At 42.7% G+C, this 72,089-nt stretch overlaps 2 long non-coding RNA genes across 5 annotated transcripts; both read right to left on the minus strand.

Annotated features, from left to right (window-relative positions):
• Positions 1–23,106: 23,106 nt before the first annotated feature.
• On the minus strand, positions 23,107–26,309 carry LOC118173457. The gene is made up of 2 exons (XR_004754208.1): positions 26,159–26,309; positions 23,107–24,796 (listed from the first exon to the last, which is right to left on the minus strand). It is a non-coding gene; the product is annotated as an uncharacterized LOC118173457 (long non-coding RNA).
• Positions 26,310–33,417: 7,108 nt separating this feature from the next.
• Positions 33,418–51,708, minus strand: LOC118173456. Of its 4 annotated transcripts, none has more exons than XR_004754207.1 (5): positions 51,574–51,708; positions 51,143–51,241; positions 48,653–48,772; positions 39,247–46,712; positions 33,418–36,040 (listed from the first exon to the last, which is right to left on the minus strand). It is a non-coding gene; the product is annotated as an uncharacterized LOC118173456 (long non-coding RNA). The 4 variants fall into 4 exon arrangements; XR_004754206.1 differs by having other exon boundaries at positions 51,331–51,663; XR_004754205.1 differs by having other exon boundaries at positions 39,247–44,709; positions 45,866–46,712; positions 51,143–51,663.
• Between the last annotated feature and the right edge of the window lie 20,381 nt (positions 51,709–72,089).

Here is a 72,089-nt window from a genome sequence, read left to right on the forward strand (position 1 = left end):
ATAGGGCCCGTCCCGTCCTCTGTATGTTTTCATGCCAATCCCAATGGAGTGGGAAATTAAAGGCCAGAAAGAATTAAACCTGTCTCTTCCTCTCAGTAGAAGTGTGACACTTGTGCTTGCATCTCTTTTCCATCCGAGATCTCAAAGCACATGAGAGGAAGCTTGAGTATTCTCTTAATGGGGATGGAAAATGAAGACATGGAGCAATTCAGTCACTGTTCAGCCTTACGATGTCAAAGCAAGTCAGTTTGTTGTACCCCACGTAATGAATTGTAGGAACACATCCTCAGTGAAGTCCTGCATTGAAGTATTACAGCACCCTATGAACGATAAACAGCCAAAATACATTGAGTGATCACTGGTCTGCAGTTATACAGGGGGCTGGTGGCAAGGCTGGGAACAGGCCCCAGGGAATCCTGGATCCCATCCCCACCTCTAATTGCAAGATGTGCCTCTGCTGCTCTGAGCAATTGCTTCCCTTGGTGAGGTAACTTCTTGTTTGAACCTTGGTTTCAGGAAACAGCTAAAAGTCAAGTATAGATCAATTGGCAGTTTTGTTTTCATCTCACCTGGCTGAGGGCTCCTTTAGTTCCGCTGGCACTGGCCTGTCCCCACTGTCACAGCTGCCCTCTTCACACTTAGCCTCGAGAGACCAGAGTTCACAGGCGGGGAGGCTAAGCTTCGCTTGCCACTTTATTTCTGTCTCAGTTCAGACAGATTCTTGCTGCCAGTGAAAGCTTTTTCTACCAAAAAGAAAGAAAAAAGCCATCTCTCTGTGCTCACCAGTATAAATGAGTGGAACTCATTTCATAGAAATCAGTGAAATTAAGTAAAGCTGAAGAGACAGAATACAGGGGTGTAAACTTAGTTACTGAAGTGCTGCAGTAAGTACCTGGATTAGACACAAGAAGGATGTGCCTCTCATGGGAAAATACTTCTTAGCCTGTCAGTCCTGGTGCTGAGAGTTCTCTAAATGGAGAATTACTTTGGTGCCTGTGTGAATGAGTGCCACACACCCAAATTTTACTGAGTCACATCTGGACCAACCCCAACATTTCCAAAGTTGAGCTGAACCAGCCAGCCTTTTCTTAGTTTCTCATCCCAATCCTGTAAAACTGCACTCCTCCCATAATCCCAGCACAGGTTTCCATGAAATCCTAGGTCCCAGCTTGTCTGATGGCGTTGGGCCATGCTCGAACCTTCAGCATGAGATACTGGTCATGTTTTCTGCTGACATGGAAGCCAGATGGAGAGCTCTAGAAGATGTATTTGGCTGAACTACTTCAGTTCCTGACTCACTAACAAAGCACACAGGCAGGCGCTGGATACTCTCACTGTTCGCTTGCATGCATATAAATGATTTATATTAACCTATCTCACAAGGGTTTTGTGAGGATTAGTTAATATTTGCAAAGCATTCATGGACGTGCAGCATATTAAATATCGTGAGCCAGTTCCTTCCTACTTAACTTGCACGACCTGATGATTCTGAGAACCTTTGATTCTGGTTTGTAGATTGTTGAATCTACATATCATAATCCAGCAACATTCTCTTTTGGCTTCTCATACCTGTTGGACAGGAACAGCAGAGCTTCAACTGTACAGAGGAAAATGGAAACAAGCCTTTCATCAAAGTGCATTTCTGAGTGTAAACGTAAACTTGAGCAGCTTTCCCAGCCTCTGTGTAGTGCTACATTAGGGGCTTCTGTTTCAGACTGGTAGAAGGGCTGATCTCCTGTAGTTGGTATATAGTTGTTATCATAGAACTGTAGAATCGGTAAGGTTGGAAAAGACCTCCAAGATCATCTGGTCCAAACATCCCCCTACCACCAATGTCACCACTAAACCATGTCCCCAAGCACCACGTCCAACCTTTCCTTGAACACCCCCAGGGACGGTGACTTCACTGACTCCCTGGGCAACCCGTTCCGAAGCCTGACAGCTCTTTTTGAGAATAAATTTCTCCTAATTTCCAACCTGAAATTGTGTTCTTCATAAATCTGTTGCATTTCCAGTATCTCATTAAATACCTATTTTGATAATGTCATTGAAACTGGGTCATTGAAGAAAGCTGGCAGGGAAGATGGCTTTGAGCAGGCCTTTTATTTCCTCATACACTACATGATGCAGTGTCAAAGGGTGAATTTGCTCCCCCAGTTTTGACCACGATCAATTTGTGCACTGCTGTATAAAGATGTTTACCTCTCCTTGTAATTCTTTCTATATACAAAGTTAAATGCTTCCTCTAATTAAGCTTCTGTTATCATTTGTAAGCTAGGGTCTGATTTTTTTTCCTTCCTGGGGATGGAGTGGATGCTCAGGTCTGAGAGCTGTGGTCAGATCAGTCTCATAGAACAGGATCTGACATAATCGGACAAGCCATAGGGTCCTTCCAGCCTTGTGTTCCTGAAACACATACTGAGTAACAACTATAAAGGGCAAGGCATCTCTGCTGGTTGCAGGCAGGGTAAGTTACTGTTCATAACGCAGCCTATGAGCTATGACAGGAATGCCACACCTTGCCGGTGTAAATTGGCACAAGCTTCAGTGGAGCTGCAGTGGTCTTCATCAGCTGAGGACTTGCTCCTCAGTGCTTAAGAAGTTGTCAGTTTTATGCAATGACAACAAAAGAAAAAATACAGTGATGGGCCATTAGCTCATTCCTGACTTGTTAGCCATCGGTGTTGCTTCCCTGGGGAATGTATTTCGCATCAGCAGATTTCTATATTACACCATTTGTTGGATAATACTACCTTCCTTTTTTCCCCTCCCAGACCTTGCTTCCTTTTTTTTTTTTTTTTTTTTTTTTTCTTTTCCTCCAGATGAGCCCCTTGAACTTTTTTTCAAATTCCTCTTGCATGCTAGTTTTTCTTAGCAAGCTCTTGCCAGCCTTTGTACTCCTCCCCCTGTCCATCTGGCTGTGCCACTCACATTTAGACCTTTATATCTTTCCTTATAAATCCTTCAACCTTTTGGGATTTCCTTCTAGTCTTTGGGATTTTGGGCTGTATTTCTGACCCATAGCATCCTGGGAGTAAATTGAACGTAAGAGATGTGTCCTGTCTCTGTAACAAGACTTACAGTTTCTTTATCCATGCTTTTTTTTTTCTTTCTTTTTTTAAACACCATATTCTGCTCCAAGCTTTGATCTAACTTTCTTTCTACAGTCCATTTAATGTCAACAGTTTGCAGTGATTCTGCTATTAAAATATGATTCTGCTATTAAAATATCTTTCATGTTATTCCCCTTTTCCCAAACACTTTTGTTTGCATTCTTTGAGATTTTTTTCCATTTAGTCCCTAGGTTTATGAACTCCTTTTGAATTGTGTTCTCCCTGCCTTCCCTGGTGTTTGCAGCACCTCCTGATTTAGATTAAACATCTCTGAATTTAATTAGTGTGCTCTCTACTCTCATTCAGATCATTAAATTGGTCCACCAGGAGCAAAGCGAAGGATGAGCCCGGAGCAATATATGCCTGTGCAGAGGATCAGACAAATGAACAGCAATAAGCATTAACAGAGAAATTGTTAATATCAATACACTACTTTCCTGGGGAGAGTGTTGATGGGATCTAAAGCCACGCAAAATGATACATGAATGTTTAGTCTCAGGTGGCATCTTTTGCAGATAAATTTGGATTAAGCTGCAATAAATTCATGGTCCTGCCTGTTAAAGCTGTCAGCAAAGTGTGAGGAGTCCAGCCAAGATGTAACACAAGAATGGATTAGCATCTCTCAGTCTCCCTGGGATAACACAAACTATAATGTAGCTGCATTCCTGGGATAGAAGCCGGACATCTGAATGACGGAATGCAGATGTCACCAAAGCATAAGCCTCAAAGACAACTCCGAAACTCTGGAGCAACATACGTGGATGCACCAAAAACCCGCTGAGAATGACAGAAGAGAGAGAACCTGAAACATTTTTAGCTGAGTTTAGTTGTATATTCTGGTCTCTTGGGCCATGGCCAGACTGCTGCCAGTGCTAAGAGATCTATGTTTTGACTGAATTCTGTGACAATCAATAGATACAAGGGCAAATTTTTATGTTCAGCAAAACAGCAAGTACCATTTGGAGATGGATTACTCCGTACCTTCTATCCACGTATGCCTGGTACATGTTCCGTTATTAACATTCTTCACAGATAGATCAATAGACCTATCGATCTACTGAACAGGCTAATTTTTTTCTTTATCATAGTAATGGGAGCTCACTGATGTCTGAATTTCTTTGTTTTGCTGTGCAATGCTTTTAACTTCACTCAAGACTTAAAACAGTAGCTAATCCAAACTCATCTGTTTTTCATTTGGAAGTTTTGGGCATCTATTTTGTGAATGAAAGCATATACCCTAACAGATAACCTTACGTGCCTCCTGGGGACTACAGGGAGTTATCTCGAGTGCGGCATGAACACCTAGATGTCAGTAGAATATAAAAATCCAGGCCACAGAGAAACATTAATAGGATGTATATCATGGCCTTGTCCTTCAAATATAGACAAGAGCAGTGAGTGAGAATATGAGGTCATTCAAGAAAACCCCAATGTTTTGGTAGCCACCACCCACTGTACCGAAGTCCCTGTTGCTTTTTTTTATTATTATTATTATTATTTTCTTTTTTCCCACCTGCTGTGGCTGAATTCAGATGGTGAGGCAGCAATCCTATGGCTCTGGATTAGCAAAGGGGGGAAATGACTCCCTTTCTTGTGTGGGGCAGAGGAATGGTGGCCCTCTGAAGGACCAAGAGGCTTGCTGAGTTAGCCAGTTAAAGAGGGGATTATTCAAAGTAATATCAGAGGTGATGTTATTGATACAAGTGGAAAAAAAAAATACACAGCCTGATTTAATTTTTTGTCTAGTGGGAATGATTGAGGACTGTTTTGTGTGCTTCTTCATGGAAGGCTGCAGTTAAGAAAGCCACTGAGGGTTGCTGGAGGTTCAAGTGAGGGAAGCAAATCATTTTTTTCACTCTGTGGTTGTGCTGAGGGAAGGATTTGGCAGCAGACAGGCATTCAGTAAAATTGCAAAGTGATGAAGACAGAGCTATAGTGGCAACATAGAATTAGTTGAAAATTTTTCTTTAGGCTCAGACTAAAAAAAAAGAGAAACTAAAAAAAAAAAAAAGAGAGAGAGCAAGTTTGACATTTATGTCTCTTTCATTTTTCCTCTAAAATAGACTGCTTTTTCCTCCAGAGTTTCTGCAGATGTAGGCACGAGTAGCAAATGCTCTAGCTGCAGATTTAGAGGGCAAGCTGTCTAGGCAGACATTATGATTCTTATTCTAGAACCAGCACTACAGAGTACCCACCCTCAGAGAGAAATTGTTAGGTTTCAGCACATCTTGTTTTCTAATTTACTACCAGAGGAAACTTCCCAGGCTGGGAATTCAGTTTGCAGCACTGCTGAGGGGACTGAGAGCTAAGGGGGGTGGAAGTATGACATGTGTAGACAAGATGAAGCAAGTTGCAGGCTTTCCACCTGCCCATTGTTAGCTTGCATACTTGAGCAAAACCAAACCACTACCAACATCTAGAGACTTGTATCCTGCAACACTCCTTTTCTGTCTTCCCTAGAGTTTTTGAGAGGCTGCACCTGACCTTTGTATGGGCTGACTCTAGATGTGCCAAGCAAGCAGTTCAGTAACTAGTTAAGTGGAAATAATTATTTTAATTAGTGTAATTGGATTACACCAAAGTATTTGTGGGGACTGCTGTTCTGCTTCAGATAAATTGTTCAAACTGTCCTGGCTATATGTCACTCCTAAACCAACACATTATGTAGGGGCTTAGGAAGGGAAAGGAGATTGGTTGGAAAAATGCTCGATTTACTTCAGATTTAATAACAGCATGAAAACAGGATGGATTACAATAGGTTTTAATAGGACAGCAGATTATTTTTTTTTAAGTTGTCATCACGTGCACCTTGCTTTCTCAGGGAGTCATAAGGTCATAGGTATTTTCTTAACCTTTGTTTCTTGCTTGTCATTAACAGCTGAAGTCCCATCACCATCAACTGTGGGCAAAGCAAAGCTGCCCTTTACGTGGGAACCTTACCTTTTAGTTGGAACAAACTGATCAGCTGTCTGAAATGCTGAAGGTCCTCAGTCAGCTTAAATTATAAATAGTGGAGATCAGAATGAAACATGCCTGAAAAATTGGGTATTTTTCTTTTGTAGTTAAATAGTTGTATTTCAGAAGGTATTTGATTGCAAGTGATTACATCTGCTTTCAATTAGCAGAGGAAATGATGATAAATCATCAGTGTTGTTTCCCTCCACAGCAGTCTTTTGAGGCAGCTTTCCATAACCTATGTACTTGACAGCATATTGTAGCACTAATACTTGGTATGACTGTTTTTTCTCCTGCGAGGAAATGTGATTGTCACTAAGGAAACCCACTGTATACAATTAATTAATTTACTGTAGCACAATCCGTTTTGCTTCAACAGATCAAAAATTGCCACTTGTTCTTGGTGGCTGAGATCAGTCAGCATCAATTGTGAGCACACCCAAAGAGAATTCAGCATTGGTTTCGATTCCTTGGCTTCTGTCTGTGTGTTGTTTAAGTTGGGACTGAATTTGACTCTCACGTGTGCTGTCCTTTTGTTCCTGTAAATCCTCGAACTGAGGTTATAACGGGTGCCATAGCCAATGCCTCCTGACCTCGGTGATATCATAACAGGTTACTCGAATGCTACCTGAAAGTCTGTTTGTGATGGCCAGAGTAAATGTTTGGTGAAGATAAATACCTGGATGGTAAAACTAAATGCCTGTTGGTTATCTAAGGATGTACAACAGGGAAAACACTGGAGGAGTTGTAAGAATGGTTTATTCATATGGACATACGGTGCTTTATTGAACAGGCTAAGTTTGGGGTATGATAGAACCTTTCTTTTTATTACATCCTTAACAGTCAAGTGAACATGGTTTTAGAAGAGTGGAATGTTTTAAGCAAACATTGCTGACCTAGATTTTCAAAATGGGTGAGCTTGAGGACACTGTCTTCACTTTATGCCTCGTTAACTTAGCCTGTTCTTAGGAGTTTCTATGGAAACTATTTCTTCTTTAGTGATAGACAGAAACGTTTGATGGTTCAAGTAAGAAGACAGTAGCATGAGGCAGTAAGGCAGAGAATGTAGGGCCATAACGGAAAAAGGCAATGAATGAACTTTGAACATAAACAAAAGAGTGATAGTAGACCATAAACGTCAGTGCACTGACAGCTAAATTGACTCAAGTTACTAACGGATGTGATAGTACAGACTTAACAGAACATGACCCTGTTCTGATGGTTAATGTAGTTAAGCTGGGCTCAGGATGGAATAACAGATCAGTCCGACTTTCTCATTATGGATGAAGAAGTAGGGCTCCAACCCAAAATTTCAAATGTTGATGCTGAAGGAGTATTCATGTTGCACCAAGCCTGCTTCTTCTTTACGCATAAGGCACCTGAATGCATACTTATGTTAAATGAAGTGTGGGTTTCTTCTTTCTGATTGTGTAAGCACATACTATTTTTACAGTTTCAGACTAAAACACTTCCATTTTGCTTTGAGACTTTTGGATGCATTCCCTATAGTTTTACATCTTCTTAATGTGATCTCATAGTTTATAGGCCAAAAGTGATATAAAGCATTTAGAAGCTTGTCACAACAAAATATTTCAGCAGAGCCAGACTGAAAATTATTCAGACAGTTGGGCATCAGTTAGAGCAGAGTTGTGTAGGTGTGATTCTGGGTTTTACTATCATGGGATTCTGGACAAACTATCTGATAAATTTCCGAAGCCTGTGTTTTCCAATCTCTAAAGCAACATGATGATATCTATCTTTTTTATGCATAGTTCTTCTAAGGTCTGGGAGTTGAAAGGTCTGCATATGCACTGAGGTTTATCTTTAAGTATTTATTACTGGCCAGACAGTAGGGATAACAGCAAGTCAGAGGCCCTTGAATAGTACTATGGGTTAGAAGTAAATTAGCCCTATTCTTTTGCTTTCCATCATAAGAGCCTTTTATACCCTGAATACAGAACTGCATCAGGCTGTTGAGAGGGGTGGCAGGATGTCAGAGCTTGTCTTTCTGCTCACAGGCTTAAGCTGTGGTCTTTTAGGTGGTACACGAGAGGTACAGAACAGCAGTGAGTCTGGCACAGCAGTCTCTGGAATACAAGCATCTATCCCAGGAGGCACAGTTGACGGCGTGAGGATGTGATGCTCATCCAGTTAAATTAAAAAGCTGTGTAAAAGCTATAAAAATTGTGAATCTGGTAAGCTTTGGATCGGTGTCTTAAGAGTTTAAAAACGGCAACAGTCACCTGTCCCATTACTGCAACCTGGGAGCCAGCAAATTGTAAGATGAACTGTAGGCTTTTAATGTGGTGCTGGTGGGACTTTGCTTGGAGCTCTTGACTCACATTATCTAATGGATCATTCAGAGGTTACCTCTGCTTCCAGGGAGCCCTGCCATACACTGAAACAAAACCCACAAACCTGGAGACTACTATGCAAAATGGCAGCAGGGAAGAATTTGGAGCTGGATGCTTGTTCTGCTCTCTTCCGTCAGTACCAGACTGTGAGGTCTTTGCAGGAGCTTGGCAGGTGCCTTGCAAAATCAATAGCCCATTTAGTCAGTAAGCTGACAGTGGCTAGACTTTGTGCTTGTGGTGGTACATTCACTTATAAAGTTGTCTGGGGCTTACTGAAAACATACACTGATGGAACCAGGACCAGGCTGCCTGTGAGAGTGACATGCAAAAAGCATACTTGGGGCTAGCTTGCTTTAGGGAGAAATTTCTTGCAGCCATTGACAGCTCATCTGGCCTCACACTGCAAGGGTTTTTCCCTTGCCTATTCTTTGATCTAGTGCAGACGGGTTATTTCAGGGGATTCTTGTTATTTTTGAGCTTTCAAAGGATTGTGAGAGCACAGAACAGTACCGAGATAAAAATAACCTCAATTTATTTAATGTTATGGTGTATATAAAACTGCAGTCACCTAGATCGTATGGGAAGGCCTCTGTTCATATTTTCATAATTGTGGGCCTGGTTATTTGTGAAACTCAGTTGCTGTATGCAGCCTCGAGGATCAAATGCTTTTCCTCAATTCCTTAAGCTTAATTAAAATATTGTTAGGCTGATACATGGAAAACATTGCTGAAGCTGCTCTAGTACTGTAGCAATGTGATGTAAAAAGGAGAGACATGAAGGCCGATAAAGGGGATTGCTGGGCCAGGAGTTCTGCAAATGGCTTGGCAGTTGCTGTGCTCTGTGTATTTGTTGCCACATGTTTTCCCTATGTTCTGAATCAACCTTTCCATATAAAATCACTGAACTTGCTTCTTGTGTTTGAGCCTGAGCACAGCCTTGGTTTGACCGCAGGCCAGCCGGCCTCCTCTGCCTGGTCCTTCACCTTCAGCGTCCTGCAGCTGATTGCACAAGGCAGGCGTTCCCAAGGAACATCCCTTCTTCACATGGACGGGAACTGCCATTACTCCAATTTCTTGGAAATCGGGCTTTAGGTGCATGAGGATTGTGAAACTGAGGCCGGAACATACTGTTTTACCAGATCTCCTCCTGTCAGCAGCCTCGTCCATAGGCAGAAGAGCTCATGCTGCATTCTTTGCCCTCCCAAATCCCCGTGGGTGGGGACAGTGGGATCTTTCAAGAGCAGGAATTGGTTAGCCCCAATTTCCCCACTTCGCTAGTGGTACAAACATCTACTACCCAAAGGCTATTTAGGAAGAAGCCTGTCATGATAATAAGTGAATATCAAAACCATCTTATGACCAAATATTATGAAATCAGCAGACCACATGTAAAAATAGCTGAAGTTGCTAGGGAAGATTCCTCCTTTGCTTTCATGTGACTGTATCAAATCTACCCTGACCTGTCAAATTATTTGAAAGGATGTTATTACCTGAGTTCAGGACATAAATATTATAGCACCTCAGTACTTGCTAGTGTAGGTACAGTAAGGAAATCGTATACCAACAGGAGATTGGTGCTGGGAATGTAATTCACTGTTACAGCTCTTTAGGGATAGAGCTTGCTGTAATGATCTTGTCTGAATTTTGAGAAGATTAAATTTAGGAAATCTTTAGGAACTAGATAAGGCTTTTTAAAATTATTAGTTCTGAGAAACAAGTACTTGCTATTAATGGGAGCTGCCTAACTTCATTGCATCTGACAAGGAAAGAGTACCTGACCTTCTTTGTAAGACACCTAAAGCAGAGATTAGCCTTAATTATCCTCAATATTTGTCCTAGAAATTGTTGTGTTGGAAGCCCCAGGCACGCCCTAGGCTGTGGTGTTGGATGGGGTGTGGGGAGGAGTGCCCTGGAGGCACATTTCCCTTGGGCAGCCCTGGGAGGCAGTGTGTGCCCACGTCAGCACCGTGGGGTCAAAATCCTTCTTGTGCTTCCCCTCCTTCCCTGAGATTAGTAATCAAGTGCTGAGCTTTACCACAAATAACCTGTTACCGTCTTGCTCGGGTCAAGCGCAGGGCAGAGGCCAAGTCTGCCCTTAGCTCTCGTGTGCCACAGGGGATGGCAGCCTATTCCTGCACCTGACCCAAGATGGATGAGTAGGGAGGAGAGAGGGAGTGCCAGGTTTCCCTATACCCTATAATACCTACCTGTGTGAGTGGAGAGTCCAAGTTACAACTGAGCAATTGCAGCCACCCCCAGATACCTCACTCCTTCCACAAAGCTCAGGAAAAAATGATTACATGGTAAGGGCAGAAAATGGGTCAGAAGGAAGAAATAGCAGGGGGGAGGGAGGTGTTACCTGCGTGTGCCCTTTGCATGGCCCAGTGTAACCCCACTGATAGCAGCGTAAGACAGATAGGCAGGGCCCTTTGAGATCTTAACTTTTAGACTTGGTGTTGTAATTCCCTATAAGCACACTGTAACTTGCCTTTCTTTTTCAGGTCGTGGTGGTTTTAGAGCAATGTTGTTCTCATCTGGCACCACCAAGGTTGGACTAGATGACCTTAGAGGTATTTCCCAACCTAAATGATTCCCTGAAATGCTCACTTGGTGCCCAAAGTGGGTTGGAAGGTAGGGACAGGCAACCTGAAGTGAATGGATGACCACAGCGTAATGAGTTGTAATCATCAGGGTTATGTCATCATACTGGTTGTTAAGATTACGAAGATACACAGATTTGTTGTCTTTCTAAGAAGTTTTCAGTCATTAAAGAGTCTGGCTTGGTGCATTTAATTTCTCTGAGGTAGTGTCTCACCTGACCATAGAACTGCCCTGGTTAAACATCTGTCTTCTCATGTTGCTGTAGATGTTTTGGAAATGTTCTCTCATAAGCCTTCATGAAAGCATCTTCCCTTTCATGTCTGGAATTCAGCCCTGTCCTGATCAAGATGAATCCCATTCCCTGGAGCCAAGGAGGAAGAGTTTTACTATGACTTTATGTAATTTGAAATACTGAAAGGCCCTAAAATTGTCAGCATGGAAAACTTTGCAGCAATATAAACCATCCAGGCTTCAGCACAGAACAATTTATCCTTGTCATATGACTCCACAGGGCCAGCACACAAGGCACAGATATTTCAGCTTTTCATGATCTTTCTGGTCAATGTGATGAGTTAATTAAGAAATAAAATATCCTCTCAAAAACCAGGAAGAAGTATTTTAGACCAGCTTTGACACAAACTTAATCAGAGTTTACTGAAAGTCTTTTCAAATAGAATTGTAGGGTAGGGAAAGAGACAGGTGCCACTGCTCTGTAAGCAAACTAAGTTTAACTGAAGTCTGTAATGTCTTGAAATATTCAGGTTGTCCTTTTCAGACCTAGAAATCAAAATCCAGCTGTCAACTTGCACTTGAACTATAAGCTTTCAAGGGCAGAGGGAATTTCTTTGTCTTCATAAAAGCAATCATCATGTGCACTGAAGCATAATGTTTTTCTTATTGGGCTACTCAATATTTATTAAGATCCAGTAATTATACCAGACTCCACTGTTTTCCTTTTAAAGAGTTTATTGAGCAATTTCTCCAAAACTTGCTTATACTCGCCAAGCTCACTGGGTAACTTTAATCAAGTTTTTTATGCCAAATTATTTTGCAAATCATCTCTGCATGAAAGGTGTCATGAAGTTCACCTCTGCAAGGCCACCTAAGAGTTGTCCACAGCTTTAATTTTTGGGAAGTATGTATAGAGTCTAGGATTTTTGGAAGAAATGGGGATTGTACAGTTTTGCACTCAGGTATTCTAGGACAAATGGAGCTGAGGCTGGGATCAGGGTCCCACACTTCTGAGTAGCCACAGGTTATGACATATGTTCTGTAAGTGTGAATGTTAGTGTGAATGTAAGTTAGTAGAATGTAAGTGTGAATGTAAATTCCATCTTGTAAGTTTTTTGGGAGGGAGATGAAAGCAAAAGGCCTAAGAAAGGTAATTTTTTTTTCTCATGGTGCAGGGAAATGGCAAGAGGGCCCAAGGACTCTAAGGTCTTCTTTCATGTCACCAGTTGAAATCCATCCTGAAAGAAGCACTTTACCATAATTTTCCACAAAATAAATCTGTTTACATACTATATTGCTGCGCAGCCATCAAAAATCTGCTGGTGCTCATCGCTATGAGTTCAGAAGTCCCATATCAGTGCCTGTTGCCTGTGAGAGCCCACCCTCTCAATGACCCCTCATCAGCTGCTTCATGGATGCCAGAGAACAGCTTCTCCCCATCAGCAGCGTTGCTTTAAACTTAATAAATGTGAAGAGGAACGTGAGGGTCAACATGAGGAGTTACTCAGGAACAGGGACCATGCCTTAAATCCTCATTGTCCCTTGCTGTGCATTAGCTAACTCCTGGGACAAACCCCAAGTCCCTTCAGATCAGCCTGATGTGCGTGCGCTGGCAAAGCATCATGGATGCTTAGGCAACTGTTATCAGATCTCTGTTTATAAATATAAGATTTTGAATTTGGCTTGAGTGCTTAAGCTCACTAGCAGGCAGGCTCCCCACCACCACCAAACAAAAGCACAATAACAACCACCACGAACAATCACTGTTTCACCTCTCCCACATTAGCTATTAATAATGTTAATTTACTTCCTTTGAGGGATACCATATGTTCCCCTTCCTGATCCCTCTACAGGCATAAGAAAAAACTAAGGAAATTAGAGAGACTCCATAACACTGATGGCAACATCCAATGTCTTATCAGGCTTCCTGTTGTTGGGAGTATTGTTTTCCTTTAAAGATTAATATTTACAATGGTTACTTAGTTATCTTAGTTCATTTGGTGACCATTAAAGATTCCAGCCCTGAATGCGATGAATGAACCTCCTTTTATTTGTCCTTGATGACTTATTTGTCTTGTGCCTCGTCTGGCTGAAAATCAAGGAAAATAATTATTGGGTTGGGCTTTTACTGCCATTTCATATGAGGGCTCAAAGTGCATGTTTCTGTTTGTTTTAGAATGGGAGCCCTTACCCACTGCTTCTGCTGATGTATGCATATTTAGGAATATGTTTTGTGATTAGAAGTAAAGTTAACATGGGTATTTTCCCCAATTTTTTATAAGCTGTACGCTTGGATTTTGTACACTTAGGGGAGAAAATGAGGGTATTTTGCATTTTATCCGTGACTGCAGCAGCTGCCAGGGAGGCTCACTGAAGCAGTCAGTGAGAGGATGGCGCGGGAAGGCACTGTGTGCCTGGCTGCTGTGCTTGGACTGGAGGAGTAACGGTCCAGGCCTGTCTGTCTCTAGTTTCCCCCTGTGCATCAGCGGGATTGCCCTGCAAGATGAAAAGAGACAAACCAATTTTTTTTTTTCTTTTTTTTTCTTTTTTTCTTTTTTTTTTTTTTCTTTTTATAAAACCCCAGACACGGATCGGGAAGTGGTTGTTCAGTGTGGCACAGATTGGAAGCAGGGGGTAGGGTGGAGACCCCAGAGCTGCAGAAGTATTTCTAGGCCTCTTCTAGGCAGAAGAGATTTCGAAGTCACCTTGGGCTGTCCTCATCCCTGCTAAAGAGGAGCACAAAAATATCCTCATATTCACAGGGGTATTGGACCCAGCCCTGGAGAACAGCAGCAGAGACAAACACGGCCCACATTACAAATGATTGCATTTGAGACTCAGGCCCTGTGCAGCGTTACAGCAGGGACGAGTGTGGGTATGGGAGCTGTTTTCAACCTGTCCTGTTTTTCTCTTCAGCATGGGTTAAAGATGCACCTTGCCTTCCCCAGAGGTGGAAGCTCCTGATAGCTCATTGTCACTTCCCCAGAAAGGGATTAATTTCCATTTGTGTGCATGGAGGCCCTGCAAACGCACTTCTGCTGGTAACCCCCACACTGAGCACCCCCTATGCAGCCTTTCTTCCCAGCCCATTGCCATTTTCTCGGCTGAAGTCCCCTGGGCCACGAAGACCAGGATTACGTGCAGGTCAGTCCGCAGCCTGCAGGAGCAGAGGGCTCGGTGGGCGGTGTCGTGATGCTCATTTCGCAATGTCTGCGCGCTCCGCATGTGAACCAGCAGACCCTCGCGAGCAAACCAAGCCCATTCTCAGACACAGTTGGCTCCCAGAGAAGGGATAATTTATAATGGTGACATTTCCAAGGTTTCTCTCTTTTCCTTCTCCCCCTTTCCTCTCCAAGTGCTCCCCCTCCTCCCAAATGGTAAAAATGGGCCAGACCATCCCAGCTTTTATAGGGGGATGTTGTTTTTTTCATTTCTTCACAGACTGCTGTCTCATCCTGAAACTGCACATTTGATGTGCTTTTATAATGAACTCATTTACACTGTGACAGATGTTTTTGATATGATAAGAAACGTGGCCCAGGGGCCAGTGGCGCTGTGGAGCCACTCATGTTTCTCACCTGAATTGCAAATGAGGTATCGCTTTCTTATCAGTTAAAAAACATGAGCAACTGCACGTATAAATAATATGCCACCAACTGCCAGCTGTTTGTGCCAATGACATTCTTCTGAAAAGAATAGATCCCTCATCATCTGTTCTCTTCCCTCTTGCAGAAAATCTGGAGCTCTTCTGCAAGTGCAGCAGAAGAGATTTGTCTTTTAGCTTCAGATACAGCAGTGAAAATGTCTCTTTAAAATAATTCTGTATTAGCAAAAATAACTTCCATATTTGACACAGGTAAAAGCTGATTTTTTTGTGCTTCCTCTTTCTGCATATTTCTAGGCAAGAAAGAGTCAGTGCTGCTTTCTGTTTCCTAGGGATTCATTTTTAAAGAATTCACCATATTTCAGTAGTTTCAGGATTTCCATTCTGAATGCTGTGGAAGAATGTTACTCTGCTTACAAATATCTTTTTCTTTTTTTTTTCTTTTCTTTTTTTTTTCTTTTTTTTTTTTTTTAATTAATGTGAAAGATAACACTAAATTACTTTTGTCTTGGAGAAAGCTTGGGTTTTTAGCTTCCCTGAATTCAGGGTGAAGTTAAACACCCGTAGAATCTCGGACACGGAAGCAAGCAGGTCTGCTTGCTCAGTAACCTTTATTAGTAATTTTTGCAGCGAACAGAACTTAAAAATACTGCAAGGTGAAATTGTTCGGGTAGTTGATCAGCTTGATGTTTTATTTGAGTAAAGTTGAAAAACGTTTTTCAGCGTTTTGCCGGCTACAGGCAGAGATGTATTTCTGTTGCAAATGACCTTCTGGGAGAGCCTGACTGCAGGGACATGATTCATTGGCAGCCTGCTGGTGACAGGCATGTTCCTATTGTTCTAAAACTCTGGTTTCACATTTCTCCTGTTAGATAAGCTGCAACCATTAACTACACAGTGAGCTACAAATAAAGTGTGATGTAAGAATTAAGCTTATTATCTGATTGGCAGCATGGGGCCACTCTTCCAGGTTAAGGGTTTGAGCAGATTTTTTTTAACAAAACGATGCCTTTTCTTACAATTCAGAAAGCATTGTCCTCCCAAAAGATAAAATATGCTTTTGGAAGCTGCAGTGTATATATATAGTGTGAGCTATAAATAGTCTGGAGCTAGTTCTGCACAGTACCATGTGCAGAAATATTAAGGACAGATTCTGATCTTCAGGGCTATGCAGGAGGCTACTGAGAAACACCACGTTAACGCTGTGGCTTTTGAATTTAATTTGGTGTTCAGATTCGTATCAAGATCAGAATCTGGTCAGAGATTTTAAGTGTGTTTTGAGGAACAAAGGAGTTTGGTGGCCTCTGCCCAATATTAGTTTTAGTTGGAGTTCACATATCAATTTCTGGAGCTATTATTTGGGTCAAATACCAAGGCAAATGGATTCACTCTTAAATGAGGAATGGCTTGATTATCATGCTAGCTGAAAAATAGGTCTATCCACTCCCACTGTTCAGCTGCTGTAAATGGACGTATGTAAGGATTTAGAAATGGTTGCTATTCAGATCCTTCTGAGGGTAAGATGACTTTCAGCAATTGAATGATTTATGATAATGTTGATATTCACACAGGCAATTCAAGTGGCAGGATAAAAGACCACAGTGGCTGATCGGTCTCTTTCCTTGGGCACAAGCTGGTTACAGGCTGATGCTGGAAACAAGCTCGCTGGCAGGAGCGTTATCTTCCCTGCTGCAAAGGGGTGAGGGCCCAGAGCAGGGGGAGTGGAAAAATACCTTCTTGTATCAGCCTCGTGTTCTCCCTTCTGCTGTAAAATCATAGTGGGACAAAGCATGGTAGTTCTACTGAGGGTATACGAGGCAGGGTCAATGCCACAATGTTAACCTTACTTAGCAAATCAGTGATAAACATAACAGATCTTGTTTCTGCAAGGAATTTCTCAGCAGCTTCTGGTCATGCATTACAATCTGCTGCCCTCCCTTGTATCCTCACGTTTTGACAGGGAGGAGAAGGGCTATTGGCACCACTTGTTTGTGCCACTTAATTTTAGTGCAGTTTGGAGGCCTAATTCTGGGTACCTGAATCCTCTCTAAAGTCAGGAGAGTAGGTGCACCTAGGAGGATGAGGCAGGCCACTTGTGCTGTGAGGCCTGAGGTGGAAGAGAGAGATGATCCAAAGCTCCTGGGCTTTGGTGGTACATGGCCAATGGCCCTGCTGAAGCATTTTGGGGTTCAGTTCTATGCAGCTTGCCACGCAGGGGGTTGCAGGATTCAGTGGAGTAGCTTATACATGAAAGCATGCAGTTGGCTCCCAAGGATGGTGTTTCCTGTAAGATTCACACCCCTTTTAAAGGGAACAAACACATCAGCCTTTCCAGTCACCTTTCCAATCATTGCCAGAGCAGGCAGTTTATTTAACAAAACTCTTAGTCACTCCTGGGGCAGGACTTGACTCCTAATTGCATTTAGTATCTGATATGCTGTCCCGACAGCTCTCAGGGGCTGTAGAGAAGGGGCAGAAGAGGCAAGAAGAACTCATTTTGTACAATCCTTACAGCTCATAAAGCACTGTAGAGGCATGCTGCATATGGGCTGCACTGAAATGCATTGTGGTTGGGCCCATCGTTGGCACTGGGGATCAGAGCACAGCTCAGAGTTGCCTTCAAGGTGCTCTAATTCATGCCTGACAAAAAGAAGGGACCTACATGGATCCAAAAATCACTTTGTCCCTCTAAAACTGCAGCACCCTGCTTTCCGTCCTTGTCATGCATATGCAACCAGGACTGCTGGGAACAGGCTGCTACCTTTCCACAGGTACACTAACGCTTCCAGACCAGTGGCGTGTTATTAATTTCTGGTAATAAGCACAAGATCTGAAAGCAAACCAGTGCAGCTCACTCAAATCCCATGCTGTGAGCTCCTTCCACGGCCACCAGGCACCAGCCAGGGGCAATGAGAGTCCCCGTTGCTCTGTCCCACGAGGTGTCTGAGCCCATCCAGTCTGTGCCACCCTCTTGGCTTTCGCTCTGGCTGTCTGTGCCTGCAGGACGTGGCCTAACCCCTGGCCGTCTCTGTTGCCTCTTCTTCAGAGATGCACTTCTTGAAACAATAGGCGCTGATCGCATACAATCCCAGCACTTCCTTCCACTTGTAAATGTTTTACATGGCCAGTGGATTGAAACAAGTTGTTCAGGCTGTTCTGCTCCTTAGTTGTAACCCTCAAGTTCGAGCTTACAGGTGAGCACCTTTCCCTCCTCAGTGGTAGCTCTGGTGCTGACTGTGGAAACATCTCCCCCTGTCTTCAGTTTGTTCCAAGCAGAGAAGGGAGCTTCGGTGACAGACATAGCCCTGTTATTTATCAAGACATGCCTCAGTGTTTTCCCAGAGACTTTATGAAATGAATCTCTGAATGATCAGTGGCATGAGCATGTGACTCCAAGTCACTGGACAGTAAACAATTGAAAAAAGCATCCACTAAAGAAGCAAGTCTGAGAGATTATGTGGTGTTAGAAAGCACTCAATTTAGAGAAGTGCCTAGCTCGCGAGTGAATACCATGTCATAAGGCAATATTGCAGCATTCCTCAGGGGTAATGGACAGAAATAAGTTCTGCTTTTGTTTGTGAGAATATGGATGATGCTGTGCTGAAAGTAAACACGTTCAGATGCAGGTTCAAATCCCCATGCCCTGTTTTCTTTTTTTTTCCTGGCTGCTTCACCCCATTATCATTTGGCTATCTTGATTCATCCTCTTGTACACTTCTACTTTCAGGTTCCCTGGTCTTATTTTGACATTCATGCCTGTCAGCACCTTCACTGAAAATTGTCTCAATTCAGGCGTCAGCATCCAAGTTTGCAGGATCATTGTCATTTCCCAGAGGTAGACAAAATGTTTCTATCTTTGAGACTGAAATCTTTGAGACTGAAAATTTGGTGTCTCAAAATTGATCTGCTACCATCATATAACTAAGTTTATTTTGAGAAATGGTGGAATAAGACTCACTCTCATGTTGATAGATAGTAGCACTTGTTTTCCATCTCTCTGTTTTCTGCTGAGCTGGTTTAGGGCATAATATGCCACTGAAGGTCAAAAGGTAACAAACTGTGGTGAGTTATTCCTTTTGCATCCTTCCTTTTATTTTAGAGAGTTCATTCAATGACTACGTGGATTTTTCAGTTTTCGCTGGTAGGATCTAGATCCTTTCTCTTTGGTGGGTACAAGGTCCCATAGGAGACTCCTTGAACTTTGTTAACCATTCTTAATCAGAATGATAGCTTTTTAGTGAATTCTCTTTGATACTTTGCCAGATTCTCTCACCAGCTGTTTCCCTCCCACCACTATACAGCTTACACCACTATACAGCTTATAGTTCATGGGCACAGATTCAGAACAGATATGAATAAAATGAGCAAAGATGGTTATCTTTCCTGTAATAAATTGAACAGAATGGGTCCCTTTTATGGGACTTAGTGTCATTTTACATACAGTCCTGGGCATTGGGAGGCTTACCAAGAAATGCCAGCTCAATTCTCATTTCGTTGGAAGAGCAGTCAGAGTAGCCAGCAGAATTCACTTTAGACTTTCTCTTCATTCCTTGCTTTGCTGCTGCTACTTGGTTGCACTGAAGATTTATATGGTTTATAATTTCTTTTTTTTTCAAAAGCACTCTAATCTTTCCCATGCTGCTAAAATGAAATCCTGATGAAATGTCTTTGGCAAGATGAAATCTAACATCTTCTAAAACATCCATGTGCTATTTGGTTTCCTTGGACCAGTAGAAAGACCCCAAATATTAGCTGAATTGTCCTGTAAACTTTGAGAGAAGACCCTCTATTCTAAGTTAGGTGAGTATTATAACAGTACGGGTTTTTCTTTATGCAAAGTGTTATTCACAAAGGTGCCTGTTTTCTGACTGTGAGGTAGGATTAGTATCTGCAGATTCAGGATCTGTCTGATGCCCCATCCTCTCTGGCAAAAAATAAAATTTTTTAAAAATGGAAATTCCATCCCACCTGAACGAAACCCAAATATATTTAATAAATAATAACAACAAGGGCAAAGCTAACCACAGCCAGACAAATCTCCTCATAAACCTGAAATCACCTGTCTGTCTGAACCCTCTCTGGCTGAAATTGGATGAGTTTCTGGCAGAGACTTCCCAGAATATGCTCAGCTCTGCAGCAGTAATCACACCAGCTTCTTCAGCCTGATTCCTTTGACATCTCCACTAGTTTTCCATTTCATACAAGCACAGAGGAGAGCAAAACCGACCTTGGTGCACTCTTATAAGCAGCATATCAACAAAACAAAGGAAGAAGGAGAAAACCATTCCCAATTCAGTACAGATCTGCAACCCTTCTGTGAAAGTGCTGTACATTAGCAGAGGAGTGATGGTCTCATGCAAATCACTGCAGGCTCCAACAGGAACTTGCTGCTGTTGTATTCTGGCTCTTGACAAGTTTAATTCTAACAAAGCAGGAGTTGGTTTTCATTGTTTGCTGACCTTCACTACTAGGCTGTGGGGCTCTGCCCTCATATTTGAGGGAAAGAAGCCCTAATGTTGGCTTCAGCGGTTGTCTTTCATGATGAAACATTTTCAACCTAATATCTTTTATTGGCAGCAACTAAAGTCAGATGGTTAAATCTCATATGGAGACTGAATATTTGCAGAAAGGGGTTCTATCCAACCGCCTCGTGTACTCACACATGCCTGAATGGCAATAAACCACAGACCCCAAATGTATTTATTTCTCCTCTGTATTCTCTACTGGTCTTCAGCAACTTGATCCCCCTCAGCTGCACGGACGGTGGTAGGTCCTTTCAGATGCTCATATTGACTGGTCCCTATTGGACGTGAGAGTTATTTTGTGTTTTTTCAAGGCAGGTATGAAGGCTAGCTGCTCCCAGGTGCTGTCGGTACTCTAGCTCCCACTTTACATTCCTCACATTCCATCCTGGTGCGTCTAGGCAGATATCTCTTGGCTGTTTAAATTGAAAAACAGTAACATTGAAGTAAGTACACTAGGGTCAAACAGAAAGTCAAGCAACTGCCTTGAGCTTAGACTAAGAGAACCAAGTGAGAGATTCTATGGGCAGCAGAGGTAAAGGAACTGGTCTTTAATGCAGTAGGGCAGAAGCAGAATGAGCCCTACAGAGAGACAAACAGACTGAGCGTAGCATGATGTGAAACAGTTAGTTGAAAAGTTCCAAATAATTTTAACCTTGAGGAATTCCAAAGCAAACTGCAAATGCTCTGAGAGTTTAGCATTTCTGGTAGCATTTTAAAAATCTTTCTCTGCTTTGCCATCGTGTTTCCCACTGTTTTACCAGTGAGCAAAGATGACAGAGCAGAGCTAGAGATCTGAATATTAAATTCTTCACTAACCACACATTCTCCATGACCATAAAGAGAGGAAAACTGATGTGAAGAAAAGAGGCCATTAGAGTTCATCCAATAGCATGCATGTGTGAGGCAGTCAGGAGACACGGTGTAGTAAATGGAACCATGTTACTGTATAAGGAAAGATTTGGGTATAGTAACCATTACATCCAAATGGTCATGACATGCAAGTATAGAAAAAAAGGATCCTTCCAGACTTCGCAGAGAAGCAAAATCCCTGCTTCATCTAGGCATTGCTGACCTGTGCAGCCAAGTGCATTAATGCCACACCAGGTCAGTTGGGCTATAATTGTCTCTAACGAGAACAGTCAAAAGTTACAGAGTTCACTTTCTGCTGGGTGAGTGACACCCAGAAATTCTTTCCAGACTTACAAACAAGCAAAGAGACAAGTTTGAACCTGAACTTCTGTGTAATCACGCCACTCAGCAGCATAAACAAACATGGCATCGATTGGAAAATTATTCTTCAAGCGTCAGTTTTGACTGGTCCAGATGAGAAGTTTCCAAAGTTAGGGTCATGCCCCGTAGAGTGCTGATGGAAGAGAGGTCACAAGCCCGGAAACGAGGTTGCGAGCTGAAAAGCTTGGGAACTGCTGATCTAGACAGATGAATGGTCCCTTAGAATATCCTTTTTCCTCTCTCCTGCTTCATAGGCAGTGACTGGAGTGAGTTTTAAATCTGACTAGACTGGTCTGTTTATAGCATGCTGCTGTATTTTTAAAAGTAGATCTCTGGAAATGAGTCCAAGATGACCAGGGGGATGGGAGCAAGGGAGGCTCTTGAGGGAAGGATGTGGGACAAAGAAGTGGAGTAGTGGCAGGTCTGTGGGAAACAGGATCTGCCAAGCAAATCAAGATTCAACAGTGTTGAGTAGGAGAGATGGAAGCTTTTTAAGGTTGTAAGAAAGCTTGAGAGTCTAACTTGGAAGGTCAAATTCATTTCCCAAGAGGTTTGAGGAATATAGCTTTACTCCTCTGTGAGGAGTTCAGGCTGCTGAACTGTATTCCTTACTGTGGAAGCAAACCTAATTTTTGGTGCAATTAATGTTTGGCCAGAATAAGGTATGTACAGCTGATGCATATACAGAAATAAGGTAGTACATCTTTGAGTCTCTGAATGGCCTTCTTTACTGTCCTTGTGTTTCAAAAACTATCAAAGCCAGGCCCTGACTTTATGTATGTTAAAAGAAAACCATTGTTACTGGGAACTTCTGCAGGCTACTTTATAATACTCGTAGTATGGGAAAAGTAGAAAATACAAGTAGCCCAGAAAATTAGCATAGCTTATACTACTAACTTTGTTTTGTCATTGCTGAACATAAACATAAAAAAATACAGCCTTAGCAGCATTTGGTAACAGTCTGTGAACATTGAATATTGGTGATTCTTTGTGCCAGAAGCAGTTAAGTGATTGTTTGTGGTGTAGGTGCTCAGCCCAGGGACTCAGAGAACCATCTGGTGAGCATTGGGTTGCTGTCGAAACTCCCGTGCCAGGGTCTCAGCAGTCCAGGTCCTCTTGCAGCCATGCCTCTGAGGTTTATGGGAACCTGCTGAACTCTCTCTTGGGCATCACAGAAAACAAACAGAGCACCTGCAAGTCATGTGGGCTTTTATAATACTGAATTAGTGTCAGTACAAGAGGAGTGTCAGCACCATGCAATGGATATCTTGAACAATGTCTATAGCACCCTATTTGCTATCCAAGGGCATGGAGGAGGAAAGCAATAGATTTGGGGCAATTAGGAGGGAGTATAGCGACAGCGCAGGTTCAAGTCAGGGATGGGAAATAGGCCTGGAGGTTAATAGGACAACACAGGTCTTCATCATAAAGCAAATATCAGGTCTGTGTGGTGCAATACCTAGCTGTGGCTACGTGCTAGGAACAATGCAGAGGTAAAGTCAGTAATGTCATGTGATATTTATTTAGTAGCATTATGCTGAGAGGAATTAATGGGCAAGGTCTTTGCATCCAACTGCAGTGGGGTGGGGGGTGTTTCCTGGGTGCTGTGTTTCAGGCTCTAGGACGGAGCTGGTGGGTCCTGTTCCAGCACTGAGCACAGCGCCGTGAGCCAGCACTGGAGGTACTAGGCCACAGGGCAAGGCGGAGCCAAGTTGCCCAGTTATCCCAATTCCAGTTACAGGGACTAAAATATTGACCTGGAGCCATAGGTGCTGGAGAGAGAGGAAGCCAGGAGAAGGCATCGTTTCCAAGCCCCTGAGAGCAAGCAAAGGCAGGCCTTCTTGAGCCTTAACCCCACCGGTGGGGTGGGCTTAGGGATTTCCGAGCAAGGAAACTCTCTGCTGATGATTGTTTCTAGCAAGATAAAGACTCCATGAGCCTTTTTGTGACTAAACGAACTTATGCCAAGCCTGTACCTGTTTTGAACCACTAATCCTGTACAGAGTCAAATAGCAGCTAATTGGTCAAGCGAGTGATGCCTAATCTTCAGGCCTCCGTGTCAAGGGCCATGGAAGCTTTGTTCTTGAAGGTACCTATTTTTTCAGGATGCTCCAGACTGAATTCGTAGGTAAGACCCAATTAAGACTTATATATGTATATCTCTCAAGTGCAGGAATAGTTTTACTGAAGCCATAGAGATCATTCATATATAAAGTTACAGGCGTGTTTCAGACATGACCAGATTGGTGCAGAACCAGCCCTTATCTCCTGTTCTGGTGATCCAGTCTGGACTGGTCTCTACAAGTTTCTTTTCAGAATATAAACCAAGCCTTTGGTTTGAGAAATGTGAGGTTTTATTTTCATAATTACCTTTAGTTTTGGAGCAGCTGCCCTTTAGGCTATTTGGAATCCATTGAAACACGTTGAACTCTAAATCAGAGGTTTCTATATTTCATGTCAAATGCACAAATGCCAAATACGAGATTTTTTACCCCAATTGTGTGGATGTTTAACTTCCATAGTGTTTTCTATTAAGAAACTGATAACTGGTATTTAATGCTGTACTTAGAATTTATCATTTCAACTAGGCTGATTTCACACATCAAAGCATATGACTTTAGTTTCCCAAGTATTTCCCCATATACATTTTCTAGTCTGCAAAACAACTTATGGGGAAAATTATGCTATCCATAAACATCTCTAGATACATGGCATCCTCTTTGCAGGAGAAGTTTTATAGAGGACTGGCAGGAATTTTTGATTCCCATGTGCAGTTTAAATATTCCCATTCTTAATTCTTTCTATTACTGCAGATTATAGAGTTCATCTCTGTAATGCTACCCTTAAAATAAACTGTTCACAGGTTCACATGTCATTTGTCGATAAATAACACAAGGGCTCATTCCTACCTTCCTAATGGAGTTCCTAGATACTGAAGAGAATTTTTAATGAACAAAATATGTGTTCAGCCTATCAAAAATCTGTAAGTCTTTGGAATAAGTCCTTTACGTGAAATATAATGCTCCCATGTGAAAACCAGGCATGATAAAAATAAGAGATTAAAAAACATGGGAAAAAGAAAATAAACAAGAGGCTCTTCTCGCTGCAGGCTATTAGGGAGTATAGCTGTAGAAACAGACAGATGATTTTATATAATGAAGCACCTTCGGAGTATGTGTTCTACCTGTAAACAGAAGACATTTTTTAATATATTTCAGTATTAACAAGGCGTCTTCTAAGGAGCTGTGACCTTTAATCTCATTACGTATGGATTTGTGTATGTGAATGTGACATACGAGTTTGTTACCAAGATACTATATGAAGCAAACATCCTAGGGCCTTCCAAGTTGGCAAGTTGATGCAAATTTCTGAGTCACCTCAGCCGAAAACATTATTTTTTATTTCTACAACATTTTGGGATGCAAAGGGAACATCAGCCATCTTATCTGACTGATGCTATCAGGTGCTTTCCGTTAAATTTCCTAATATATATCCTAGAGACAGCCAGACACACACATAAGTCTGGATATGGATGGCACTGAAACTAAGCAGGATTTGTTCTAATTTATCAGAAAGGTGGAGCAGCTCAGCTAACTACAGCAATTGATCTATAGCAGGATAAGGTCTCAACAAGTTCTTTCAGGCTTCAATTAGTTTGCATCATATCATTCATTGCATTCCTGATCTCTCTTCCTTCCTCTTCTTTTATGTTGTCATCTATTCTTAGTTTATACAAACGCATACTGCTGCATATAGACTTTTCTGCCACAGCTGGTCCAGTGGTGGAACCAGGCAGACTCCTGGCAGATCCAAGCATAGACAGGAATATCAACACAGAGACCATTTACAAAATGGTCTGGGTGGGGTCTAACATTGTAGTTTCTCTTGAATTATTTTTCCCTTATTTCTAATCCTATATAACAGTGACTATTAATTAACAATCTGTTAGCTATTTCTGAGAGTTATTCTGGAACATGGACTTTAATAATAGGGAATTGAAAAACGGCAGGGGAGTGACTTCCAGCCCTGCATTCCTTCAAAGAATCCTGTAACAATGCACAGTATTTCTCGGTGCTGCACAATATCTATTTCTGAATTCCAGCTGCAGCTAAGGCTTTCTTTTTGTTTGTGGTGGAGTTGCCAGCATTATTTCATCTAATGGGGGAGTATATTCTGAAAAGAAAAGACCCACAAAAGTGTGTTTAAAGTATTTTCACCTAATCTGAAGCATGATTTTTCAAGATCTTTCAGAGTGCCTGTAGCATAGACAGCTACACTATTAATGACACTTTACTAACAACATAGCAGATCCCTGTAGCTCTAATATGATAAATGGACTGTAGATCCCACTCTCAGCACAGATATAATTAGCAGGATTTATACTGCATTCTCCTTATAAAGACTGAGTCAGTTCCCCCATGCTCTGAGCATGCTGAAATTCTCAGAGAAAATGCATCTGAGTGCATTTACTATCACTGGAATTAAGTATTTTGTTGTTGTTGATGACAATGTCATCATAAATAATGAAACTTAAGAAATTTCATACCTTCGTGCCAGTGCATCCAAGCTTTATAAAGGCTGTTGGTGGCCAAGAAGTGCATTTTTAAAATTTAGCATAAATTATGGATTATTTACATGAACACCAGTTTTTATAGGGCAAAAATTTACTGAGAAGCACCTCACGTATATTTTCAAGCAATCAGAAAGTGAAATTTTTTGTACGTGTTTACAAGAAGGGGAAACTGAGCTTCAGGAAGTCACATGATTTCCAGCAAGAGCCCATATATAGACATGTAGATGATGAAAGCATTAAAAAAAACTACCAGCAGGTATTATCTCTGTGTAGCCATGCTCCCATATGTATGGCATAAGACTCCTTCCCCCCGTGTTCCAAGAATTTATATCACTAGATATTTCAGAGAATTCACAGTTCCAAACTGAATGTGCGGTGGGTGATACAGCTTCTCTGGAAGCTCACAATGACAGTGTCCAGCGAAAAGAAAAGTACAACCCCTTGAGTACCTGACTGTCAATAGCTAAGTAAATAAATCCCAGGCAAATAATAGTATACTAGAGGGAAGAATTTTATCCAAATCAGAAAGCAAAAGCCAAAAAGGAGGGGTCTACTGTTAGCTAATAAGTCATAGGTGGGCATTTTCCACCATCTCTTACCAAATGACTACAAGCTCTGCTTTTTCCATCTCCCGTAGAGAATGTTATGGTTAAGAAGAAAGATCTTGAAGTGATGTGACATGACCATGTCATTGGATAAATAATGTAAAAATAAACTTCTTGTTAATTTTACTTGCACGGGTTGAGGACCTTGTTCACCTCCAATAAAACAAGCTAATTCCCCAGGCCTGGGGTATTTCTGGTGCCTCATCTGACTCTTCCAAGCTCTGCGTCAGATCTTTCTTTCCCCTCCTTGTTCCTCGGATGTGTGTGCTCTCTATCTCTCTGGAAACCCATGAATGCAGTATAGAAAAGGTGTTTGCACAGCTCAGGGTAACTTATCCCTGTGCTGACTCTCTGGGCTATGGTTAAAGGAGAGTTCAGAAATTGGGAACAGAATCATTACATTAGATACAGTCCAAAAGTTCCATGTATTTTTGCTTCAGAGAAGGAAGCTGAGCTAAGTTGCAATAAAAGAAATTGTGGGATATTCGGAAGAGAGTAGATGGCATAAGGAGAAAGCAATGTGTTGCAAGTGGGTAGATCCATCCCATGGGTACCATATGTTTTGAAATCCTTGTGGTTTGGATAGTGACCAGTTAGTTTCTTAGCCAGAGGCTGCCAGCTCCACCCCAGTGAGCAAGGAGTTCCTGCTGCCACAGAGCCTCAAAAGTGCCTTAGCACCCTGGAAGCCCCTCTGTCGTTATCAACACAGAAAACAAAGACCTCTGCAACATGATGTCTGCAAAGAGAACTGGAGCTCACTGCTGCCCATACCCTGCTTTTCTGCAGGCAGATGCTTTGATATATTTCTGCACTGCCAAATTCAACCAAAATTCATGTTTGAAGTGCAGATTTCCTCCAGACAAACCTTGTGCTGATGAACTCTGTGGAGGAGGGAGCCTGGCCTGGGTAGAGGTGTCAGCACTGACTTCAGGATGCAGAATAGGATCTGAAATACAGGGGTCTGGAAGATAGAAACTTTGTGTGATGAGGCCTTTCTGTTCCTATAATTAAGATATTTGCACAGTTGAGCTCCTGCTTTCATAATACACCCCTGTGATAACTACCAAAACCACTTCTTCAGAGAAGGTCTGCAGCCAGTTATCCAGATAATGAAGAAGGGCAGGGAGAGGGAGGGGGAAGATTAGCCACAGTTAATAGAAAACATATGTCAGTAAGCCTGTGACTATTCAGTGTGTTCATCTTTTAAATTGTGGTAAGTGCATTTCCTTAGAGCACAGGGATAACCTTAGGCACCAGGAAACAGCTCGCAGTTGTGTTGTGAGATCCTGTGTCATAGCTGCAGTGCAGTCGAGGCTGTAAGGGGAAGGCCAGTGGGTTGATCCAGTACCCAGATAATCCATCTGTGGATAATCAACCGCTGACTATGTTCAAGATGTGATTTTGCTCTTTTCTTCATTAAAGCATCTGTTGTCAACAGGCATAATCAAAAGTGCTGCCACGTTGATGTTCTTGCATATTCTAATTATGAACTGGACTTAGAGGTGGTCTTAAGATCAGTTAAAGTATATAATGTAACATAGTGTAGTTGTTTTTGTTTGTTTGTTTGTTTGTTTTGATATAAAATGCAAGGATAATGTTGACCAGGAAGTGGAGAGACTGTACAAAATTCTGTACAGTGCATGGAATTACAGCTTATAGTCATCTTTTGAAGATTACTCGACTTCAGTGGAAAACACTTAGCTTCCTATAACTAGAGGCACTCCTCTGCTGTAACCGAATCTCACTTTTTTATTGTCACTATTATTCTTTCTAGAGAGAATCTAGAGAGAAAGATAAAATACCCTGTAGTGGCCCCTACATCTCAAGAGTCCTTAGTGCTATGAGTCTTTCATGATGGGTGACTTTCTAAGAAGCGTTTCTGGAGGAGCTTCGCAGTTCTTTATAACTGTGTGTTGGCTTTAGGACTTTAATCCACAAGGTGAAGTCTCTCACACTCGAAGATGCAGACCCTTCAGGAAGCTCTCAGCAGTACCATCAGGATCAGTCCCTTTCTGCCTGATGCCAGTGGAAGTTTCACCCTTGATTTCAAAAGGCTCCTAATTAGGCCTGAGGACTGTGGTCCTTTCTTTCCTTCATCCCTTTGTACAGTTAATGCGCTTATACTTACATAAGGTGTGCCGAGCCTGTGCAAGGGGGGATTCATGCCACGCGTGACAGGAGCTTTGTCCCAAAGTGCTGACGCCCTATGTTTAGATGTGGCGCAATGAGGGCAAATAATAAAGAAAACATACAACACGGTGAGATCAAGGGTTACTCTGGTCTAGTAGATGAATGTCCTGATGGCCACACTGATTGGAGTGACTCACCAGCTGCAAGCTGGAAGGAAGAAGTGGGGCATCAGAAGGATGTGGCTGCGTGGAGACCTGGTGAGCAGAGATTAGGAGGACAGTTCATGGCCAGAGAATAGTTTGTCCAGTAATTTCATTGTTTTAACATTTAAGGCAGACAGGGCTAATCACTAACAAAGATGCCCAAGGGAGCAATGTTGTATCAGTTATCTTCCTGAGAGTTTGACTGATTTGGTTTTATTTATTCTAGACAAAAGAGCTTATTTGTGATGTTTCATCTTCAGTCTGAATGTCTCTAATTCGAACATCCATTTAATTTGGAAGGTTTCCACCCGACACCAGTGAGACTGATTAAAGTCATGACTTATAACCAAACGTCTTTCTCGCTCCATGTTGCTGACCACAGCTTTGGTTATGAATTGTGAAAGAATGTTAAAATCCAGTATATTTTTCTCTTTGTGGGCTCTGTTTATTTTTATTTTTAACATTTTGATTGGGCAATGAAAAATGTCAGTGATGCCAGTTGCGAGTCTTTAGGTACAAATTTGCCTTTCAGCCATTGCATGGGAGTGATTATTTGCTTTTAAAAACTGACATCTGGGGATTTTTAGTTCCTTAAGTCTCTGGAAAAATATGGCATTGCACAAAAGCCTGCAGTATGAAAGGTAGAAGCAGGGCCAATAAGGAGACAGCAACATTTTTTTCATGTCTCTAACTTCCAGAGAGCAGCAGCAACAAGCTGAACAGAGGTTGAAAGAAGCAGCATTATTGCTGCTGTTTCCCCTTGAATTCCTTTCATCAGTCCGGTGACTACGTGTGTCCTGATGACACATTTCTGGGTCACATGTCCCCGAAAGATGGGCTATATGGAGACGCATAGCATGGAAAGTATGCTAACTAGAGACTATGTTGACAGGTTCCACGTGTGACGTAAATTTCTATATTCCTCACATGGACTTTATTAATAGCACAGGACTGAGTCAGGGAGAGCCAGTTATTATTCTTTATGTAAATAAATCAACAGAAATAAATACTCTCTTGTTCCTTATCGTATTAAACCTGCAAATAGCTTATTACCTTACAAGGCAGCTTAGGCGAGCACACGAGACCTCAAGGAAACACAGAGCAAGTGCAAGTCAGTGCTGAGATTTCCCCAAGCCAGGCTACGTGGCCATAAGAGAGGAGTGAAGGCACAAGGCTGCAGCTCACAGAGTCCAGAACTGGAGAAAGGAGACCCAGATAATTATTTTAAAAGCCAGTATCAAGCGTAACCAAACTGAATTCTTGTTTTGTTTTTGGTCCAGTGGAAACTTTGCAATGGAAAAGTTAGATTTTTTTCCTTGGCTCTGTCATCAGAGATGTCGCTGTTTTTCCCAGTCAACTTTCTCCTGTTTTTCCCAGTCAACTTTTCTCAGTGGGATCTGAATTACCCTTTCTTCAGGATACTGCTCCAGTTAGGAGGTCAGAGGGAGAAAATTCTGTAAGCGTAGGGTGTTCTTACTCAGATTCTTCTCAGGCTCATCAGCCATTTCCATGAGGGAGTAATTCTTTCTAGCAGTAGTAGCAAACTGTTGCCCTGGTGTGTGAGTTAAATACAGCTGGAGGCACAAAGCAAAGTGTTAGAGATTGCATATCCAGTCCTCTGTGTTCTCACTAAGAGGAAAAACAGAAATGCATCTAGAGAGGCTCAATCCAAGTATTAGCATCTCCTTCCAAACACTGAATAAAAACACCTGGATGGAAAGGACTTTTATTAGTTGGGATTCTTCTATATTAATCACAACCAATTCAGTTTATCTTCAGCAACATGAAGTATGGAAAGGCTGTTGCAGTTTGACAGAGAATGAAGGTGTTGCTCACCTGTGATGAGTATGAACTAAACTCATAATTCCCAAATATTCAGAGCCTGGGCCATACTCTGAGCTCATCTTTGATAAATTTTAAAAGGGGATGCATTTTTACAGGTTCACTCTAAGAAAGAAAGATCTGTCACGTGTAAAATTCAGAACATTCCTCTGTGCTCTTCCATTCATCTGATGGAAATAAATTAGAAAAATTGTGTTTATGTATTAAGCAGGATATGGCAACAGGACTATTGCATTTATATCTGCACTGTCAGCAAGGAATTCATCATAAATGCACCAGGCCAATGTGGTTTTCAACCATGCTTATGGGGATGATTTACCTCCTTTGCAATCAGAATAATGACACATTAGTGGCTAGGAATATTTACAAAGTCTTCCAAGCTGACATTTTTTAGCTGTAAGGGAGGAATTAATTTTAAATTCTACTCATTTCTTTTCCTCTATATCTCAGTTAAACACTTTACATTAAATTCCTGAAAATTTTCTTGCTGCTGTTACTTGTAATGGTCCAGAAATGTCAGGGTATCCTTGAAGTGGAGCAGTCTTCTCCAAGGCACTTTATGTAGCTTAATTAGTGCAGCTATTTCTTTCCTCACGCGTCCTCTGATGGATTTCTTTATGCCAGATGCTTCCTAGGTATTGAGAATCAGAGCCAGAGGTCAACTGATGAGCTGCTGATTGCTCAGGCTGAATGTGATTTAATGCAACAGTTTGTATTAGCAGTTTGCAAAACCCCTCTGGGTAGCGTACGTCCAGGGGTGTTCTTGCATGCATGCATCCAAGTCTCTGTTCAGTGTCATGGATGTGCATTAAAGGACCTGGCGTGGCTGAAGGTCGTCATCACAAGACTTCTGCAGCTATCTTTATAACATTTTATTCACTCTGCTGTAGCAGGCAAGAAGCTTTAAAACTGATTTTTTTATTATTTTTATTTTTTTATTTTTTTTTCCTAAGCAGCAATGAGGGATGTCCCTAGTGTTTTCAACCAGCTTTATTGTCTTGAATCCCAAACCTCGGCTATATAATTGTTATAGTTGGGCAGCAGAGCAATTGTTAATCATTTTAAGGCCTGGAGCCAGTTCATGTCTTGAAGTCACTGGTTGAATATTTTTTTGTCCTAAGCAGAACTAGCTCTGATTCTGGCTAGTGATATGTCATTAATACGAATCCTCTAAAATGTTTACCCAAGAAGAGTGAAACTTAACCCTGAGATACCAGAAATCATTCAAACTAGACTAAAAATAAAAATTCACATAGTTTGGAATATGGTAACATCTCTTACCAAATCTTTTCTGAACGTAGCCATTATGTGAATGTCAGCTGCAGGACTGCATTTCATACTGGGATTTTCCACTTGGCCTTTATTCTTTACCAGTCTGATAATGGGATGAAAAGTGGACTTGAGGAATGTGGTTCAAAGGATTTGCACTACTGATTTTGTGTCCCAAGCCTGGCTATGTAATGCATAGTAAGGACTTTTGAAGATAGCGTAAAATGGAGACAGCCCATGTGGGGCCATGAAACAAGATACCGAGCTTAAATGTGGGACAACTGAGGAGGAGGAGGCAGGCAAAAGGCAGTTAAGGGGTGGAAGACAGTCAAAGGATGCTGTGAGAAACAACAACAGTCCTGACAACACTGCTGTGGGCTTTCTTCCTCTGTCTGCATGTGGTGGTCTTCCCAAGTTAAATTTTTTAATGGCGTTATTTCTATCCCTGAAAAGATAGAGATACATTTTTAAAGTCTGGATAATAATTCTGAACCCTAAAGGAGTAAGAAGTCACTCAAGTAAAAAATAATGATAATAATAATAAAAATCTGTCTATTATTGCTGCATCTTATTTTATGAGAAAGGATGGGAAGATGTAGATAGTATCTGCATGCTACTGCAGTAACGTACACTGAAATTCAGGCTCATGTAGCTGAACAGAAATTGGTCCATGTTTATTGCTGTGTTTGGTGCAGACACTGAGCTACAGAAGCTCTGTGAAGAACAGACACATCTTGGGTGCTGTTAGTTGGTGTATTTTATGCTGCACGTAACAATGCAGTAAAACATTGTTACTGGCAAACATCATATTCAAAAAATGTCTCCGTTCAAAGAAACCTAATCTTTCTTACAGGGGTGCTGTAGACTATCCCTTTTTACCAAAGGAAACCTGATAGCCATGTGTTTCAATTTAGATTCAAGATACCACAAAGCCTCTCCATCCGCCTGCACTGTCTGCTCACAGCAGCTTTCCCTTTATCAGATCCCACATATACATGCTGTAGGACCCCAAAAGTTGCAGTGCTTTTGAATCCTTTTTATTTAGTCTGCTTCCTATCTGTGTTCTACACGTGTTCCTGTTGAGCTGCCTCAAACAGCTCATGGCACTTCTCAGCTGCTGTGCGTTTAGGGATTTCAAAGGCCTTCCTGGCCCTAGTGAAGGAGAGAGATGTTTCGTGGCTTCTTCATCAGGTCAAACTCTGGAGGAAAAAGCAGGGAAGAACTTGTTCCACTGCCTTCATTGTATATATTGACAAATTGAGGTTTACACATGGCAACGTTTTGACCCAGTAATAAGGAAGTAACCTAGAAAATACCCAGGAAATTCTCCAAGTGCAATAAAATAATAAAGTTCAAGTCTGAGTCTTCATCCCAAGAGCTGTCTGCAGGACCTCCCCATACTTGTTGGGTGGACACAGAGCTGGATTTGTCACTTAATGCTATTTGGAAAGATCAATTTTAAAAATAGCCCGTTGGGTGAGTTTATGAGGAAAGGCAATTGCTCCTGTGCTGGGAGGTTTGTTTTGGATGGGCTCTGGGTTGCTGTCTGACGTGGTGCATGGCGTTATGTGCAGCGCGGGTGAAGGCAGGTGTGGCTGCGGCCTGCGCTGCCTGGGCCCTGCCGCGGCTTGTCGGGAGGCTTGTTGCCCTTCCTATCCGCTTCTCTCTGTGGTCTCTTTCTGACACAACACCAGCTGTAAGCAGTGGTTCTGTTATGTAATTCATTTAGTGAAAACTCGCTCGTAAAGTTTATGGTCCCGCTCTCCCTGAGACATCCCAAGCGATGGGACCGGACCGGATGGGAGAAGGAAAATTTCCCCAGGCAAAAGGAATACTTATCTGCTGGGGCCTGCTATTGAAAAACGGATCTCTGCTCACATAAGCAGGAAAAAGACATTGAGGCTTATTTGTGTTTCTGCCCCTGAGCACAAAGGGGCTAGAAAGCAGGCGTCTCCCACCGATTGTGTGTTCCTCCTGCTTGGAGATGTAATCGGAGTTCACATACTGTGCCACAGCCTTTCCTCAGCTCCAGGGGTTGGGGCTGGGAAGGGTGTGCAGGGGTAGAGGACCTTCAGACTGGGGACAAGGGTGGGTCTGGCCACAGCACATCTCTCCCCCCTCTGAGGTGCAGCTCGCTGCTAGCAGCAATGTTCACAGGGGAGGGAAGAAAACAGTCACCCTGCTCACTCAATCCCAACTCACCAACTAGAGAAATAGGCTCTCTGTAAACAGTACAAATGAAACGGATGTTTCACTCTGCTACTGATAAGTTTATCAGCAAAGCCAACGTGCACTTCAGACCCCTAGGAAAATACAGAAGTTGAGGGTCCTCAGCTAACCCCCACCTTACCACACCCTGGGTGTCAGTGTTTATGCTTTGGAACATGCCAGTCATTGCTCCAGTCACTGTGACACCAAGGCTGGGACATTGTCACTGTAACCCCAAGGCCCAATCTTACCTGGGCTGTAGCTGTCATAAGTGCTATCACAGCGTATGGAAAGGGACTCTGCAAAGGGGAAGATGAGAGCAGTTGCTGGTGGGGAGCACCGTAGCAAAGCTGTGCTGGATTTGGGGTGTGATGTGAGGCAGTGGCCTCTCCAGCTGGTATTGTCCGTGAATAGACCATTGTCCTTTGCAAGGAAGGAAAGAAAACCCTGCCTCATCTGTAGGGGCACGGAGCCAGTATTGCCTCACCCAGGGCTCACCCTCCAGCTTGGAAGTCTCACAGCTCCCAAATGCCTCACCCACATTGCCTCAAGCTCCTGCTCTAGCATCCTGTTACACACAGGGCGTTTTGACCAGCTGGATTTTGTTCCCTGCAAGTGAGTGGCTGGGAAGTAGGTGTGTTCCACAGAGCTTATAATAGAAAGCTTGCTTTGACCTCCATGATAGAGAGATTAGCACCATTCCAGAATGATATAGTACATGTTTTTTTTAAGAGTCCAAAGGTAATTCCTGTTTACAGAACTACTATCTGCAGAACTGAAAGAGCCTCGTAGCATTTAAGCTAGGGCAGCGGCTGTCACACCACGGAGATTCCTTCCCCGCTGCTTCTTTTTCAGGTGGACTTTTGCTCTGCTGAGGGAGAACTTGAAACGCCCTATGGCTGGCTGAGCTGGGCTGTTGTGGTTGTGCAAAATCACACTGCTTGTCTCTGAGATGAGAGAATGAGGAAATTCTTACACCTATCCCTGCTCTCCACCATGTACCATCTGCTCTATTTTATGAGGATGCCAGTCTTACCAAAGGTCATTTGGAAACCACACCAGAGCCTCTCTGAGGTGATTCTTTACATCTTGGACTTTTTGAAGTTTATTTTAGAAAGTCTTTGGCCACATGAAGTTTGCTAATCCTTTTAAAGAAAAATTGTCATTGACAGTAAAGATCTATTTGCATCAATCTATGACTTCCTTTGGTTATTCAGCTCTGCAGATGCAGTCTTAAATGCTTTTATCCACAGTGGTCCTGCCTGCTAGTCCTGGTTATATCTCATGCCCAGCACTGTTGCCAATATCAGTGTACAGACACCAAGAACAAGGCCTGGGGTTCTGCTGCCACCAACCCTGCTTTTTCAAGAAGTATGAAAGACTGAAAGCACACTGAACAAGGACCACGTCAATCTGCTAATCAGCCTTTGCATTTTTAGGAAGGCAGAAAGTACAAAATCTACCTTTCTGTGTAGATATATTCTTGCATCTATGAGGAGTTTCATGTAAGTCAGTCATCTAACCCTTGGTGAGCCAGTGGAAAGTCAGAAGTGGCATCAGCCTGGAGATCCCTGTCCAGCACATTTACTGGTGCAGTCCTGGAGAGAAAACACGCAAAGGTCATAAACCCAATGGAGTAAATTCATAATTTCACTGGTGGTTGGATTTACCCAACTCTGCTGTATTATCACTTGCCTTCCACACATTCCTCTGAATTTTATTCACCACTGCTTGACTGATACCCTGTTGAAAATGTTTGTATTTCTCCAAACAGAAACACCTGATCAGAGTTACATCCCTTTAGTGAAAAAGGCACATTGCAAGGGATGAAAATTTAAGGTGCTTTTTGGAAAAGTAGCCTTCAATAAACTTTTGTGTTTTCTTTAATAATTATATAGTCTGACACTCAGTGGCCCATGGTTGCCCCTCTATGTTGGCACATATTTAGCTCAGTATTAGCTATTACCTTCTAGAAAGACAGTTGCATTCATACATGAGAAGGTATATGAACATGGAAATCCAGCACCTAGTATATTAACAGCAGATAATAATTCTAACGATTTCTTAATAATTCCTAACTAGTTTCCTTCAGCTCTCCCTGAAGGAAAGAGAGGGACACACTTAGCGTACACAAAGCTGTTTTATTTACTCCAGAAAGATTGTGAGATCATGCTGCTAGTTGATGAGGCACCTTCCTTCCCCTCTCTACTTCTTGTTTTCTCTCTGTATCTAGGCCCTCTGAGCTCGGAAATGATTTACATGTCCTTTGCAAACTACAGCTATCCTTTTCTCTCTGCCATGCTCTTTTTTTTTTTTGCACAATCCTTCTGCTGTGCTTCATCCTGTTGACTTCAACACTCTCCCACCAACGCACAAAACTGATGATGGTGCAAATCACCACTGCATTTGTTGGTACCTACAATAATATGATACAGCTGCTGTCTGCTGTCCTGGGATTTTCCAAGGGCTCCTGCGGCTGAGCAGGTTGCAGACTGATTGAGACATGTTTGGTGGTTCAGCCAGGTTTGCCACAAGGGGGGGTGAAGAACAGAAACCAGCTGTGGAAATTTACTGACTCTGAAGATCTCATGACTTCTTGCTAAATCTGAAAATTCCCAGTAAAACAAGAACAATTTTGTTTCTAAACCTCCTGTGCTGCCTTTCATCATTCTGTGATTACCTGAATATTGCACGGTCAGTGGCATTTTTTGTCAGTTATGGAAAACAGTCCATCATTTGCTGAAAGGGCAGAAGATAAGGGATTCATTGGTGAAGACACTAGTTGCTGGTACAAAGAACTTCCACACAGATGGTGAATTAAATATATATATATTCAACAAATTAGCAAACAGTGTGCCAACTTTTCTGAAATATATGCACATTAGGAGTATGAGTGGGAGCAAATAAGGTTGTGAGGAATCTTTCTGCAGCTTCTGTTTTCAAACAGTGATCTTGCAAAGAAGTCTTTTTCTTGCCTCTTTTTTAAAGGTAAATATGTGCGAATCTCTTTAAATCATCTGAAGTGGATCATGGTTATGACTAAGAGATAAGGAGGGATTTGTCTGTCTGACAAACTTCCCCTCTGTTTTCAGAGAAGACTGGTATTTTCAGAAGCAGTGAAATACCGCTCAGTGCAAAAAGCAGGGCATATTGTAAATTGGAGATCTGCCAGCTCATGGGCTGAGCAAAAGCTGTTGAAATGCAAGATGCTTCAAGGCTCTGCTCTGTTTCCTGTGCTAGAAAAGCCCCTGGTGATGTCTCTAAGTAAAGGTTTCAGTCTCCAGTCCACAGGAGATCAATGTAATGCCTACTACAAAGTCAATAGGAATTTTCCATTAGTACAGTCAATTGTTCTTAGTCATCTTTATACTAGACCATATCATCTGCCCATCAGAATTAATCGTGCTTATTTAAAAAAAATGAGGGAGGGAGAGTGGAAGAAGCCAGGAGTATTAAAACCAGAGAAAAATGCCTTGAGTCTGGCTTATGCCTCTGGGCAGGGCATAAAATGAATCTGAAATAATGTAATTTCTAAACAAGCCATGGCTAGAAGTAGAAACAGCAACAGTGACAAGAGACGACCAATGGAGTCACTGGCACCACTGGAGGTGACAGCCAGCAGCGCCTGCAAAGCTCATTCCGGGCATGGTGCAAGGCCTTGATACCGCCAGTAATGCTGTGCAGGCCCGTTTTGCTTTAATATTATTGATAAGGCTAAAAGCAACTAGCTCACACACAGCTGTGCTGAAGACATGCAGACCAGGAGATCTGCCTACTTTGGACTGCTTTTAGACTTGGGGATGAAAGGAGAAATAAGCTGTTTGTATTCCATGTGGCACCCGCTATAGTGAGGCCCTTTTTCTCAGCCTTTATTGAAATACCGATGTATTGGAATACCAAGTTATATACTAACAAAACTAGCAATTTAAGGTGGGAGCAGGACATTTACAGGTAGGTAATTAGCTAATTAGATAATGATAATCCCTTGCTATGCACAGGAAAAAAATTTGTACAGTACAGCATTTAGGGCAAGATGCAACATATTGAACATTGACATATTGAAATTTCTCTGGATCTGTCTAGGAAAGGGTAAAGGAGATGATCCCAAAGACTCCAAAGAAAATTATTAAAAACAAATTAAGATCAGAAAATGAAACCCATAGAGAAAAGCAGACACACTAAAGGCAGCAAGACTGCAGCCCTGTACGTCATATAAAATGAATGCAATTCACCATGCTGAATTGTTCATGCTCAGACCATATATGTTCAGTTCTTGACAAAGTAATCTCTTTGCAAAGCTACATAATGCAGCAGAGTCAGCTATGAATGAGTTATAAACAAAGAAGCTATTCAGCTGTCAAAGCAATTTTCAGCTATATTAAAACAGAAAAGGATGGGATGGATTCTGCAGAGCTCTCTGCTGCGTGCTGTCCCGTGAAGGCGGTGGCATCGCATGTGTGTAAACCATGCAGGGAGAGGGAGTGTGTGCGTGCACGGGCGGCTGCCCACGCAAACACATGTATACACACGTGCACGGGATAATCGCCTGTTGCCTTTCTGAGCTCACATTATACATTGCAAAATGCTTATTTAAATTGCATTTTTACTCTTAGGGATGTCACCGAGTTCTGGCCATGGCGATGACGTGCTCGGTTTCCATAGAAACCAATGTACTTTGGAGGGGGGAAAGCAGAAGGAGACTGAGAAAAGCAGAAAAATTGAGCAGAAAAATTGAGCAGAATAAGGGAAGTGTGTGGTGTGAACAGATCGTTTGGGTACTGGGGATGCTAACAAAGTGACTTACCTTGTCAGCAGGGAGACACCTTATTCGTGGGTATGTCACTTCAGGATATTGACAGCAGTTCAAATTTATGCCAGTTAAATGAACACACCATCCTATTGCTCCATATATACTAACCACCATTAGGTGGACTGAATCTGGATTAGAGAGGCCAGGCTTCCAGTGGGATTTCTGCTGACACATGACTTTTGCTGTTTGCTCTGTCTCTGGTGTCATTAGCAGGTGTTTCCTATCTTCATCCCCAGACTGGGGAAGGAGGCAGGGCCTGGGAAACTACAGATTTCAACTAAGGTTCAATGAAATACCTGTCAAGTCTCCCATAAAAAAGCTGTGTATGATCTGTACCTCCCAAGGGGTAGGCGGGGCAGGGAGAGGCATGCTGCAGCTATTTTATGATTTTTTCCTTCTTAAAACAGCCAACTTGCCATTGAATCATTTAATCACTAATTAAAAATCCTGGATAAAACAAGCTGTCTACAGCTTTCTGGCAAACATCCCACTGACTTTGGTAGGGCCAAGATTTTACCCTTTCCTTGACTGCAGAGCTTGTTTGTTGTCACTTCTTTTTCTTTAGCTGGTCTATGTGTTTTATGCCAGATTTTTTTTCTCTTAGCTACTTAGATTCTTTTCTTTTTCTCAAATATTATCTCATTTTAGTTCCAGAAAATAGGGCTTTAACACAGTCACCCCAACAGGTAGTCCATGACCAGGCTAGCTGTGTTTTGCTCACATCCTTTCTGCTGTGGTCTAGGAGAGGACAAGGAGTTCTTACAGAGGGCTTTAAGAATTCCAGCACCTAAAGACTTCATTGAGTACCTCAGTGGTCAGGCACCTAGATTTGCAGGTCCTTGTTGCCAGGGCTATTTGCTGCTTCTGGGAGTCCCTCAGCTGGTATCTGACCCACTGGGAAGATGATGGACTGCTGCAGCCTGGATCACCCAGCCATTTCATCTACCAGGGCTGAATGCTGGGAGGAGAAACAGTCTTATATATAAGAATGCTGTTGGTTACCAAGTGAAATTCCTATTCTGTCTGTGAATATACTTTGGTACATTTTTTTCCTGTCTTACCTTTTTGTATTTACCAGTCATATTTTCTGTAATTTAGTTTTCAGAGCCTACATTAGAAGAGACCTACTCCATTTCTGCCTGGAGCTGAATAACTCTTAAGATGCACCCCTGCTGTCACCCCCGCTGGCTGGTTGCTTTAAGGTAGGGATGTGCCAACAAACCCTGCTTCCAGAAGGCTTTCTGGCAGAGTGCAGTTGAGTTTCTGCTGTGTTCTTCATGAGAAGCTACTGTTGGTCACACAGGGCTCATGTACAAGGGACTTGAGCCAACTCAAGTTGCCAGGACCTACTAGTGCATTCTTAAAAGCTTAGGGCACCAGAGTACAAAAAGAGAGCCAACACCCTAATCCCTTACCAACACACTGGGTGACAAAACCCACAGCAGTTACCTGTTATGTTGACGTGATTCAAGCCCATACTCGTCAATTTATCTTTATTCACCCAAATCCATATCTAACCCCCAGTGCTGACAGGTAAGAGTCTTGTTTGATGGCTCATCAACAAATTATACAAGTAAAACAAAATTAAGTGAAGGAAGATACCACTTTGCTGATTAGCTCTTACCTTGGTTGTTTTCCTTAGCTCTAAACTTTGAATTTTACAAGTTATATGTTACGAAAAGAAGGTTTGTAAACTATGTGCTTTGTAGGTAATATAGGTTTTTTTCCTCTAGGGAATCCATCAGTGTGGATGCTTACTATGTATTTATGAGACCCCTTGCAGATCTTTAAGGTTGGCTCTCACAGGTTTATTCTCTTGGACTTCTTATTGTTAACATTTATTCTTTTAACGGCAAGTTCTCATAACTATGCAGAGGGCTTAGTTCAAACTTCAGGCAACTCTCACATTACTTTATTTGCTACTGGGCTTCATGCTGGACTTAGCAAGACTTCATCCAGCCCTTTCTCTAGTGTGAGTTGCAATGCTGTGGAGGTGGGGGCGAGCAGAGAAAATTGCTTTTGACTTTAATGTTCTATATTAGTCAGTGTTGTGTTTTGCTTGTTCCAGAGGCTGTGTATTATCTTTGATAGTATGTCATTCTATGCAGCAATGCTGAGCAAAAGAGAGACAGAGCATCTCTTACACATGCTACCGCTGATTCACTGCATGTATTTCCTGTGAGAATACCTCAGTCACGTCAAAGCTGCTCATTTCTAGATAGCAACCAATTTGTAAACACTAGATATCATGTGACAAGTTTGAAGGCCAGATCAAGAAGGTAACGTTCAAGGGTGATGTCTGCACAAAAAAATAAACTTCTGGAAGCCACTGTAACTTCATGCTTGAGTGAGGAGGATTTGCATGACTGTAAGCTCAGGACTAGGTTTTTCCTGTTATTCAAGTACCAGGATGAACAAGAAAGGTTAAAAACAAAGCAAGAAAGCAAACAAACAAAAAAATAATTCTGTGCAACCCAAATGTACTGCTTATCATCATGTCGTACCAAAACAAAATTTGTAATGTACTTTGCCTTGAACAAACAATGGGATTTGCCAGAGTCATCAATGTAGTGTTGGTTTTCATCCTCTCTAGTTTCTAGTTTGCTGTTTCCTTACTTACCTTCCCAGGCTTTGGAATTTTCATCCTAATTTTCCTCTTTTGCTTTTAATGAAATAGCAAGCTTAGCTTTAGAGTATTCTCCCACGCTAGAGGATTTAAAATTCCTAAATGAAAGTCAGAAGGAGAAGATGATAGTTGGTCTGATTTCCTTAGAAATTTTATAGCTGGAGTATTTATAATAATAAGGCTTCGTTGCTGGAACCTTTGAATGCCAACAGTCTGAAAGAGGTATCTGAACCAGCAGGTTCTGAGAATATTTCCTAGATAGAAACCCAGGAGGAAGAAGAGGACTAGGGGAACAAAAGCCATGTAATCGTATGACTGAGTATGTAATTTTCAGCAAAAGAATTTCTTTTTGAATTTAGTATTTTTTTTTCTTTTGATAAATTGTTTCTGTAGAAAGTGAAGTTATTCAGTCTCTGTACTGTTCCAAATTTTAGGCTTTTGGTTTTCTTGATGTGGTTATTTTTTTTGACATCACTTAGTGGTGATGAGTTTGTGTTCATGTCGTGTGATTGGATGGCTTGGTCATGCTTAATGACTTCAGCCTAATAAGCTACATTTGACTCAGAAAAGTATCATTCACTTGCTGGAAAGAGAGCCCGCCTCATTAATCAGTCAGTGAAATTTACTTCTCATCAAAAGGTTTTGTCATGGTAGGATTCAACAAGACTTAAATGGTACATGATACTTCTTCATGTTTGTTTTACGGGGCTGAATCCCGCACATAGCATGTCTTTTTTTGAGTATGACAGCCATGAGCAAATTTCCACAGTGATTCTCAAAAATAACTGAAATTGGATGCAAGGGAAGATCTGTCTGATGATCATCCAACATAGTCATAAATATTTTCTCATTTTTTCTTTTAGTGTTTGTCAGCTCTCCCTACTTTCACTCTATTCTTTTATATCTTCTTGGCTTTGTGTTTTGGTTATGCCTGTTCTTGTTCTCAAAACTAATTTTAGAATTTACGGGAGATGGTCTTGAGTATTGATGAATCCATGTAAACTAATGCAGACATATAAAGTGTTAGCCTTTTTTACAGGGGTTGTTTTCTCCTATTAAGTAAGAGAGAAGATCTGGATAGATCAGAGGTATGCTTTATGATCAGTCAATCTGTATAGTCGAGCCAAGCTACCTTAAAGAATGATTCATGCTGTGATGTGCCACTTGAGACTTGGCCTGAGTTCTTACTGGATAATGGTTGCCTTTACATGATGATGGTGAGATGTTTCCCTACTCCTAAAATAATCTGGGATATATTCATTGATTGCTTTTTGTTGTTGTTGAAAAATTAGAATTTTCCATAAAATGTTAGAGTTTTCCACCAGCTATCTCCTTCTTCAAAATCTTTGTGCCATCTCCCACAGCATTACCTCACAAGTATCTGGCAGTTAGATTAAAATCAGGTTGCAGTATAGTTTGTTTTGTATGAACATTTGTAAGTCAGCTGTTTACAGGAGTTTCCCTGAACAAAGCCTGTGAGTTACATATCATTTGTCATCAGGAGTTTGTTGTTGTTAACGAATTGCCAGACAGAGCCTTGTTCTCTTTCCATAATACTAAAATTAATCTTGGTTATAATGGAATCCTGGTACAAAATGCATCATTTTGCATTGGCAAATCATGTGCTTGGCATCAGCAATATTTACATTTACACTGTTTTTGAACTGCAGTGTGTGCTGGAAGGTAGAGTGAAATATTTCCTAGATGGCCAGATTATTTCTAAGAAAAAAATGTATCCTGGTGCAGAAATTCAGAAACCTTCTGTTTCAGAGGAGGCTTCACGGTCAACACAATTACAGTGTTTTTTTTCTAGATGTCCATGGCCCTTCTTACTTTGCCTTCACACAGGTTATACCTTGATTTCACAGCTTTCCAAATTTCTATTGCACAGGCAGCTGCATGAGCTACCTTTCTTTGTGCTGCTGCTTTGACTTGTTAATATCCATCCATGTTCTCTGTGCAAAAGAAAAAGTGTCAGAAGTCACTTCTGGTTATCTCATCACACTCTGATGCTCACGATCTTAGCTCAAATCGCTAAATAAATATAAATAATAATTATATATATCACATTTCTTCATAAGTATATGTTGTTTCCACTTTTCCTACGTTCCTGGGGCTTGAGCAAGGGGAAATCAGAAAACACTGAGAGAATGTTAGGATACATGAAAAAACTTGCAGAGACCTTGATTCCAGGAAGGAGATACACACATACTGATAAACAATTCCTTATCTAAGAAATACTCAAGAAAGTGTTTCTTAAATAAGAGTGCTTCTCTGAAACTGAGCATTTGGTTGTGTGGTGGTTTTTCGGTATTTCAACACCCTGCTGATAGTGTTGTGAAATTCTTGCTGGGCCTTAGCCAATTAACTGAATAAACTTTTACTTGCTTAATGATTTTATAACTCTTCTATAGGAGATAAAGTTGCCATTTTTTCATTTGATTTCTCTCCTGCATTTTGTGTAAGAATACTATCTAATCTTACAGAAATTACAAGTCTTTGAGACTTAAGTTCTTGCAAAGTTATTAAATACATCAATCAGAACACGTTTGGACTCTTAACAATGTTCCCATAATGTTTTTCTGTGATATTTTTAGTATTATTACAGATAGCTACTGTTGTATTATTAAATACATTCAGTTCTCTTATATGCTGTAGTGTAATTTTCCACTTCACTTCCCCTATACTTACATGTATTCATACACCTTCCAATTAAGGTCGTCTTTCATTGCTTTGCAGTGTCACACTTCAGAGAAGAACTGAGATCTTCCAAATCTGAACCCCATAAACTGTCTGCAGAACAGTCCTTCTTTCTAACGGTCAGCCAGCCCCTAGAATTCAACAGAAAGGTTATGATCAGAAGTATGATAATGTCACCAAAGACATCAAATTAATGAGTAGGTCTTTGTAATTACAAAAGGATTGAATAGGAACAAAAAAGATTCCCTACAAACTGGAGATTTTATCACTCTGTTTGTTGGTAGTATATTTCATATTTTCAAGCATTCAAGTAATGTATACAAAATTGGAAGCATGAGAAAAGGTATAGAAATCATATCTGGAGGCTACCTTAGCAGAGAGAGAATAGGAGAATTCTCATTCAGTGCAGATAAAATAAATTTCTGTCCACGGGGCATAGGCATTGAGAGGAAAATAACTTTTATGAAACCAAGGGCTGTAACAGCCTAATTTTGTTCTCTGGACCCAGGTAAATTTCATCCTAACATAATAAATAAATACATAATATAAAGTGCAATGCCATTTCCTGATTCATTATCTTGTTAGACCCCAAATAAACATAAATCATGCTGGAATTGCAATAACACAGAGTTAGTACATATAGAGGGAATTACATCCAGCTACTAAATATGAAAAAAATGTACCAAAAGCAAATGATTTAGAGGAGAATGAAATTCTCCTTTAGACTCAGCGATGATCGTGTTACGTCCTTCCAGGGAAGATGGCCCTTCTCATCTGCAAATATTTTTTACATATTTTCTTTCTTAAGCAAAATAATAATAAAAAATCTGCTGGTGTGTATAAACAAATTTATGATATTTTACTACACGCTGTCATTCTGTAAGCTGAAAAGCAACAAATCAGAATGTTCAGCAAAGTCATTTAAATCACTATGCAATAATATATAATCATATTAGCTACATATGTATAGGTAATAGTATAAAGCTGTTTTCTCTGTTCTTTGTGTTCTGCATCACCTGAAAATGTTTCTTGAGGCTCAGAAGCTGCCTGGAGCCCATATACGTCAAGTGTTGTAGGAACGGGAGAAGGAATAACAACAGCAGCAAACAATGTAATTATTGATACAATTATTGTTGCTGCTATTATTGTGAACGTTTGCTGTAACACCCACTATGCGGCTGGTGATTTTTGGACACTTCAGTGCTTTCCCTTCACTCCACAGAGTCCATAATCCAAGGACAGAAATTGGGGAAGAAAACATCAATAAGCAATTTATGGAAAACTTACCCCCAAATCAGCAAGCTCCCTTACAGCAGTAGAAGCACACCTGTAGCAGGATTTATATGGAGGGGACTTAACAGATGAGCAATGGGTGGCTGGACAGGGTTTAGGGTTTGGACCATGGTGTGGTGGCCTTGGAGGTTGTGGACACCAGTGAAATGCAAGGCTGGAGGCAGGTAGCTTGAAGCCTCTTAGGGCACGACCGTGCCAGCACTGAGCACGTGAGGACATGGAGTAAGCACCAGGGCTTTGAGGGTGGTGCTGGAGGCCAGAATTTGCTCCATGCAGGTTGGGAGGCTGGTTGAGGAATTAAAAAAATTAGCATGGGAAGTTCTTTGTGAGCCTTTGTCAGTAGAGAAATGCTCTGAGGAGACAGTAGTGGGACAACATTGGTGTAAATCCATGTGGTTGCATAGATTTCAGCGATGCCCAGCTGAGAATTTGGCTAGCAGTTAACAAATCCCCTGTGTTTCGCACATTTGAGTACAAAACAACTTTTCTTTCAGACTATAGTGTAATCGTGAGTCATTAGCCTCTGCTTGATGACAATCCAGCTACTTTGTCAAGGCACTGAAATAAAACTGTGTATCTCAGGTGACTTAGCTGTGCAACATGGAAAAAACAATACCCTCTATGTCATGGACAGTGCCTTGCACATTTTGGTGCCACAGCCTGAGCTTCTCCCCAGAAAGGGCAGATCCATAAAACAGCTCCTCACTCAGCCTTCAATCTCATTTAAGTCCCCCAAACAGATTCAGGCGTATTGTGCTAACAGGGTGATTTTCACACTTGATGGTCACATCTAGAAAGAATGACTGTGATGACCGTGTTGAGTTACAGGAGGGCTCACACACTGAAGATGAAGACAAGAAATAAACGGCCAATACCTCTTTAAGAATCCACAAGAGCAAAGCAATAAAAAAAAAAAAGAAATACAATAACTCAGATAATAAAAACATTATCTTACAGATTTCATACAAACTTTGCCTTAGGGAGGCCACCTGGTTTGTGCTTTACTGACACAGCTGTTCGGACTTTTTTTTCCTTTGCTACATAAAAACTAGAGGAATCTGAACAGCTGTTTGGGTTAATTTTTTTTAATGCCTTCAGTGAGTAAAAATAAGGGCAAGTGACATGAATAAATGATGTGAGATTGCCCCCAAAGATGCTTTAAAAACTTTCCAGAATATTTCCTGGACCTCATCCACAGTGAATAAAGTTCTGTTGTCCAGAAGGAGCTGAGCCAGAAGGGACATTTCTACTCGTGTCTGACCAGGTGTAGCATTACCTGTCCAGCATCTCATCATGTAGCAAAGACTCAGATAGGGGCAAATTGGCAAACGCAGTTATATTGGAATCAGCCCAAGGTAAACCCACTGATTTCACTGAAGTCACTTAGAATTTCCATAACTGAAACTAAAAAACAAAAACTAATTTTGCTTAAAACCATCTGTAATTTGTTCCGTTGCCCTTCAGGGATATATTCCTCATTTTGAAGGGAGATAGTGAACAGAATTGGTCAGGATGCCTGAATAGACATCATTCCCAAAGAAAAATGACATTTTTGCTATTTTCAAAATCAGTGTTGCAGGGGGAAAGAGCTGGTGCTGATTAGTGCTGCCCCTCCTGACACAAAGCACACTAATAATGTACCGGCAGATTGAAAATGGGTCCGGTTTAAGTGGGTGATGGAATGAAGTAAGTGGGAGTCGCTTTGCTTTTTGTTGCCCAGTGCTTCACACACCTCTAGCGGCAACCCTCTTTGTTGCCAAGACAACCCTGAAGAAATACGAAATCCAGAACAATACCCCGTGCACGAGAAGCCTCGTATTCTTTAGTGCACACGTTCGTTTTGAATGTCAAGAGAAACACTGCCCTCCAGATCATCCCAGGTAAGTCCAGGTAAAGGTATAGGTGATGTCTGTGAGATGATAATGACTTGCATTTGTAGATTGTCTTTTGTCCTAACGGCTCCCAAAGCTTGAGGGGATGGCACTGAGAGCCTGATCAATGTTATTTCTGCAGTGCAGCATTACCTGCAGCCGCCCAGGCAGTACCAGGAGGGTTCCTGAGGGCTCTTGTGAAAATATGCCACGGCTGGGGCACTGACTGCTCTCCCCAGCCTGTGCTGCATGTGCAGGTGTCTGCAGTGAGCAGTGAACACCAGGCTGTGATGATCTGCCTTTGCAGTGGTTTCTAAAGGTTTCTCAGGCAGCTGAATACAAGTTAGTGCAGCCATAAAGGTCTTCTTGAATACTAACAGGGACTGGACCAAACTGTGCTTGGTCTCCAGGTCAAAGGAAATGTACGCATGACTTGAGCCTCCTTACTTAAGGTCTTGGCTCAATGCAGGACAGTGGAAGGTCTAGAGCTTTGGGGTTTTTAATGCTTATTTATTTTATCTCCAGATTGTCTTTGAGCTTCCCATTTTATTCTGAAATACTGCTTTTGCCACATTTGAAGTTCATTTTGACCTCCTCTCTAGGAATGGCTGTGCTAGGTGGAAGTAATCACCAGTCAGCCAAAGCTCTTTGATAAACAGAGCAGCAGCATTTGGAGCAGGGAGCAGTGGATTCTGCATAGACAGAGACTCGGGGGTTTTAACTTGAGACTGGCACTAGGTTAGTCCTATAGGCTGAGCTCCGAAACTGTGCCACACATGAACCGTAGCACGGTAAGTCAGGGTATCACTTCCATAGCACGCTCCTGATCTAGGCTAAAACTCGGATGTAAATTAGCATTTTAGGAGGAGAGGATCAAACTACCCAGTTCTGAAATGGGAATGTTGCATACTTGACCGTCATGGTGAGGAGCTCCAAAGCAGAGCTGGTTCTTCTTTGCTTAGTCCATCAGCGTGCCCAGAGCTTCAGCTTTCCTTTATGTGACGGTCTCTCCCTGGCTGTGGGAGGAGTCCTAAAAATGAGATGTGGGGCTGTACTTCAAGCAACAACCCTGGAAGCAACAGTTCTGCTCTTGTTTGCATGAAGTACAAAGGCTACAACATATTGAGAACCATCTCACCTACATCCTACTGGAAGCTACATCCCGTTGGTTTCGGGTGAGGCATCCCTGAGCTCAAGCCACTGTCTGCTCCCATTTTAACACCTTATAAACAAATTGAAAACTCCTTGCAGCTCAGGAACAAAGGAGGCATGTGAAAGAACTGCAATTTCATAAACTGTTGAGTGGGAGTTGGAGCTATTATAGAACATCCCGTTCCAAAAGGAAACAAATGACAGTCTGACGCTGCCGGGGAATAGTGACGTATGTGGCTGTGGTGTGAGTCAGTCCGTGCGAGATTCAGATACGGGCCTAGGGGGAAAACATTTGTGGCAGCAGGACCAATCACATGCTCATAGATGGAATTACCTCAGCTCATTTTTCATTTGGGTATTAATATATTTGCTGCACTTCTTGAGCAAAAGGCAAATAGCAGCACAGACAAAAAGGCACGTGTAGGGGCCGTTCTATCTGTCTCTTCTTGCAGCCTCCTGCTTCCCACCCACACTCCTGCACAGACAGAGATAATGTATCATGAGCCTTTTGGTATATCACTGTTCAGTAAAATGGAATGGAATGTGTTATTGTTGTTGTTGTTGTTATTTGTGTTCTCTGGAATCCCAGAGTATTCCCATTGAAAAGGCACAGGCCCATGAATGGAACAACTAAGTGAATTACTAGGGAAACATTTTGTTTATCTCCAAAGTGGTGTCTCGCTTTTTAATAACTTACAGCTCAGTTGAATGCTTGTGTTCATTTAAAAATGAAAACTGAAGCCTAAGGATCCTTTTAAGGCCCTAAAGGAGTCTGTAGAGCTAATTCTCTGGTATGTGGGGGATGTGTAACGATGCATAAATTGTGAAATGAATTGGCTGTTTACTGGAAAGTTACAGTGATCTCGTGGATAATGTCAGTCTAAGATAAGAACCCCTCAAGAAACCTTGAGGACAAGGAAGCTTTAGTAGTAATACTACCTTGAGGTGTTCCCATCCTCGACTTTTTTCCCATCATTTTGCTCCAGCACAGCCCTCTTCCAGTTGTGCTTAAGTAACTCTTTGTGTGACTCTGCAGCAAACCATATTAGGAACTGATGGGAATTAAAAACCATGACAAAACACCCTGTAAAATAGGAAGGATCTTGTTTTCTTTCTTTCTCTCTCTCTCTCTCTCTCTTTTTTTTTTTTTTTTCCCAATTCATTTCATTTAGCTCAATTCCCTGATCAGCATGGCCCCAAGGAACAACTGCACAGGCCAACTGCTGAAAGGCCCAAATGTTTTGTGGCAGAGAGAGGGGAAACGCTGGCTGGGGCTGATGGTGGGAACTCCGTGACAGTGCCGCCACCAAAATCTGCAAATCGGTAAACCGTAGCGGGTGAAGCGTTACTTCATTCAGCAGCAAAACAGAACAGCTGCTGTGTGTTTCCAGAAAGAACAAATAAGGGGGATGTTGTTTGGCTACAGACTGTGTCTTTGCCAGGGTTGGAGGACACAATGGGGGATGCATTTGGGTTCAGGCGAGTGAAGTCTCGTGGACAAAAAAGGCCTCAGAAGGCCATAGCAGCCATCAGGTATTTCCCAGCTCTGATGCTGGAATCTCAAAAACGTATTTTACCTTTTCATGGAGGTTCAGTCAAGTCTAAAGCAGAACTGCAGGCTGGAATTGTATTCTAACCCACAAACAGGACCAAAAAAGTGGGCCCAGATCAGCGTTTCAGAACAAAAGCAGAACTCTCCTCACAGGAACTGAGAAGTTTGGTTTGTGCCTCTCTATCTGTAATTGCCTCATTGCTTTACTTATGTTTTAAAGCAACGTTAGACTGAGGGAGCTCACCCAGCACGCTTCATCACCAGACATGCAGAAGGCTTTGCTGGTCTAGCTCAAAGCGAGTTCATGGGTGGGCAAACCGCTCTGGGACAGCTCTGATGTCCAGCAACACTAGCAGAAGCAAATGGGTAAAAAAAAAAAAAAAAAAAAAAAAAAAAGCCTCATTACAAATTTTGCCTGTAGCAAAGATCTGTCAAAGCAGGGTGGCTGCTTCTGCAGCTGAGGCCTGAAGCCTGCGCAGCTCATATCTCCCCAAAACGGCAAGCCCAGAGCCGGGCAAGCTCCCCAGCTCATCATTATCTGCAGCATCCTTCCTTCCCCCTCCTCTGCCCTGGCATGGGCACCCTCCCCTCTTATCACTGAGGTGGCAATATTTTGTTTGCACAGCTGACAGCTCTCGAACTGCCTCTATGTGACCGTCAAGGTCACAAAGTCATTTGATCCCTTGACCGAAATACCTGTAGTAGCCTCTGGTCAGAGCTACACGATGCACTGCTGCCGGCGTAGCTTGCGATGCTGAAGGGCTAGTTTTCTGGCGGCACTACAAAGCAGCTTTCCTGGAAAAGGGAATGGTTTGCCAGTATTGCAGGACGGTAATTTCATGCCCATAAAGAGCTCTTATTGTAGTCTTGAAATCCAGCCGCACCCTCTCTGTCCTGGCCTCAGGTGTCGTGCCAGCCCCACGGAAGGACGAGGTGTCAGCAGCGTGTGCCGGCACCATGGGCCGCCTGCCTCGGGCAGCAAGCAAGTCTTTTGCATGCTTCAGCCCTGGGGAGGCCAGGAGAGGGGCTGCCTGCTAGCAGGTGTGAAAACCAGCCCTGCTGCGGCTGCTCTTCCTGCAGCTTGCTTTCCATCAACCCTCCCTGCCGAGTGGTCCTGGCCCTCGTACCCGGCACAAAGCTCCAAACAACCCCCGGCGGGCTGGGCCCCGCCGAGGGGCTGATGTCACCGTCCCGCAGCCCGCTGGCATGAGTCACGTCGGGCTGCCGCCAGGCGCGGGGGAACACAGAGGGCTCTTCATGGGCCCCGAGAAGGCAGGAGCCGCGTGGGAGGGCATTGCTGCAGGAGGGGATGAGGCAAAGGTGCTGGAATGACCCGGAGTGCTGGGGAGGGGGGGACCGCACCTCGGCCCCCGGCACCCAGGTTTGGAAGGAGGTCACCTCCTGTTTGGATTTCTTCCCTTGTGTTGTTTTGGACAATTCTGCACTTGTTTCAAGAAAGGATCGGGTGGGGTAGGAATGGTTTTATTTTAGAGGAGTTCCCTGTGACTAGAGCTGCCTGAATTAGTCAGGAGCAGGGGAGGGTAGTACGTGTCCAGAATCGGTGCACAGGCAGGGAGCCCAGGCTCCCAGACAGCACGAACAGCCATGGCTGAGGCACGTCCCAGCATTTAGGCACCTTTCTGGGGTGTCCCACTGCCCCTAGCCTGTGGATGGCTGTTTTGTGTCAGCGAAGTGTTGCAGCATTGACGAGCACCAGGGCAGCGTTTTTTTAGCAAGGACAAGTTGACACAAATTACACGAGTGAGCACAAGTAGAGTCAAAGCTGCTGACACCAGGGAAAGGAGGCATCTCCCAGTGCCTCCAGCAGTGCTAATGGGCTGGGGGGATGCTCGAGGCCTGCGTGCGGCCTTGATACTGACTGCCTCTTGGGGAGGGGGCTCTTGGCACCGCTCCTCTGTCTGAAAAGTCCATTTCCTAAAAGCGATGGCACTTGTGACATGCTGACATGAGTAGTAGTTTCTGAGCAGTTCCAATAGCCTCTGAGCTTGCCTAAGAAAAAGCATCAAGTACTGATGATGATAGAGTGTATTATATCTAATTATATGAACCCTGGAATTGGCTATTTCCCCTTTCTTCCATCATTCTGATATAATTGGAAGCAGGAAGACACTCACAAAGAAATACTGTTTCTGTGAGCCAATCCAACCCATTTTTGCAGATTTTTGCTGAAGGTTCAGAACCAGCAAATTGAAATAATCCTACAGACTTTGGCTTGCTTACATAAAGTCCTAACTGGCCACTGCAACTGATTTTTCTAAATGGTTCTTTTATGTCCTCAAGGAAACAAACAAAACCTCCAGATTTAAATATCACTGAACTGTAGGACTTTGGAAATCCAGATTCAGCTGTGGATCAGCTGTGGAGCATGAAGTTAAGATTTTATGTGAGCGCACATGCTGGGAATCAGGATGAATAGCAAACATGCAAATGCAGTATTTAATTAGGAGTCACATGGAATCAAAACAGACAGCTAGTTACATTAATAGAGAAGCAGACAGAAGCACTGAGCATGTTTTCCTATAGATGTGAGGTCACACTTGAATAAGTTGATATGGTTGTCAGGATTTTATGAAAATGCTCACAAATTGCCAAGTTTCATGAATTTTCTCATGACCAGAGACCCACGCTGTGTTTACTATTTGCTATTCACTACTGTCACCCTCCACTAATACAGGCAGGAAAACAACATCAGGTGACTGGTGCGATCGAGCACCTAATGAATAGCCAACCCTGAATAGTGGGAGCAAAGGGACGCTGAAAGCCTTAGAGTTAGAAAGTGATGGGCCATGATTTTTTGCAGATAACAACTGAAGGTGATGGGCCATGATTTTTTGCAGATAACAACTGAAGTTTGAAAAATACCAGCTTTGGTTTTTGAATGATTTGCTAACGAAGATAGGGATGTGTGCTAAATTTGCAATTAATATTATTTTAAAGAATAGATCAAACAGCTCTAGCAGATTTCCTCTAACTGACAAGTTCCATTAAACAAGAAAGCTCATTCTTAGTAGGAGATTTTAATATAACACTGAGAACAGAGAACAAAACAATGAATGGAAACATATCAGCAGTCAATTTCCTGCGTATTCAAGCCTGCATTATACTTTGTTCTTTGCTACAGCCACAGCTCTGTAATTATCAAGCGTATTCATGGGACTTTTTCCTATTGACACTCAGCATGAGTGTGGCTGGAAAGAGATTAAGCTTTTGTGGCAGCCATTTGAATTTGTCTATCTAAAAACAACCTGCAAGGCTGTGGGGAACTGTGTGTCTCGGGGGATTTGTGATGGTCTGCAGAACCTATGGGTCATAGGTTCAAACTGTGTGCGTTGGTAGCGCTAGGCTTGTAGCTCCATAACGACTGCTCATCTGCTGGCTGTGGGTAGTGCTTGCTGCCGGAGCTGGCATGGTCACAAAGTGAGGACCGATGACGGGGCAGATGCTTGAGGTTGTTTCTCTGTTGTATGACAGATGGACTTGGGAATGGATGGGATTGCTGGGCAAACCACTGCCCACCACCTTTTCCTTGGAAAAGGAGCTTTGTTGTGCTGGGACATCATCTAGCAGTTCCCATAGACACAAGAGCTGCTTCTCAACCAGCACAACAAGGTCACAGCAGGCCAGGTTATCCCTTACTACATAGTCAGTGGAGGTTTTATTTTGCTATTAACCATTGACTTCATGTTTTTCATGGGCCCTGTGGCTGGGAATCCCCTGCAGCAGGGGAAATGAGCTTTCTGAGAACTGGCCTCTGGACAGCTTTCCGTGCAGGCTTGCCTTTCCTCACATGCAGTGCAGAGAGAAGGCGATGGGGAGTCGGGAGCAGGGCCTGAGGGCTGCTGGTGATGGCTGTGAGGAAGGCGTAGGGTTGGGCATGGAGCGATCCTACAGAGCTGCAGGAGAGCAAGCTGGGAGCTGGAAGCACCTCCAGCCTGAGGATGTCCAGAAGGTTCACGTTTACTCAGGTAAACAGATTTCATGTGTGCTAACATGGCATTTTCTTCTCATAGCTGGACAGTGCTGTGCCCATGCACAGCTCCACCATTTGGGCAGGAGGCATTTCTGCCAGGCATTTCTGCATCTCTTTGCCATGCAGTGCAAGTATGGGTGGAAATTCAGCTGCTCAGCATGCAGCGCCAATTCATTCCTCAGAATTGAGCGCACACCATGTCTTTTTACACAGTTCTCTGTTTCTGTGTAAACAACCATTTTAGCCAAAGATGGAAAACCAAAATCCTGTTTACTTAGGCTCTCTCACAGTCCCAAAGAGCAGGAGCATTAGTGTTGGTGTACTGGCCCCGCTCCAACTCAGGTAATTGCTGTGCATTCTGCCCTACTTACACACCCCCTGTAGTTTCAATTAGAGCAATTGTTTTCATTTTTCTTTCCTGCCCTGTCAAGTATTAATACAGTTGCTGTTAAGCTGCTCGTGTGGTCCCTTGCTTAGGTGTTGTGTTTCCATGGTAAAGGCAGGCATCCTTGTATGCATACCTGAACCGACCCCTCACTGGCAGAGCCTAATGTAATGCTGTAATGGAGCTGTGCTGATCTGCCCTACATGAAGGTATGGCCTTCCTACGCAGAGAGCCACATTCTTCTTTCTATGTAAATGCCCTATATGAACATATATGATTTATTTATTTTTCTACTCACTCTTTAGCTAGGTTTGCAAATAACCTGAGGTTCGTGGAGTCGTTTACACTTACGGTCATGGTGGTAGTGTGTAGAGAATACAGCATGTAACTCCTGTATGTGCTGCTCTCCAGCTGTTGAAGAAAGCTGTTGGATCTATAGGGACATCTGAGCTCCTTCACTTTTGGATGTAGTCTGGTAGAGTTCACAATGTGTGATGCTTTATGTTGTGAATTGCTAGAAGATTTGTTCTCTGGAAAAAAAATATCCAAGTTTACTAAGAGAATGAAGCACATGGAAGGATGCCTGAAAGCTATGCAGCTACGTGAGATTACATGCTTGCAATTTAGGCCACTTGTTGTACTGAATATTAATGTTCAGAGTTGGGGCCTGCAGCACTCACTATGCTATTTATCTTATCAAGAGAGCTTTCCTTCCATCTGGTAAAGAACTTGGCTTGAAATGGCATGTATTTGGGCTGGTGGGCTATGTGACACACAGTGGAGTGAGTTCTGCTGTCTGATTCTCCAGTCTGTCACATGGCCCATCAGATGGGCAGCACCATCACATGCACGTGCTGAATGGATTGATGTTTGGGTGCGTGGAGCCTTGCACAGCTCGTGCCTCAGGCTGCTCAGCTGCTTAAGGCAGTGGCAGCTGGAGACAGGGAGACATTTTCAGGGACTTCTCTGAACGCTAGGCCTACATGCAGAGAGAGATACAAGTAGTCTGTCTCTGATTTTCTTCCTAAAATGAGCACACACTACCCTTCCCTGTGCTCCTGCTGGACAGTTTTCTGAAATGCACAAAATGCATTCATGGTTCAGTTCTCAGCAATAAAAAGAAGCTGGGACCAGATTTTTTGGGGTAATATCCAGTTAATTCACATAGAATGCCTACCCATATGTGTCAGGCGTAAGACACTGTGATATACTACAGGACCTCCCTCTGTCCCACATAAGCTCCATCCTCCTGTAGGTCTTGCACTTTACCTGCCAGCCCCATGCAGGTGTCTCAGGTGGCCACAGTTATTTAAAATAGCTCTAGAGGTCTGTATATAGACACATCAAGCCCACCCACTGGTGAAGTGATTCAGCTGAACAAATACTTATAAAGTTTGCCTTTAAAATGAGATGTTAGTAAACTGAACGATCCTTTGTAAAATGAGTCATGTTTTCATTCCAGAGTATAGTTAAGGCTGAACCCCCAGCACCGACAGGAGATGGGCTGGCACCTTCACTCACAGCTGAGCCTTCTCCTGAATGGGGAAACCTTCTAATGAGATGGATGGATACCTGTGTCTGCCAGATGTGCTCAGCACATCACACAGGTGGCTACATGCTATAGGCAGTATAGCATGTACATCCTGCCCTGGATGCTGTTCTCAAAGTGGTACAAGCTACAGTAATGTGATTCCCACCAACCCTTTTATTAAGGTGGCGAAACATCTGGTCCAGCGTGACTTGGTGGCTGTATGGAAGTGGTACAAGCAGTCCCTGTATACCTCTTGGACCCATGGCAAGTGCAGATAAGCTGAGCTGAGGGGTCAGAGACTAACCTGTGTCTCATTTTAGCTGAACTCCAAATTGTCTTGATTTCAAATAAGCCATCCTGACTTCATCTGTTCTCTCACAATACTGTTTTTTCCTAATAATGCCTTTTTATCCACATGGGGGAACATTTTGTCTCTTTAACACCTTCCCCTGGTTTCTGAATTTCTAAAGCAAAGGTGGCACTGTAGGTTCAGAACGGCATGCAGCATGACCCCAGAGCTGACTGATGCTCTACCTTATGCAGTAGCTGTTTGCAGAGTCAGTGCAATTCTTTATATACAATTTTTCCCCTCTTCATGCTAATCGAAAGGGTTCAGTTGTTTTTCCAAAGCAGTCTGTGTCAGCTGTCACACGCACGCACACGCACACACACACAAAAGCACCAGCTTCTATACCCACAGCCATGAGTGGCAGGTCACAGGTTCCCTGCAGAAGTGACAGGGAAGGTAAACAGCTCAGAGCGCGCCGTGTTTACCATTGCCATTCCACAGCACAGCAAAAGCTGTCCCCAGCCTTCCCTGCTCTCATGCAGCAAATCACATACTGCTTTGTAAATAGCAGTTAATAAAAACAAACCAAATGATCATTCCTTACTAGGCTTATATTACAGCCCGCCCAGGGCCTTTCTCTTGCTTGAAAGGCCCGTAGGAATTCACCCATTGTGAGCTAAATCAGGGGCGGTTTTAACTCCTGGGCTCGTTTTGAAAACAGATCAACTCTGAAGGAATACACCTTTAATGCTGTGCTAAAAGAAAAGTTCCAGGGAGACCAAAGCACAAAACACCGGAAGGTTTTATTTGTGCTCTTCCGTATGAAGGCAGTTATTATCCTACCAATTGTTTGTGTAGCCACTGTTTACACAAGCAAAAGATGGCACACAGGAGCACGCACCAGCAGTTTGTGTCTTCTGCTGCAGCCCCGCAGTGCTGGAGGCAGGGCTGGGGAACCTGGGCCCTGCCTGGGCGCCTGGCGGTGGCTCACGCTGCACTCAGAAGGAGTCAGACAAACCACCTGCAATGGAGAAGAGCACTAGGGACACGCCGTGTTGAAATGGCTGCCCCTGTGGCATCAGGGACCAGGTGAAGACAGCGGGCAGGCACCCTCCACGTGGCATCGCCATCTACCCAGCCGTGCCCGGAGGAGGGCCGTGTTTTGCTGCCTGACACAGGAGGCAGCTGTGGGCTCACAGGGGCTTCTTCAGGCCGTGGCGCAGGAGCAGTAAGAGCAGCAGTGCCCATCGCTGCCTGATGCTCTCGTCTCATGTTTGCAAAGGGTGTAATTGCTGTATCCCGCCCAGCTTTTGTGCAGGCTTTAGAGGAGAGCAAGCAGATGGAAACCGTGTTTAAGCTACCCTCAACCTCCTTGAAATCACTCTTCAGAGAGTTATTTACCAGGTAGTGGTAACGTGCTCAGGACCATAACGAATTAAAAGATTGCTGACAGAGCCCTGACCCCAGCCATGCACAGAGGGAAAAGGGATGTTTCTGAAATCAATCTGATGGCTAACCAGTTGCCAAGGTAGAGGTTTTAACAGAACGGATGAGACCGTCCCTTCTTAACTCAAATCCTGCCGGCCACATTTCACACCATCTGGAGTTTGTGCAGAGCCTGGTTTGGGAAGCCAGCCAATAAAGAATTACAATAATCTAATCTTACCACGATAAAAGTGTGAATAACCATTTCAGAGTCTGCCTGGAAAATTACCACAACCTGTCAATGCGCCTTAGGTGGTGGCGAGAGAGGATCTGATGACACACTGAAAAGCGCTTCTTAGAAGATAAACAGGAGTTGGCTTGTAGCAGTCGCTGAACTGAAAACAGGCAGGTTTTCATCAGCCCAAACAAAAGGCAGAAGGAGAACATAATTGCTGGGCTTGGGAGAGGTAACAGCCCCCATCTATGCTGAGCCCCACAGACACCAAGGCACTCAGCACTTATGGGGAGGGCCAGCTATGTTTTTGCAGCAATTGCTCTAGAGCCGCAGTACCAGTTAAGCCTCTGCAGCAGTCTCTGCTGGAAACCTTTGGTTTCACACTTTTAATTGTTCCTCAGATGGGATGAGAGTTGGTCTGGCCTCTGTTTTCCAGCCTTGTGGTGTTCCTAGTGGCAGTTTTTTTCTCCTGCCATGAAAAAGGATTGCCACATCATTTTTCCCATATTGTTTGCATTTGGTGAAATGGATGATTTCACTGTGATGGCCACTAAAAATTTTATATGACATCTCTGGGGACTCACTGGCACCTGGGAGGTGAGACATTTGTTTTAGTGTTGTTTGTGGCTTGAACTAAATCTGATTTTTAGCATCACCTTAGAAGGAATCCCACATCTCACTAATGTGAGCATGTGCTTTGCCACCTCAGAATCTCTCCTTGCACTGTGCTTTATCTTTGCTCAGTCTGGTACATCAGAGATGCTTTCTGTTTCCATCATGTCTCCTCTGCCAGTCTGGCTGCTATAGAAAGTCAAGGATAACTGCGGAAACCTGTGTGAAACTGCCTGAATAAGAAATCTGCACTTCACAATGCTTACAGAAAAATTCTACCTCTTTTTCCAGGGGATCTTCCCAGAATAGACACCATTTGAGGCAAAAAGGAGCGACTCTCACTGACACACAGCAGCCTTTATACTGCTCTACAGCACAGAACGATGTTCTGAGGCCCTTTTACACCAACCTATAGGTCAAAAAGTGGTCAGCAACCTGCCCAAACATCCAGTTGCCAAAAGTTCCATCACTAAGAAAGTGTTTCATTTTCTTTGTAATTCCCCAGCAGCCCACAGCTGCTGCTGGATACTTACTGTAAAAGGGACCCAAAGCAGGGCTCACCGTTCCTCTCTGTTTAGGTTAAGGGTTTTCCCCTGTTGTTACTGGCAATGAGCTGCATGGATTTTTCCAAGGCAGGTTGCTCTGTACACATGGAGAAATGATGCAAGCTGTGGATTGATGGAGAGACTTAGACCCTCTAAGCACAGGAAAGGGACCATTTGAGGGTAAATCACTCAGTTCCAGCCCACGTAACCAGAGGCCTGGTTTTTGCTTTGTGCCTTGATTTGGTGTTTCAGCTGCCTTGTGACTGCTGTGGGGTGAGGTACAAGGACACTGATATGAGTAAATTACTGACTTCAGTGATTTAAGAATTATTCTGCACCTCTCCCATTTTTACTTCCATTCCCATGGCCTATCAGAGCCGTCTTTTAAGCAGTAAGTTTGCTAGGGCAGGGACTCAACTTTAACAAACCTCACTGTCTGGTTCAAACCAGAACTAACTCCACATCTTCTAGTTCAGATCAGCAGAATTACATCCCTAAATCACGAGGAATCGGGAGGAGAATAGCCCCTGTAGCATGCACTCTCTGCAGTACCTCTCACAAAGACAAGAGTTGTAAAATAATTCAGTTTCCCATAGTGTTTGTCATCATCACGTACTGAAGGGCTGATCATTTTAATCCATTTTAAAACATGGCCTTCAGAGGACACAGCCCCAGAATTACTGTCCAAGGCTCTTAAAAAATGTCATTTTGATACCCAAAGCCCAGAGGCAAACTGCTTGGCTCCTTTATGTAAGAGTGTGCAGAGCAACCACCATCATTTAAATCGCCCGTCTTGGATTGCTCAGTGCATCAGAAAAGGGCAGTTTACGTGCATTGCCTGGAGACAGAAGATGAGCCCTGATGTGCCACTCAAAACCATTGGTCTGGCCTTTCTGGACCCAGCTATAGGCAAGAGCTGGGGTGAAACATGTCGTGGGAAGGCAGATAACACAGACATGAAAGCAGCACAAAATATGAGAGCCTATAAATAGCAGGAAATAAAGAACAATACTGTGATAAAATCCATAAGACAATAAAAACCAATGTGGCAGAGACTGTTTCCCCCCCCACCCTTCTCCAGAGTTTCTCTTATTTCCCAAAGCTGCAGAGATCATCTGGCTGCTGTGTGGTGAAGCCCCGTCAGTTAAGCACCATCTCAAGGGTTTGAAGCCTTAGACAAAATATTTCAAAATGCTGTTTCTTTTTCTTTCTTGATGTCCTGCCATGGCTATTGTGGTATTTTAAACCATTCCCAACTCACCAGCTTGTCAGAGCAAGGAGAAAAGAGGGAAGAGGAAGGGAGAAAAAAAGTCTTATGGAGATTTAGAGTCATTAACAGCCTTTATAGGGTTTCAGACATTTTTGTGGTAATTTTTTGGAAAGGACATGTCCATGATGAGCTGGGGTTTATTTTGCCACTGGCATAAGAAGTGAGACTGTTTCCAAGAAGATATTTGCTGTTTACCAAGAAGAGGGCAAACGTAACTAGAAAATGGCAATGGATGTGAACTAGGAACCTGGTTTAAAGTTAGGGTAATTACCAGCTCCTGACCTGGTCCCTTTGAACTGGATTGCGAACCAAACAAGTCTCTGGCATCTTCTCTGTGGAGGTAATCTACGGCTGTGCAGTGGTCACTGCAAAGCTCCCTCCCTTCTCTGGCAGCAGCAACTGAGGGTGGTTAATTATCCTGAGAGATATCCATCAGAGAGGAACGTGTCCTGTCAGGAGGTAACTGCTCTGTGGGCCTAAAATGTCATGAGAACAGCTCACAATTACACATCTTGCTGTTGTGGAGCAGAAACAGCTCTGGGGATGAGATTTTGCTGCGTATTTCTGTAGGACACTCCAATTTCTGTATTAATTCTTCAAATGGTGTAACACTACCTTATGTGGAAGGAGCTAGGGTGATTCATGGCAGTGGAGTATTAAGGCCTTGTAGCAGAAAACAAGAAGTTCATGTCAGAGCTGGGACTGGAGCTCAGGAGCTACTGGACAGGCCTCTAAATTGCTTTTGTTAGCTTAAAAGAAGGAGTTGTACTGAGGAAAACCTCCAAGAATATCCGCTTTAATGGCAAATCCACTCATTTTTTTCCATGACTGGTTATAAGATGCCTGCCTGCTAATGAACACAGCTTTTTGTGCTCAAATAATGGAGTTGCTCCCTCTTGCCCAACCCAATCCTCTTACGGGATCCCACAAGGGAGACGCAAGGACAAGGTCAGGAGTGATGCAAGAAAAACATGCGTTACGGAGGTGACTGCTTTGGTTCACAAGATCGGAAATGACAGCAAGGTCTGAGCAAGTCTACCTGAAAGGTTGACTGGCCATCACCAGGGCTATGGCATGCTTCATTGTGAGGTATGGCTAACAAATGGGAATCCGTGTCCCTCCATAGCTGGGGGCTGGATTCCTGCAGCCCTGCTGACACTGGAGGACAAGCGGGAAGGTGTACCTGGGAGTGTGTCCTGTGTTATGCTCTTCAGCTTTGTGTCCCCTCATGCTCCTTTATGTTGTTTTCAACTGTTTTGTGGAGGCAGACAGCCTTGGAGGATCTCCTTTCAATCCCATGGGCTGCTTCTTCCTCCCAAGGCAGTATTTTGATCCTAACCAATGTTTACAGTTTTCTCCTGTAGGGTAGTGGGGCAGATATTTCTGTTCCACTTCTTATTTTTGGGCAGATAAAAATTTGAGCAGGGAAATAAAGCTGCTCATCTAATTCATGTCTTCTGACTCTGACTCAGTGCTTTAACTCATGACAACCCTTTCTCCAGGACTACTGCAATGTTTGTAAGGGGTCCTGGTGTCTAGACATTTGACTTCATCTGATTTATTAAATTTTGCTTGTTCTGCCTTTCTTGATCATTAGCCCATAAAGCAGCTTGAGTGCTTTTCTGTATCCCACACTTCTTTCTGCCTTTTTTTTTTTTTTATGTTTCCAGAAGGACTTGTTCCTTAGAACAGATGAACCACATACTGAGAAAATGAACAGGCCAGATTGTCTAGTGCTCAGCACCCACCATTGAGGACAGATTTTCCGGAGAGCTCAGTTTCCAAGAGGCATCTAAATAAGTGACAGATACTAAAAAGTGGAAATGTGCTCACTTATTTTGGTGCTCAACTAGTGCTACAGCTGCTTCAACAACCTTGCTCTCCTGTGGCTGTTCCCCTTTCGCTTATCCTACATGACTTCCAAATCCCCTTCTTATGTACCCTGTTTATGTCCTCCTTCCATGCTTACCCTCCTGGCATGCTCCATTCCAGAGGTCTGGGCTGTCCTCCTCCTGCTTGCTGCCACGTCCTTCTGCCATCATCAAAAGGACAGCGTGCTCATACACTCACATTTCCTCTAAGGGGCCCTTCAGGGCTAATGCCCCCAAATGCAGAACATATGTGCAACATAAATTAATTGTTAAGGCCAATGCTGATTGAAGTTTGGTAATTCAGCCTGCAGGATATAGCATATGTTTGAAGTGCATTGTCCAAGTTTAGATTTTGAACTCCCAGGGGCAGGGACCACTCCTTCTTCTATGTTTACATAGCATCAATAAGACCAACAGTGCTTGGGTCTGAAATACATTAACCTTAGCCAATACATTGTTAAGTCTAATAATGACTAGTTAACATTAAAGCACAATGAGATAAAATATATAGACAAAGACATATTTTGGCAGAGATTTTGTCCTGTTTTTTGATGCCAGATTCCTACCCAAGTAAATTGTTGCTGGTCATCTGAATCATGGACATTGTCTTGGAAAATTCACCCTTCGTATTGCGCCATCCTGCTTTTCCCTTGCTCATCAATTGACACTAAGCCATGGGCCAGTATTTAGGGTAACTTAGCCAAAGTCCACCTAAGTGAGAAGTCTGGAATAAGAAGACACCTAAATGAGCTGCCAGACACTGATCTCTGGGAATCACAGAGCCAGGGTGTAAACGGGCAAAGGAAAATAAAGATTTTGAATGCAGGAACTTAATGTCATTTCTTATTATTTATCTCATTAATATGTAGTCCTCAAAAACCACACTCAAAGGTTACTGTGTGCAGGCCCTCCAGCGGGAGGATAAGAGAACTATAGGAATAAATCCAGAGCCTATGTGAGCTGACAGGCTGTTTTTCAGCGCGAGTTATGCAACATGTTAGTACCTCTAGGTATAGGACCAGTGGGATTTAAACTTGTACAGCAGATGGTCCGTGCATCATTGCTGGAATGCGCCTGCTGACCCTAGGGCAGAGCCTGAATGGACTTCAAAAGAGAGACTGAGCATGCTTCAAAGTGTTATTGTTTAAATGTTCCACTAAATGGGGACTCCGGAACAACATATCTAGCAGAGGTCAGTCTGAAAAATGTCAACACACATAATGAGAAAACAGCATGTTTTGTGAGAAAGAATATTTCATAGGGGTATTCTGACTATTTTGAGTTGTAAAAACACTTTTATCATGTGTGTCAGCAGGTTGTCATAATCTAAGTGTCTTTCCTCGTGAGCTGGAAGCTGCATTTGCTTTTGTTGGAAAGAGCAAGGCTTGTACATGAAGGTTGTAAAAAGCGTTGGAAAGTGGGGTTTGTCAACAGGCAGGTACGTTGGGAGAAGTCAGCAGAAGTTATGGCACAGGTGTGTTGCAATTCAGCATTGACTTAGCCTTGACAGCCTCCCTCCCACTCATTCCCAAGGTGAAGTTTGTAAGGACCTAGTGTTTGGTTTAAGAGCATGATCCTGTGTTTTATAATTGTGTACTGTACTCTGTTCTGTTCCTTCCAAAGCCTGTAATGCCCGCTCATAGCATATTCTTTCACTGCTGTAATCCACAAGTTTTGGCTTCTCTTAACTCTATTCAGCAGGAATTTCGGTAGGAAAAGGATTGGGCTCATGTTCAAATCGATAGGACTAATACCATGAAGGAAGATTTCTCACATGAGGCAAGCTTAACAAGATCAAGCCTTCAGTGAAAAACTCAAGATTTTGCCTTTGATTTCCTCGTTTGGCTGGACTGCATTTTGAGCATTGTAAATAGCAATGGTCCAGTAGCTTTTGTTTGACAAAAGGCTTCTGTGTTGGCCACTAGCAATTCAACATGGGTGGCTGAAAAATAATTTCCTTTGCTGGAAGCTAGCAGCAACAACCTGAACTTTCACAGCACCTTGTCCTGCTGGGGCATGCCTCTATCTTGATGGAGACATGTTACAATAACATGCAGATTAAAAGCTAACCCTCCCTGCAGACGTAATACTCGTCCAGAGTGCCAGGAAGAGCAAACAAGACCCATGTAAAGTAAAGGGAATACTTGTTTGTTTCACATATCGATATTCAATGAGATCAGCTGACTTGGAGGCTGAGGTGAAAAGAATGCTACCAAGCAAGGTAAAAAACTAAACGGCTCTGGAAACATATAAGAAAGTGAGGTGTCCTTAAATCAAGAAGATAACTTGGGTCTGTTAGTAGAGTCTCTGTATCATGGTAACGTGTTGTAAGTGACACAAAATGTGAATAGCAATCACTTTAAGTGGGTCAAAAATAGCATCCACACCCTCCCTGGAGCCCTGGTTGTTACGCTTAGTATCACTAGTCAGCTGTTAGCTGTGGGCCAGATTAAGAAAAACTGCAAAAACGTACCTAACCAAGTATGAATTCAGCAAAGCATTCAGGCTTATGCTTATCTTAAGTGTATGCTTAGCCTTAGCTAGTATAGAAACTCTTTGTTAAGTAAGACTTTTAGACCTGCAAATAACTGGTAAAAAAAATCATTCAGAGTTTCACCTTCTTTATTCTGTTTGCTGAGCACTACAAATAGCTGATACCAACGTGTAAATTGTTGCAAGCATTCAGTAGTCGAAATTCAAAGTGTGTCAGTAAGTTAAAGGTAACCTGTTATCTCAGTGTTCCCAAAGCAGGGAAGTTGCACCACATTTGTGATTAACATAATTGGTTTTAGGAATCCTGGTTCCCTGGAAATACTGTCTCGATCACTCCAAAGCAGATGCATTCTGCAAACTGTCCAAACTTTAGCTTGTTAAACTGTTCATGGAGAATAAAAAGCATGAGTCAAGACAAAGTGAATTTGTTTAAAAATCTGGACAAAACTTTGCACAACAGGGAAATAAACTCAAGTAAACCAAAGGAAAAGATATTACATCCATTACTCAGTTCGCATTTTTTACTCGAGTATAATAGGACTATAAACATTTTCTGTCAACAGCTTACAAAGAAACTTGTTCTAAAAGTGATGCATGGTGAGAACTTGCATCTAAATTGGGTACATCTAAATTAGACTCTGAATACAGAACATTCCCAAAGGTAGCTTTTGGTTAGAGCTCGTCAAATAACACAGAAAAGAATTCACGAGTATTGAAAGAAAAAACACCCCCAAACCTCACAGGAGTCCTCTCCGCTTATATTCATTGTGCAGGAGTATTTGGGGGACAGCAGGTTTATTTGGGAGGCTGCGGGTAAGTGGCCCCCAGTTCTTACAGAAAACACATTACTTGGTATTCTCCTGTTGGCGTGCAAAATGTGGCCAAGTGTTTTGCAGAACAAGGAAGGACTTATAAATGCACTGGGTGAGGCCTACAACATTGCAGTTCTCAGCTTCAGTATGTGGCAGAGATTCTTTAAATTCTCTTGCTCATTTACATTAAACAAACAAACAGAATTCCCAAACCACAAAGCCCACAAATTATGTATGTAGCTAGTCTATGTAATCACAAGTTCCCTTTATGGTTACTTTTATCTTCCCTCTCTCTCAAGCTTTCCTCTGCCTGTATTGCTGCTGGTCTTTATGAAGCCCCGCATTCTACAAACATTTATGCGCATGATTTACTTTATGCTTTTAAGCAGTTGCAGGGAGTTCAATAGGTGTTAAATAGATAATGAACTAGAACACAATAGAAGTGCATATCTGCACAGATCACACTGAACCAAGTGAAGTTACAGCTGTACAAAAAGCTCAGCAGATGGGTAAGAGTTTGCAGGGCCTTAGCTCATATGATCTACCACATCTGGCATTGGTCCTTGTGCAGCAACTGGCACAATAGAGCTCCACATCTGACTGAGATCCCTGGATCCCCATCTCCTGTAAGTAATGAACTGCTATAATGGATACAATTAGGCACCAAACAGAGAGTACCCAAAGTTCAGCAAGACTTCAGCACAAGGTTTTGTGAATACATCTGCTGACATTTGCATTTGTAGATTGTTCATTCAAACCTGCCTGTTTTGGGAATGCTAAAAGATTCCCACCACCCATCAGCTGCTACCTGACATCTTTAAAATAAGCTTGTCTTAATGGACATGTGTCTGGATCACCAAAGAGACTATCAAATTTGGCACCGTGCTTCAGCGGGGAAGCCAAGTGCGGGTGGTAGCAATTGCTCTCCATTCTTAGTCAGATACCCTATCATCAGGTCAAGGTTGTGGCATGGTGATGTAAGGCAATGAGCCCCCCATCCACACGTGGCCCATCCAGTGGCTAAATCATTGTTATTCCAGACATCTGTTGTACGCCCACCCTCATTATATGTGGATACACGTAATATCAAGTAAAGAAAAGGTGAGTGACTGTAAGCATGTTGTCAAGGCTTTAGCGGATATTCCACAGCTACAGCAGCATGCCAGGCTGAGAGGCACAGCCAGCAGCTGGCGAGGCATGTTTTATGTAGCCTTGTGAACACAGACTATGCAAATGTATTCAAAGGATGTTCCAGAGGCAAATTGGTTGCAGCTAAATTTGCCCTCATGCTCTTGAGTCTGCTTATTAAAGCCCTTAGCTTGAAAATTAGCTGGAACTGATGAGTTGAGTTGGAGCTGGCTTAAGGATCTTTGCGTATTAAGAAAACCACAAGTCGATTTAAATGTGTGTACATCTATGTGGCATGGAAATTCGGCTCTCAGTGCCTCCTCCTGCTACTCCCAAAATGAGGGTTTCACAGTGCTTAATCTGGAGAGAGCTCCTGTAGGAGGCTGGGGAACTGATTTTTTGAGCTAAAAAAGAGTGAAAAAAATGCATCTTTCATCGTTTTTTATTTTTGTACCTGCATTTAATTTTTCCTGCAGCGGCATTCCCTGGCAGTGACCTCATACCTTCCCTCACCTGTTACATATTCCATTACCAAAGGTGCATAATCAAGACAAATATGAAGAATGAGAGAACTATGTGCTTGCTTATTCAGATAATGAGCGTAAAGGATGAAATCACCTCAGTCCAGAATTAAAAACAACCACTTCAGGATCCTGTTATGGTGGCAAAAGATACTGGAAGAAGGAGGGGTGTGTCGTGTCAATGGCAGTGATACTTTTGCTTACTTGGACTTTTTCCCCTTATAAGGGCACCTGGTGAAACCTTTCTTTCCCTCGAGTATTGACTTTACACCCTAAGAAAGAAAACTGTGGCTTGAGCAGTGGTTTAAGCCAGTTTGTCCCAGACAACTGGTGGAGCGGGCCTGCTCAGCCACAGGGCCTGATCGCTGACTGACCGCACATTTGCCTCATTTGCGGCCTGCCTCTGTCACCCCGCGCCAGACATCAGCTTGGATCAGGCTTGCCCTTATGGCAGCTACACTGCCTCTGACCCCTGCATGGGTGTACAAAGGTGGGAAAAGGGTGGGCCGTTTCCTGCTCTTAAACAACTGTGCACTGTGAGCTCAGGGACAATTGAGCCTCTGGTGTTTATACTGTCTTTGTCTGGACAGACTGTAGGGACACAGTCCCAGTGCAGTCACTAGGAGATTTTCTTGCTGATTTTCATGGTACTGGCATTTCACCCTTGATGTGTATTTTAGGTATCCCCTTCCTGAAGCAGTATCTCAAGCCTCTTAAAACTGTATTGTGGTTATATATATATATATATATATATATATATATATATTTTTTTTTTCCTGAGGAAACATGAATTGGACAGTCTTATACAATGTCCTCTTGGTGCCCTACAGAAGGCAAATGTCACCTCCCTGTAACACATTAAGTGATCCCTTTCCATAGTCCACTCAAGTATCCTCAAAGAATTTGATACCAAGGATGTCCCAAGGGATTGGCCTCCCTTGCAAGCTTCCAGGATCTGAGCTCTCAGCTCATTGCAAAGCTTAAAATACTGCTGAGACAGTCAGAGATGGTCAATATCTTGCACTTCAACAGAACCCAGCCATATTTTACATGCACCAGCTATAATATAAGCAATTTGTGCCAAATCAGGGAATTTCTCTTTTTCAATCTCCAGCTTTTCTAATTGTGTTACAATAATTGATGACCAGCTGTGATGAAATACAGGAAGCTTCTTATTAAGTAACTTTTCAGTAATCCTAAAAAACAATTTGCCCCCACTAGCAGGGCACAGTTTGTGTGTCTTCAGAAACATCTTCATAAATAACACAAGACATTGAAAATGCCTTTCCAGGCCTGTAGTCTAGAATACAGCTCATACTATAGTTGCACTGATATTCTGTCAACATGCTCACAGTTTATGGATTCCTCCTTGCCTTATTCCTGATGATGCCTTAGATCTGCTAACACAGGAGAAGGTCCTGTAGAGGTGACACCATCTTGTACTCAAGAGATACTGAGGGATAGACCTATCTGGATATCTTGCTTGCCTTTGCATTCAATTTGTACATCATCCTGATCCTGCTTGCAATTCTTCAGCCTGAAAAACATCCGGGAAAAGTGCTTAGGAAAAACTGCAGATTTAAAATAAAAACAAAAATAAGCCCTACCAAACAAACAAAAGCCTGTATTTGTCCGTAGAGCTTAGTGACTAAAAGATGATGGTGTAGAAGGCTCCTGGGTTTATCCATCCTCAAACATCCTTTTCTTCCTCAGTGACAATTACACTCCTGAGAAAGAATCAGAACTGGTCAGATCTAGCCCTGGCATCTTTCAGTAGACAATTCCTAAAATAAAGAGGCTTTTCCAATCCTGGTGGTTTCAGATGTTATGATCAATGTTTATTCATTTGTCCTCTCTTTCCATGGAACTGGCAATAGCTGCTATTTCTGTATCCAATACCGCTGTTATGTCTGTTGCTCTAATCTAGCTACTTATATGGTCTCCACCATCGTAATGTTTGAGCACATCCCAAGAAATAAAAAAAAGAAGAAAAATCCTAGAACAATAACAAACTATCTCTTTCTTCCTTCATAGCCTGAATTTAAGTCATGAGTCTTCATACTTGCATGTGTGTGAGGAACTCATTGGGGAAAAGCTGAGTTGAAAAAATGGGTTCTACCTTCAGCTGTGAAAATAGTGTGGGAAAGGCTGGCACAGGAGGGGCCACGCTGGTGACCTGGGCTGCTACAGGAGTCTGCCAGTACTAGCTGTGCTTCCCCTAGTTTTTCCACTCCTTGGCCCCTGGCTCAGTAGTGTTTTCCATGATTCCTGGAATTTGGCAAGTCATAAAAGTTATGAGGGGCAGAGGGTAGAACTGGGTTTTTCTTTTGACAGGGAAAACTATTATTTCTGCCTGGAGACAAGGTGCCCTGACCGGCTCTCGGTGGAAGTGTTCCTTCTGTTTATTCTGACCACATTTGGATCAAGATCAGAGTTTCTGTGTGACTCTTCTCCATGTTTGCTTGAGGATTGTTGTCTACTACTCCTGTGGCACTGAAATTACCCAAGATGAATTTTTCCTCAACTTCAGTCTGTTTTAGATAGCTTTCTCTATAGAAAGTTGTGACTAACTTTTAATGGGTTGTTGGGAGCCCAGTCTTATCTGCTCACCTATTACCCAGTTTCGGTGCTCTGGACTTGCAGATTATGGCAAGGAGAGGCTGCTGAGCCTTCAGGTCCATCAGCTTTGGGCCTGACCTGTGGGGAGGAAAGCAAATCCTTGTTCATTAGATGGGCTAGGTCTGTGGTGAAGATTTAAGAGAGATAAATCCTACCTGAATAAAAACAAGCTAAAGCTCTCACCATGTGCTTTGAATCCAAGAGCAGCAAATGGAAAAATTACCAATGTATAAAAATACAAGTAAACACATGCCAACATTAATTGGAGGAACTTGTCCTTCTCCCTGACCTTAGCCCATGTGACTGTACCTCTGTTGTAAGGGACATGAACACTTGCTTTCCCCTCTATAAGTAGTAGGGAGAAACCTCATTTCCAGCTGTGGCATTAAACTACATGTGAGGAAGTGATTGAGTACATTCTTGACACACCTTTTTCAGACCTGGATCAATGAAAAGAAGTATCATTATGTCTCATATTTGGTCTGGAAACTAAGCAATTTGCGTACTTGCAGGAATGAGGTACAGTCGTCTCCAAAGCTTTTGTTGGCAAAAGGACAGGCAGCTGTCAGCGCTTCAGTCTAGAAGTAGATGCAGCTCATTAGGACAGTTGGATATCATCAGATTAGCTGGGCTTGGAGATAGGGTGAGACAGGAAAACACATGACAAGAACTGGCACCTCAAACCCTCTCCCTCCAGAAATACTACCTCAAAACCAAGGAATGTTGTGGTCGATTGTAGCCAATATCAATAGAGTATATCCTAATTTATGGGCAGACTTGCCAAGTATTTCAGCATGGGTTTCAGTGCCCCTCGTACACATAAAAATTATGGCATCGGTTCTGGATTAGTTACTGGGACTCTGGTAATGATGTTCCTGGCATAGCACTCCTTGCAAACACATACTTTGGAGGAGTTCCCATACATTTTTTTATTGTCCACTAGAGCTGTGGTGGCAAGCTGTGTGAAATCTATCCAGAAAACTGGAAAAAAATCAAAACTAAAGGGGCCCCCCCCCCCCCCGGAATCAAACCCAGGCAAAGATGGCAAAGCCTTTCTGGTGTAGACCTAAAACAAGGTCAGAAATCAAAAGGATATGGGTTGACAGTATAAAAGTCACAAAGGAGGGAGTTTTAGACTTTAGTTTCATGCCCTTAGACTTCCTGAAGTATTCTATTCAGTTCTGGTACCAGAAATGCTTGCTGACTGGAAACAATTCAAAGGTGAATGGCAACAAAAGCAACAAAAAACAACAACAACAAAATACCTGAGTTGCAGCAGGGACCAATTTTGAAGAAAAAATTGGTTTGGCTCATTAACAGACAAAGGTAGCCAAGGTCCCCGACAGTACTCCACGTATATTTGAAAAATGTAAACAGCAGCAGGCAGATGAAGTGTTTGTCAGCGTGCATTGCCATGGTTTGGTTTTGTGTTCAAAACCTCTTTGTTCTAAGCACACTTTTATTTTCAGAGCTTGCACTTTAGTTTTGCAACACAAGCAGCAGGAATACCTTGTGTTTCTGCAGGACTTTTCATCACATGACCCCCAAATGATTAACAAAGTTGAAGTAACGGAGCCTCAATTAAAAATTTAATAAATTATATATATATATACACACACTATATATATACTATATACTACTTATATATACTGAAGTATGTAATTCATATATATTTCCTCCAAAATGCAGTCAGCTGTAGGGTTAAACAAAAGAGGACCTGGATTCTCCCTCCAGTGGGTGAGATTCTTCTCTCTTTACATTACCACAGAGTTGCAGAGGATGTGGTATCCACGCTCGGTTTATTTCAGGGGATGCTGCGAGCAAGGGAAAGAAAGGTTCCCCAGACATCAAGAGTGCATGGCAACAAGCAGCACTGCAACTAGAAATCTTATCAAACGGGAACACAGGGAGGAATA

This window comes from Oxyura jamaicensis, chromosome 12 (assembly GCF_011077185.1).
Source record: "Oxyura jamaicensis isolate SHBP4307 breed ruddy duck chromosome 12, BPBGC_Ojam_1.0, whole genome shotgun sequence".
Classification (NCBI taxonomy): Eukaryota; Metazoa; Chordata; class Aves; order Anseriformes; family Anatidae; genus Oxyura; species Oxyura jamaicensis.